The sequence below is a fragment of the Ambystoma mexicanum genome, chromosome 3p (genome assembly GCF_040938575.1).
Source record: "Ambystoma mexicanum isolate Mex_15411 chromosome 3p, UKY_AmexF1_1, whole genome shotgun sequence".
NCBI classification, from domain to species: Eukaryota; Metazoa; Chordata; class Amphibia; order Caudata; family Ambystomatidae; genus Ambystoma; species Ambystoma mexicanum.
Genome location: NC_090925.1, coordinates 850,116,292 through 850,188,380, shown reverse-complemented (window position 1 = coordinate 850,188,380; position 72,089 = coordinate 850,116,292).

The following is a 72,089-nucleotide window of genomic DNA, read 5'->3' as shown; positions in this document are numbered from 1 at the left end:
CCCCAATCTTAAATTGCAAGTGGTATATACAGTTTTCTAGACACATAGAGGAAAGCAGAAGAGTAAAGGGAGTTGTACCTGTGCTTTACTATTTACTCTTCCTCTACGTGGAGGAATTGCAACCAGGGGAACGTTTGTATAAAAGTACAACCAGAAATGGTCCTCTCTGTCCAATTTAGGATTCAAAATAAAATGACCCACTTACACTTTTTGATCAACGTGTTTCTACAATGATCTATGCGTTGTCAGAGTTCTTTAGACTGTGATGTGTGCACTCTTTAAGTTGTCTGTATGAAACAGAGTATTATTGTGGGTCCTCACACCCACACAATAATGACATGTACCAACAAGATGCCCAAAGCAGACAAGAGTATCAGAGTTCGGGAGGATATCTCGCGCTCACACCAACAACTTCTTATGAGACCTATTATCACTGTTGTTAAAATTCCTCAAGATAGGTTCAAAAAATCCTCAAGTTACATAACGCTTGTCAGTTCAATATATTTTAATTTTTCTTCCAAAGTAAAGAACAGCCGACACGTGTTTCGACCTTTGGTCGTTATCAAGGCTGAAAATCTATGTTCTAAAATACCATATGTTCCAATAATCTTTAGGTTCGAAATGTTTTAGGTCCAAAATTGGCTTTCACCTTTACATGGGCTGAATCCCAGGACCTCGTTATGCTATCCCCTTAGTTTGAGGGAGTGATATCACTTGCTGCCGACCCCCCCCTTTTTTTCTTTTTTGAAGTTCGAGAGTGGAAAATAGCGCACGCAATTTGATAGCGATCCCACAACATTTGGTAAGATGCCCAAAGCCCCTCCTCTGCAACCTGCTGGGAGTAGCCACAGTGTTCAGGGACACATTGTGGGAGCGTGCTGAAGCTGCGATGGAAATAGGGCTGCGGGCCTCGTTGTTCAATCTGAGCACGCGAGAGGAGTCATCATCCTTGGGTATTTCACCCATGTCCGATCTCAGTTCAGGGGCTCCCACACTCCTTTGTAATTGTGTAAAGCCTGTGATTCTACCCTAAGTAACCGAGGGAAATCCAGACATGGGCCCCTCAATCAATGTGCCTTTTAGAGGCTCGGCTTCAGCTCTCTGAGGAGGCACAAAAAGGCCAAAAAATGTGTCTCAGGTTGCTGATGGTGCTCTTGTTCAGAGGAGAATTGCCATAGCATTTCGGTGCTGGACTGCCCTTGTGGGTGGCACTAGACTGATATGCAAAAGGATATTTTTCACCTCTGTGAAGGGTGCAGTGAGCTAAAGCGTGGTTGTAGACACTCCTGAGTGAAAGACATTCCATAGGACAGGGTATTTGACCCATGTTCGTTCTCAGTAGAGGGGCTCCCATGCTCCTTTGTCATTTTGTAAAACTTGGGATTTTACCCTAAGTAACCCAGGGGAATCCAGACATGGGCCCCTTCTCAGCTCCCTGAGGAGGCCAAGCAAGGCAGAAACATGTGTCTGGGTTTGCTGGTGGCATTCTTGTTCATAGGAGAATTGCCTGGCATTTCGGTGCTTGACTGGCCTTGTGGGTGGGACCAGACTGATATCCAAAAGGATATTCTCCTCTGTGAAGGGTGCAGTGAGCTGAAACAGTTCAATGTGATTATGTTGCCGGGAAAAAGTCACCAAGAAGGTGACTTTCTTTTCCCGCCACCTGCAACCCACAGGCATAGAGGCGCTGAGAAGAATATCTATGCAGGCTTGCTTAAGGGTTACAAGATAGCAGCCCAGTACAATGGATAATACAGTTACATAGTTTACAATGGGTTACATGTCAGGTACAGTAAGCAATACAGATTCAAGTGGTGGAGATAGAGGGAGGGAGTCATAGTTTTACAATGGGTTACATGTCAGGTACAGTAAGCAATACAGATTCAAGTGGTGGAGATAGAGGGAGGGAGTCAAACAAAGAGCCTAGTGTTCAAGGCTTTACGGAAGGTTGTGTAGGATTCGATCATCCTGAGTTGGGCGGGGAGGGTGTTCCAGTGAGTTGCAGCCAAGGTAGGGAAACTGGAGCCACCGGCTCGCACTCTTCGTGTGTGCTCCACTCCTACAATATTTGGGGAAAGTGTTTGATTTTCTGGAGAGGGCATTTTTGGGGAAATGTCGCCACCTGGTGGCCATTTTACCAGCAACATTATCATTGGATACAGCTAGAAATTCCATAGAACAGGGTATTTTACCCATGTTTGTTCTCAGTAGATCGGCTTCCACACTCCTTTGCAATCATCCTTGATTCTCCCCAGCCAGGCCACAAAGACATGGTGGGGACGCACTGGAATGGTGGTAAATGGGAAGAGTGGTAGGGGGTGGTGGATGCAAGGTGGCTATGTCTGAAAGTTGAGAAATGGGAGAGCTGATGGAAAGATTGGTAGATTGATGGTTCCCCACGACTTTTCTTGCTTCTCTTTTGCTTTGAGTTTGTACTGTTTATTTTTAGCTGAGATTATGCATAAATGTTGAATAAAAGGTACCCAACTTTTATTCTTAGAGAATGATTAGTTGGGAGTCACTTCTCAGGTTCGTGTTAGGGATCCGCAGTGTGCGTGCAGTTTCTTTTTTCAGGATCTGGCAAATACAGTTTTCCTTGTAGGGAAGGGGAGATTAGATGGACGTGAATAAGGGAATAAACGTATTGGATCACAGGTGAGCGGGATGGGGCACAGATGGAAGATGAAGAGAGTAGAGAATGGAAGGGGAAAGAATGGGAAACATATTGAAGGGGACGAGGGGGTGGGTGGAAGAGGAGAGCAGATGATGTTGGAAGGGGTACAGTAGAGCATGCAATTTTGGAAGGGATGAGCAGATGGAAGGGCTGTGCAGACTTTCCACTGAAACAAGTTGAGTGATCCTGGACACATCACTTTATGTCAGCCAGACCTAGTGAAATGAACCGACTGTGTGCAGCCAGTCATACCCTTAAACACACAACCTGAATAATAGAAAAGAGAATTTACAATAGATGGAACGTTTGTCCCTAAAGTTCATCAATGTTGCACTTGCGACAGCCATTAAATCCTCCTACACTAAGCTCTGCCTACTGAGCACCCTCTGTCAATCCTGACCACGAGACCCTTCCTGGTGAGCTTACTTTCTTGCAACCGGCTGTCTTTTACTGCCACCATGGCCATCTCTGTCTCACCCATGTACCTACCCCCACACCATAGCGACATCTCCAAACATGCCATGAAAACAAGCAAAAAGGCCACCCTCAAATATCAGCCTGAGGTGCCCATTGCAGACACCTGTATAAACAAGGCTTCGAGGGTGAAAGTGACTAACATTGTGATCTTCTCTCGTGACCTTGGCGCCTGGCAATCCTAAATGTTGACTAACGTTTCATCCTGTAGGTCCTCTAGGATAAATGCCAGACAAGATGGAACATTCAGTTTGGCTCAGACCCTCGCCCCCAGACATGGCCAATAAACATTTATTAGAAACGCCATGGCTCGGGCGACCACAAGAAGATGCCCACTTTGACCAGCTGCTTACGGTCCCCTTCGCTATACACGGTTCTATACCCTCTAATGACGGTGCTCCTGTCTGTTACTCATGCAGAGTCCCAACTTGCCCTGCCCCCACCTCTAAAGTTGAATAGTCCCCACAGTTCCCCTCTGCCCTCACCTCTCTCTACCTGTGACCATGTGGCCGTCTGTCCTTTGCACATGGGAACGATATGGAATCCATGTTCTCATTTTTAGTAAGAATTCTCAATGCTAGGTCAGCAATCAAGAAATGTTCTAACATCAATGACTTCCTCGGGGAGTCTGACATTCGTTTCTTCGCCTTCCCTGAGGCCTAGTTCTCCTCCAACCACGAGGCCACAGACACCACCTTGCTCGCTGACGCCTTCCACTCTTTTGTTAATTACAGAGTACCCAACGTGGTGGGGGTGGGGGAGAGTGTCATGATGCCTACCCCCGGAACACCAGACCAGGCCCAGCACCCCCGGGAGCAGGCATCATGCCCCCGGGTAAAAGCCCAGCGGCCCCTTATAGGGGCTCTTTGGACTCTGTCCTGGCGCCTTTGGCGCCAGGCTCATGTTGGACATCAGTCCTGGCGCCATAGGCGCCAGGCTCATAAAGGAAAGTGTTTGGTGCACTTACCTGATGCAGACCATGCTGCATACTCACCTGATGCAGACCATGCTGCATGAAGACCCAAGCCAAATGAGGCTTAGGACGGACTATTTTACTGAAGGGACTATTTTGTTACTTGGGTGGGGCTGTGGAAGAATACTTACCTGGGACTTCTTCCAAGGCTATTTAAGCCACGCCCGGACAGCCACACGTGCTTCGCGTTGTTCTGCATCCCAGCAGCTGAACGCTCACCTTGTCTGCTCCTGCACCTGGACTCCAGCCACGCCCGCCTCGAACCTGGAACACCTGTAAGGAAAGAAGAGAAGAGAAAGGTGAAAACCAAGAACTTATTCAAACTTCTTACCTGCATCTGGAATCTTCACGCCAGCATTCTTGAAGAAAGACTACCATTTAAAAGCATCGCGTTGCTCGCTGCAGCGCAGCGCTTCACTCACCTGTCCTCGAGACATCTCCCGGCTCCATTGCGGCTGTCAGCACCGGTCGCCACATCTCTGCACCTAGGGGAGAGAAGAAGAGACAAAAGGTGAGCAGAGGGAACACAGGAGGAAATCCGAATTTTCAGCCATAATACTTACCGGCTTTTCTTGGTGAACCATTCCACATTTCGGGTCAGCGCCGCTTCTTTGGCAGGTACCGCACCCCGGCCCCTATGGGGAAAGGACAAAAGACATTACTGGGGAATTATAAAGACATTTAGAGGGGTCGCCCTCATCACTAACTCACCTGATTTTACCATCGGCAATTTAACCCCTCAACGCATCGCCTTCGTTCTGCACCTGAAATAAAGGACAGATCACAGGTTAGGAAGACAACATAAAAAGAGGCTCACACTTGAACTTTTGAATCTTCATACTTACGGCGTATCGCTCTGAAAAGTCAAGTGGATTTTGCCAGCGCCATTCTGAAAGCCAGTGAAGTAACTGGACGAACGCGCGCCCCTGCACCAGAAGCAGGATGGAGAGTTCATCCTTCCAAACCATAAGGTGAGCTTAAACCGGGGGTTTTGGAGGAAGTCAGAGAAGAACGAAGGGGGAAAGGGGGGAGCAAGCACACTATTCTGCAGACAGTTAATCCCCCTTTCTCATCTGCAGAAGGATATTCCTATGGGCCAGACAAGCAAGATTTGGGGGTCCTGTTCAATCGGTGGTCCGAGTTCTGTGCATCACGCTTGAAGAGGCCACAGCAACCCAGACTAGACCAGCGCCTCCGTGGGAGCCAGGTGAGCGTTACAGAACGCGAAGCCTTCCTACAAATAACCACCCAGGCGCTATGGAAACTTCTGAGACTGACCAGTTGGCCCAACTACTGGGGGAATTACGGGCCGAAGTACACGCCGCTCGTCAAGAGACTAATGCTCTCAGGAGGGAAGTGATTGTAACAAAGGAAAGAGCTGATGACCTAGCTAGACAGCTTTTGCAAGGTCAAGCTGGACAAACTCCTTTACCCGGTTCCGGGTGGAACCCCGCTCCTGTGCTTTCCAGTAACCCGGTGCAGATTAATCTACCTGGAAACATGCCGCTGGCCCCACCCGAACGCTTTGCTGGGGACCCCAAACGATTTGCCGTATTCATGAATCAGTGTCGTTTGCATTTCCTATGCAGGCCTGGGGCCTTCCCTAATGACCAGACAAAGGTAGCCTTTGTATTGTCATATCTCAGCGGCAGTACTGCTGATTGGTCAGTTCCACTGGTAACTCAAGATGACCCGATTCTTCGTGATTTTCAAGGATTTCAAGCAAGCATGGAAAGGTTATTTAATCGTCACTCCCAGGGGCAGGCTCTGGATGACGAACTTCTATCTCTGCGACAGAGCAATCAAGACCTCCTATCCTCCATTGCAACCTTTAATAGACTAATTGTGGAAACTGGGTGGCCAGAGGATAAACGAATCACGTTATTTTATCGAGGTCTACGCGGAGAACTTAAAGATGTCCTTGCCCAAGTTGTAAATCCGCCACAAGAATGCTCAGAATATATAGACTTAGTGGTCCAATTGGATCACAGACTGCAAAACAGAAAAGCAGATCGGTCCAAGTTTGAGACCCGGGTGTTGGTCAAGACCCACGCTAACCTCAAGGGGGCTGAAGCCTCTAAGCTAATGCAAATCGGAGGGGTAAAAGGACCTCTAACTCAAAAGGAACGTGAAAGAAGACGGCAGATGCACTTATGTCTTTATTGTGGGTCCTCTGGACACTTTCTACGAGATTGCCCGGCAAAGCCGCCCAAGAAGGTGGTAGGAGCCGCTGATAAAATCCATGAAAACTCTGTATCGGGAAACGACCACGCCCGACAAGCGTAGGGGTCCGCTTGCCGAGCTTGAAAACAAACTCTCAGACCTCGCATTTCATTGTGCCAATGGTCCTCGTAGATCCGGAACAGCCTAAGCGGTTGCATGCAATAAAGGCATACATCGATAGTGGGGCTATAGAAAACTATGTGGATCGTGAATTGGTCTCCAGGATTAACCTCCCTCTGCGTCCTAAAACCAGCAAAGATGTCATCACCACAGTTGATGGAACCGAAATTGCCTCTGGACCGGTAACACATTCCACAGCTGAGGTGACACTTGTAGGTCCGGACGGCCATCGGGAGGCAGTTGTGTTTGATGTAATCAAGGCTCCACAGTTTCAGGTTATTCTCGGAATCCCTTGGTTAGAGACACATAATCCTCGAATTTATTGGCGAGCAAAGAGAATAACCTTCCCGGAGTGTGCACAAACCTGCTACCCAGAAAATCTGAAGATCAGTCTAGCATCAGTAACCTCTGTCTCCATGCACCTACCTCCGGAATACCAAGACTTTCAGGACATCTTCCAAAAGGAACAGGCCAACACGTTACCTCCTCACAGATCGTACGATTGCCAAATCGATCTGGTGCCCGGTGCACAACCCCCTTGTAGCAGGATTTATGCCCTTACTGAATCGGAGAATCTGCATTTGAGACAATATTTAGATCAATACCTAGCCAATGGTTTCATTCGCCCGTCAAAGTCTCCGGCATCCTCGGCTTTGTTCTTCGTGCGAAAAAAAGAAGGCGACCTTAGAACTTGTATCGATTACCGCGCATTGAACCAGATAACTGTTAAAAATCGTTACCCTCTGCCTTTGATCCCTGAACTCCTTGACCAGGTGAAGGACGCTTGCGTATACACCAAGTTAGATCTCCGGGGGGCTTATCATCTGGTACGAGTAAAAGAAGGCGACGAATGGAAAACGGCCTTCCGTACAAAATATGGACTATTCGAATACCAGGTGATACCTTTCGGGTTGTGCAACACGCCTGCTGCTTTCCAATTCTTCATGAACGATGTCCTTCGGGAACTCATCGATGTCTGTGTTGTCGTGTATATCGATGACATTCTGGTGTACTCCTCTTCGGAATCAGATCACAGAAAACATGTCAGGGCCGTCCTAGAGAAATTGCGCCAGCACAAACTGTTTGCAAAGCTGGAAAAATGCGTTTTCCATACCACCGAGGTTGAGTTTCTTGGATTCATTCTGACACCTAAAGGGGTCCGAATGGACTCACGGAAAGTGGATGCCATCCTCAAATGGCCATCACCTAGTTCGGTGAAAGGTGTCCAAAGCATACTTGGTTTTGCCAATTTTTATCGCAGGTTTATCCCGGAATTTTCACGGGTGGTGCAACCCATCACTGCACTCTTGCGTAAAAATAAACATTTTGAATCGACTGAGGAAACTGAACAGGCCTTTCAGGAATTGAAAGCTAAATTTACGTCCGCACCTATTTTGAAACACCCGCGTCCCGATCTCCCATATATAGTCGAAACCGACGCATCCAGCTTAGCCATGGGAGCTGTCCTGTCTCAGAGAGACCCCGAAACCAATCAACTGCACCCCGTAGCATTTTGATCCAGAAAGTTCTCGCCGCCGGAGATAAATTATGCAATCACCGATAAGGAATTATTAGCCATTAAGTCCGCCTTTAAGGCTTGGCGGCATTATCTTCTTGGCGCCAGGCATACCATCACCGTGATCACTGATCACCGAAATTTACAATATTTAAAAACTGCCAAGGCTCAGTCTTCACGACAGCTCCGATGGGCTTTGTTCTTTGCTGAGTTCAATTTTGTAATCACTTACCGTCCCAGCTGTAAGAATGGCAAAGCGGACGCGCTATCTCGAATTGGAATGGGAGAAATGGACACAAACTCAGAACCCGTGCCGATAATTCCCGAACAAAGAATGTTGGTGCTAACCACTTTACAAACCCTTGAAGACATTCAAGCATGGGTAAAACAATTCCTGGACTCTTCAGCCTTGCAGGATTGGATCAAAAGGGGGTCTTACTTTTCAGTCAACGATGGCTTACCTTACTTCCAAGGACGCTTATTTTTGCCAGAAAAGGAATTGCAAGAACTGGTTATTTCCCATCATCATGATACTCTGATGGAAGGACATCCTGGCATTGCCAAAACAGAGGAAAAAATTAAACGACAATTCTGGTGGCCTTCCTGGCGAAAGGATATTAAATCTTTTGTGATGTCCTGTGGAGTTTGCGCCTAAAACAAAGGTCAAAAAACAAAACCCGCCGGTCTTCTTCAACCCTTAGACATTCCACCAGCACCTTGGCACACCTTGTCACTAGATTTTATCACAGACCTGCCCTCTTGTAATGGATACAATACTATTCTGGTTGTGGTGGATTTATTTTCCAAGATGGCCCATTGTCATGATGCCTACCTCCAAGGAGCCAGGTCCGACCCAGCAACCCCGGAGGCAGGCATCATTCCCCCCAGGGAAGTGCCAGCGGGCCCAAGCTGGGGCCCTTTGGACACAATCCTGGCGCCTTAGGCGCCAGGCTCATGTTGGACCCCTGTCCTGGCGCCTTAGGTGCCAGGCTCATAAAGCTAGACATGTGTTCAAGTGTTTTAATGTGCACTTACCTGATGCAGACCATGCTGCTACATCCAGGCCCTCTTGAGGCCTGAATGGAACTACTTTACCTGTGGGACTACTTTCCACCTGGGTGTGGTCAGGGAAGGATACATACCTGATCGCTGGAAGGATACATGCCTGGAACTTCTTCCAAAGCTATTTAAACCACGCCCGATCAGCAACTCACGCTTCGCGTTGTTCTGCTCCTCGCAGCTGGACGCTCACCGTGTCAGCTCCTGCATCTGGACTTCAGCCACGCCTGTCAGCATCCTGGGTTGCCTGCAAAGGGAAATAAGAGAGAATTGGAGAGAAAGAAGACCTTACCTGCTAAAGCTGCATCACGGGGACATCACACCGACGATCCTGAAAGGGAAGACATCATTTTAAAAGCATTTCGCTTCGATCGCTGCAGCGCTGCATTTCACTCACCTTTCCTGGGCGCCTCCATCTTCAGCAGCGATCATCTGGATCCGCACCCACTTCCCAGAGCCTAGAGAGAAAAGACAAGAAAACAAGGTGAGAGAAGGAAGGGAAATAGGAAAAGCTCAGTTTCCTTCTAAGACTTACCTGTTGGGTCATTCCCATTTCATTTCGGGTCCTGCCGCTTCCTAGCATTCCGGACCCCGGCCGCAATGGGGAAAAAAGACAAAGACATTGAATGAGAGAATGCAAAGACATTACCTGAACGCTCATCCAGAACTTACACTTCGGGTCGGCGCCATATCTCCGGCATTCCGAACCCCGGCCCCTAAGGGGAAAAAGACATAAGCATTAGCGCTTGCTGCAATAAGACAATGAACATTATTATTAAGCTTGAACTTTTGAACTTGCAACAGAACTCTTACAGCGCCTCATCTGAATAGTCAAGCTTATTTTGAACTCCCATCAAACCTCAATCCAGTGAAGTAACTGGGTTTCAACGCGCCCCTGCATCAGAAGCAGGATGGAGAACTCATCCTTCCAGACCCTAAGATGAGACTTCACGGGGAATCGTGGAAGGGTATCGTGGAGGGTTGGAAGGGAGTGGGAGGCTTGAGCATTATTCCGTCAGTAGGTAATACTCCCTTTTCACACACAGGGGAATATTCCTGCGAGCCAGAAAAGCCAGAGTAGAGAGGCCCTTCCTGTCCATCATCAGAGTCCTGCGCTTCACCATTGAAGAAGCATCAGCACTCGAAGCCAGACCTGCGCCTCCGTGGGAATCAGGTGAGCGTGACAGAACGCGAAGCCTACCCATAATTTCCCACCCGGGCGCTATGCTGACTTCCGAGACAGATAAGCTGGCCAAGCTTTTGGGGGAATTACGGGCAGAAGTGCACTCAGCCCGCCAGGAGACCAACGCTCTCAAAAGAGAACTGATCCTATCCAAGGAAAGAACTGATGACCTGGCCAAAAGGTTATTGCAGGCCCAGGCAGGGCACACTCCTTTACCTTATTCCGGAGGTACTTCCACATCAATGGGTTTGAATAACCTGGTACAAATCAATCTACCTGGACACATGCCTTTGGCCCCGCCTGAACGTTTTGCGGGGGATCCCAAGAAATATGCCGTCTTTATGAACCAATGTCGTTTACACTTTCTATGCAGACCCGGGGCCTTCCCTAACGACCAGACCAAGGTAGCCTTTATACTATCTTACCTCAGTGGCAGTGCTGCCGATTGGTCTATTCCATTGGTAAATCAGGATGATCCCATTCTCCAGGATTTTCAGGGCTTCCAGGCTAGCATGGAAAGATTGTTTGCTCGACACTCTCAAGGACAGGCCCTTGATAACGAACTGCTATCCTTACGACAAGGTAATCAGGATCTCCTGTCCTACGTTGTCACCTTTAATAGACTGGTTGTGGAAACTGGATGGCCAGAAAACAAAAGGATCACATTGTTTCATCAAGGCTTGCGCGGAGAGCTTAAGGATGTTCTAGCTCAGATAGTAGATCCACCCCAGGTCTGCGCAGACTACATAGACTTGGTGGTTCAACTTGATCACAGACTTCAAAATAGAAAAGCAGATAGGTTCAAGTACGAAACCCGAGTACCGATCAAAACCCACGCTAACTCCAAGAGTACCGACGTATCCGAACCTATGCAAATCAGCGGTGTTAAAGGACCATTAACGCAGAAGGAAAGAGAGAGAAGGCGGCAAATGCAACTTTGTCTGTATTGCGGGACTTCCGGTCACTTTCTTCGAAATTGTCCGGTTAAACCACCTAAGAAGGTGGTTGGAGCCACTGATAACGATTTATTGACACCTGATTCGGGAAACGACCTAGCCCGACAAGCGTAGAGGTCCGCTTGCCGGGCTTGAAAACAAACTCTTGACCTCGCATTTTGTCATGCCAATGGTGCTCGTGGACCCAAAACAGCCTCAGCAGTTGCATGCTGTAAAAGCATACATCGACAGTGGAGCTATTGGAAACTACATAGACCGTAATTGGCTTCCAGGATTAAGCTCCCTCTCCGCCCGAAAGTAACCCAAGATGTCATTACTACAGTAGATGGAACCGAAATAGCCTCAGGGCCTGTAACGCATTCCACTGTTGAAATGACATTGGTGGGTCAGGATGGACATCGGGAAGCAATCGTGTTTGATGTGATCAAGGCCCCACAATTTCAAGTAATTCTTGGAATTCCTTGGTTAGAAACACATAATCCCAGAATCGACTGGCGAGCAAAGAAGATAAGTTTTCCTGATTGTGAACCAACTTGTTATCCAAGAAATCCAGTTATGGGTCTAGCCTCAGCAACTTCCACCCCTGTACAGCTACCGTCAGAATACCAAGAATTCCAAGACGTTTTTCAGAAGGAACAGGCTAACACGTTACCTCCCCATCGGTCTTATGATTGCCAAATCAATCTGGTACCAATGCTCAACTACCTTGTAGTAGGATTTATGCTCTTACGGAACCTGAGAACCCGCATTTGCGTCAGTATTTAGATCAGTACCTAGCCAATGGTTTTATTCGCCCGTCCAAGTCTCCTGTCTCCTCAGCTCTGTTCTTCGTGCCAAAAAAAGAGGGCGACCTTAGAACATGTATAGACTATCGCGCCCTAAATCAAATAACGATTAAGAATCGTTATCCTCTGCCCCTGATCCCTGAGCTTATCGACCAGGTGAAAGACTCTTGTGTGTACACCAAGTTAGATCTCCGAGGAGCTTATCACCTGGTGCGTATAAAAGAAGGCGACGAATGGAAGACTGCATTCCGCACCAAATTTGGGCTCTTCGAATATCAGGTGATGCCCTTCGGTTTGTACAATGCACCTGCCGCCTTTCAGTACTTTATGAATGATGTTCTTCGGGAACTTATCGATGTCTGTGTCATTGTTTATATTGACGACATCCTGGTGTACTCTTCTTCAGAATCCGATCACAGAAAACATGTTAGGGCAGTTCTTGAGAAATTGCGCCAGCACAGACTATTTGCAAAGCTCGAAAAATGCGTTTTTCATACCACAGAAGTTGAGTTTGTCGGATTCATCCTGACACCTCAAGGAGTCTGAATGGACTCGCGAAAGGTGGACGCCATCCTCAAATGGCCATCTCCTGGCTCGGTGAAGGGAGTTCAGAGCATGCTCGGCTTCGCCAATTTCTATCGAAGATTCATTCCGGAATTTTCCCGAACAGTCCAACCCATCACAGCTCTCCTAAAGAAAAACAAACGCTTTGAATTGACTCTTGAGGCCGAACAAGCCTTTCAGGACCTGAAAACCAAATTCACCTCTGCACCTGTATTGAAGTACCCGCACCCAGATATCCCTTACATTGTGGAAACCGACGCATCCAGTTCGGCCATGGGAGCTGTCCTGTCGCAAAGAGACCCAGAAACTAACCAACTACACCCTGTGGCCTTTTGGTCCAGGAAATTTTCTCCTCCTGAAATCAACTACGCAATTACCGACAAGGAGTTACTGGCTATTAAATCTGCTTTCAAGGCTTGGCGTCACTACCTTCTCGGGGCAAGACACACCATCACCGTAATTACGGACCACAGAAATTTACAATATTTAAAGACGGCCAAAGCTCAATCTTCACGACAACTCCGATGGGCTCTATTCTTTGCGGAATTTGATTTCGTAATTACCTATCGCCCTGGCTGCAAGAATGGTAAAGCGGACGCCTTATCCCGGATTGGCATGGAAGAACCCAATTCGCGTTTAGAACCTGTGCCAATCATACCTGAACAAAGAATCTTAGGCCTAACTTCATTGCAAACTATTGAGGACATCCAAACGCAAGTAAAACAACTTCTAGACTCTTCAGCCTTACTGGAATGGAGTCAAAAGGGTCCTCATTACACCGTTAAGGATGATTTACCCTACTTCCAGGAGCGGTTGTTTCTGCCAAGTAAAGAATTGCAAGAACTTGTTATTGCCCATCATCATGAATCATTAATGGAAGGACACCCTGGTATCGCTAAAACGGAGGAAAAAATCAAACGCCACTTTTGGTGGCCTTCTTGGAGAAAAGACATAAAGTCTTTTGTATTGTCTTGCGGAATTTGTGCCCAAAACAAGGGTCAAAAGAAAAGGCCAGCCGGCCTACTTCAACCCTTGGATATTCCACCGGCACCATGGCACACCTTGTCAATGGCCTTTATAACTGACCTGCCTCCTTGTGCTGGTTACAACACTATCCTTGTAATTGTGGATCTATTCTCCAAAATGGCCCACTTTATCCCTTTAAAAGGTTTGCCTTCAGCTTCCACCTTGGCCAAGGAATTTCTGGAGAATATAGTTCGCATACATGGTTTTCCATCCATATTAGTCTCGAATCGTGGAAGTCAATTTATCTCCCATTTTTGGAAGAAATGTTGCCAACTAGCACAAATAGATGTGCGGTTATCCACCAGCCACCCCCCCCAGACCGACGGACAAACCAAGAGAACCAATCAGACTCTCGAGCAATATCTTCGGTGCATGTTACACCAATCCGAGTTAAATTGGAAAGACATCCTTTGGATCGCAGAATATGCATACAACAATTCAGTGATTTCTGGAACCGGACAAACTCCTTTTTATACTTTGTATGGTCACCATCCTCGGACCTCTGACCTAGATCCACCTCTGACCCTGGAAATGCCCGCAGTAAATCATCTGCATTCCACAATAACCCGAGCCTTCAAAGAAGCTGCAACTCATTTACAGCAAGCCAAGAAAAAGTATAAAGAAAATGCTGATTTGCACCGAAGTAAAACTCCTCCTTACCAAGTAGGAGACCAGGTATGGCTAGCAACAAAACATTTACCACTCAAGGGCCCGCGAACCTTCAATCCCAGATTCATAGGACCTTATCCCATCAAGGCTATAATCAATCCCGTGGCCTTTAAACTGTATTAACCGTCTAACATGCGTATTCATCCAGTTTTTCATGCATCACTTTTGAAGCCAGTACAACCAGGGACCCGACTGTCCAAGCCTCCAGACCCAGTTCAAATTGAAGGGGAATTAGAAGTCGAAGTTAAAGACATTTTAGACTCCAAGATGTTAAAGTCAAAACTCTTCTATCTTGTTGACTGGAAGGGATATGGACCTCAGGAGAGATCGTGGGAGCCTAGTAGCTATGTTCACGCACCTCGATTAATACAAAGGTTTCACCGGAGATTTCCGAACAAGCCAAAACCACCGGAGGGAACAACCTTGGGAGGGGCCTTGAGAGGGGGTACTGTCATGATGCCTACCTCCAAGGAGCCAGGTCCGACCCAGCAACCCCGGAGGCAGGCATCATTCCCCCCAGGGAAGTGCCAGCGGGCCCAAGCTGGGGCCCTTTGGACACAGTCCTGGCGCCTTGGGCGCCAGGCTCATGTTGGACCCCTGTCCTGGCGCCTTAGGCGCCAGGCTCATAAAGCTAGACATGTGTTCAAGTGTTTTAATGTGCACTTACCTGATGCAGACCATTCTGCTACATCTAGGCCCTCTTGAGGCCTGAATGGAACTACTTTACCTGTGGGACTACTTTCCACCTGGGTGTGGTCGGGGAAGGATACATACCTGATCGCTGGAAGGATACATGCCTGGAACTTCTTCCAAAGCTATTTAAACCACGCCCGATCAGCAACTCACGCTTCGCGTTGTTCTGCTCCTCGCAGCTGGACGCTCACCGTGTCAGCTCCTGCATCTGGACTTCAGCCACGCCTGTCAGCATCCTGGGTTGCCTGCAAAGGGAGATAAGAGAGAATTGGAGAGAAAGAAGACCTTAACTGCTAAAGCTGCATCACGGGGACATCACACCGACGATCCTGAAAGGGAAGACATCATTTTAAAAGCATTTCGCTTCGATCGCTGCAGCGCTGCATTTCACTCACCTTTCCTGGGCGCCTCCATCTTCAGCAGCGATCATCCGGATCCGCACCCACTTCCCAGAGCATAGAGAGAAAAGACAAGAAAACAAGGTGAGAGAAGGAAGGGAAATAGGAAAAGCTCAGTTTCCTTCTAAGACTTACCTGTTGGGTCATTCCCATTTCATTTCGGGTCCTGCCGCTTCCTAGCATTCCGGACCCCGGCCCCAATGGGGAAAAAAGACAAAGACATTGAATGAGCGAATGCAAAGACATTACCTGAACGTTCATCCAGAACTTACACTTCGGGTCGGCGCCATATCTCCGGCATTCCGAACCCCGGCCCCTAAGGGGAAAAAGACATAAGCATTAGCGCTTGCTGCAATAAGACAATGAACATTATCATTAAGCTTGAACTTTTGAACTTGCAACAGAACTCTTACAGCGCCTCATCTGAATAGACAAGCTTATTTTGAACTCCCATCAAACCTCAATCCAGTGAAGTAACTGGGTTTCAACGCGCCCCTGCATCAGAAGCAGGATGGAGAACTCATCCTTCCAGACCCTAAGGTGAGACTTCACGGGGAATCGTGGAAGGGTATCGAGGAGGGTTGGAAGGGAGTGGGAGGCTTGAGCATTATTCCGTCAGTAGGTAATACTCCCTTTTCACAAACAGGGGAATATTCCTGCAAGCCAGAAAAGCCAGAGTAGAGGGGCCCTTCCTGTCCATCATCAGAGTCCTGCGCTTCACCATTGAAGAAGCATCAGCACTCGAAGCCAGACATGCGCCTCCGTGGGAATCAGGTGAGCGTGACACCCATTTTATTCCGTTGAAAGGATTACCTTCAGCTTTTGTTCTTGCCAAGGAATTCCTCGAAAATATCATCCGTTTGCATGGATTCCCGTCCATACTAGTCTCCAATCGGGGAAGCCAGTTTATTTCTCATTTTTGGAAAAAGTGTTGTCAACTGGCACAAATCGACGTAAGACTCTCAACCAGCCACCACCCACAGACCGATGGTCAGACGGAGAGAACGAACCAGACCCTTGAACAATATCTACGATGTATGTTGCACCAATCGGAGGGTAATTGGAAGGATATTTTATGGGTGGCTGAATATGCATACAATAACTCAATACACTCTGGAACTGGTCAGAGCCCCTTTTATACCCTATATGGACATCACCCTCGTACTTCAGACTTGGACTCACCTTTGAGCCTTGAAATGCCCGCAGTGGACCATTTGCATTCTACGATTACTCAAGCCTTCAAGGATGCAACTGCACACTTACAACATGTGAAAAGGAAATACAAAAAGAATGCGGATCTGAATCGAAGAGAGGCACCTCCATACCAAATAGGGGATCAAGTATGGTTGGCTGCCAAACACTTATCGCTCAAGGGACCTCGGACTTTTAATCCAAGGTATGTAGGCCCTTACTAGATCAAAGCTATAACTAACCCATTGGCAGTCAAGCTAGATCTACCAGCTAACATGCGGATTCACCCCGTTTTTCATGTGTCACTTTTGAAACCAGTGCAACCAGGAACCAGATTAATAAAGCCACCAGAACCAATCCAGATAGATGGGGAGCATGAATTCGAGGTGAAGAACATTTTGGATTCTAAGATCTCAAAATCAAAACTTTTCTATCTAATTGATTGGAAGGGGTACGGGCCTCAGGAAAGGTCTTGGGAACCCAGCGACCACGTACATGCACCTCGGCTAGTAAAAAGGTTCCATCGGAATTTCCCAAACAAACCGAAACCTCCAGAGGGAACGACCTTGGGAGGGGCCTTGTGGGGGAGTGCTGCCATGATGCCTACCCCCGGAGCACCAGGCCAGGCCCAGCACCCCCGGGAGCAGGCATCATGCTCCCGGGTAAAAGCCCAGCGGCCCCTTATAGGGGCTCTTTGGACTCTGTCCTGGCGCCTTTAGCGCCAGGCTCATGTTGGACATCAGTCCTGGCGCCATAGGCGCCAGGCTCATAAAGGAAAGTGTTTGGTGCACTTACCTGATGCAGACCATGCTGCATACTCACCTGATGCAGACCATGCTGCATGAAGACCCAAGCCAAATGAGGCTTAGGAGGGACTATTTTACTGAAGGGACTATTTTGTTACTTGGGTGGGGCTGTGGAAGAATACTTACCTGGGACTTCTTCCAAGGCTATTTAAGCCACGCCCGGACAGCCACACGTGCTTCGCGTTGTTCTGCATTCCAGCAGCTGAACGCTCACCGTGTCTGCTCCTGCACCTGGACTCCAGCCTCGCCCGCCTCGAATCTGGAACACCTGTAAGGAAAGAAGAGAAGAGAAAGGTGAAAAACAAGAACTTATTCAAACTTCTTACCTGCATCCGGAATCTTCACGCCAGCATTCTTGAAGAAAGACTTCCATTTAAAAGCATTGCGTTGCTCGCTGCAGCGCCGAGCTTCACTCACCTGTCCTCGAGACATCTCCCAGCTCCATCACGGCTGTCAGCATCGGTCGCCACATCTCTGCACCTAGGGGAGAGAAGAAGAGACAAAAGGTGAGCAGAGGGAACACAGGAGGAAAGCCAAATCTTCAGCCATAATACTTACCGCTTTTCTTGGTGAACCATTCCACATTTCGGGTCGGCGCCGCTTCTTTGGCAGGTACCGCACCCCGGCCCCTATGGGGAAAGGACAAAAGACATTACTGGGGAATTATAAAGACATTTAGAGGGGTCGCCCTCATCACTAACTCACCTGATTTTACCATCGGCAATTTAACCCCTCAACGCATCGCCTTCGTTCTGCACCTGAAATAAAGGACAGATCACAGGTTAGGAAGACAACATACAAAGAGGCTCACACTTGAACTTTTAAATCTTCATACTTACGGCGTATCGCTCCGAAAAGTCAAGTGGATTTTGCCAGCGCCATTCTGAAAACCAGTGAAGTAACTGGACGAACGCGTGCCCCTGCACCAGAAGCAGGATGGAGAGTTCATCCTTCCAAACCATAAGGTGAGCTTAAACCGGGGGTTTTGGAGGAAGTCAGAGAAGAACGAAGGGGGAAAAAGGGGAGCAAGCACACTATTCTGCAGACAGTTAATCCCCCTTTCTCATCTGGAAAAGGATATTCCTACGGGCCAGACAAGCAAGATTTGGGGGTCCTGTTCAATCGGTGGTCCGAGTTCTGCGCATCACGCTTGAAGAGGCCACAGCAACCCAGACTAGACCAGCGCCTCCGTGGGAGCCAGGTGAGCGTTACAGAGAGGGATGCCCTCATGTTCAATGCCTATTTCATTACCAAGATTGTTATGATGGACTGTCTTTCCTTCGAAAGCTAAGATTTCAAATGCCTCTTATTTGCTAACATCTGTTTTAGCATCTTAACCATCCATGGACCCCCGGTAGAAACCTCCTTCATCGCTAAGGAATGGCCACAGTTCATCACAAGCATCCAGGCTGTTTCCAACCATATCCTCATTCTTGGGGACTTCGACATCTGGTTGGAAGCCCCTAAGAACAAAACCACTGCCCTTTTTCAGGACTCTTCTGATGCCCTGGCCATCAAACTCTGCCTCACGCTACCACTGACGTGGGCCAGCACACCTTGGATGCCTGGCTCAACCCAACTGGTGCTCTCTAACATCACCAATGCTGCTCTGCCCTCGTCAGATCATTCTTGACTAATAGCTCACCTGGACAAACCAGTCGGTGTCTCCTACTCTCTTACCCTCTGCTGTGGTGGAGTGTCTCTCACTCAGATAGACGAGAGAGCATCTCCTGCTACCTTAGTGTTATGTTAAAGGTTCCTATATCGCGCAATGTCGCCACTTGTGTGGTTCCTTGGTGCTCTGACCGATCGGAAAAGCAAGAGGCTACGGGGTAAATTAGCAAGACTCTGCTGGAAAACGAGGCAAGAGAGCTGTGATGTGCTGTTGGCAGCTTCAGTTCTGTTTACACTGTTCGCCGAGCGTAGGTGGGTTATTCAGTTGGTAGCCGCCATGTGCTGTTGTGCGTGACTAGGTGTGGTTTGTTTCATTGTTGTGGTGTAGTGAAGTGCATGCGATTTGTTGTGCTGTAGACGTATGATTGTGTTTAGTTCTATGTTTGAGAGGTGTATGCAAAAGGATTTTTTTTTAGTAGGGCTGGTGAGTAGCAGCGCCTTCTCCTACTCTGTCTGTTTTGTTTGACTGTTGCACGTATCACTTACCCTGTCGTGTAGGCTGCTGTGCTAAACTTGCCCCTCCTATGTTCTGTGCAGAAGAGTGGGTCCTTAATGGGCTATATCTTCCCCTTTAGTATATTTTCATGTGCCACAATTACCACTCCCACGGGTTCCTCGAGGTTGGGGTTTGTTCCCCATGCCCTGTGGTCCATCACTTCTGATCTGGCCCCCTCTCTCGCCCCCTTTTTTTTTAAATCTAACACTCCCTATCAGCAGTGGTCCAATAAGGTTGGACCATTTATCGCCCCTGTTTCCCCTTTGTCCACCTTCCTGCCTCCTGCTAGTGTGGATCTTGACCCCATTGACTCTTTCTTTGCAGACCTCCACAGCGCACTGTCTGACACGTGGGATAGCTTCGCTCCAGTAGTCATAAAGAAGAGAAAACCTCCCCAAGATTGCAATAGCTGTTTTTGACTCCGACCTCGCCATCATAAAGAGTACTGTTATGATGGTGGGTTTCCCCCGTGCCGTTCTATAGTCCCGAAGGATTCTAGAGCACCATACATGGGGGAGACCACAATGAGAATCTGAAAACTGAGGTTGTGCTGCCACTCCATGCTCCGGGGGTCTTCTCTTCACCAAATAAAGCACTTCCCTTGTTAACCCACCCTCGCCTCCCTGCGACGTTGGATGGAGCTTTGGAAATCTGCTGCCGCCAAATCTAGGTCCACTGTCCATAAAACACAAGAAAGTGGCCCTCCTGTGTAAATGCATGCACCTGGCATCCAACAGACCTGCAGAGCTTTAAAAGGCATACAGTGAGACGGGTGCCCCGATGCATCGCCCCCCCTTTGCCCGTCTCCTCCTAGGGATCTGCAGACAACCTGTTCTCCTTCCCATGGATAACCATGATTTAAGCGAGGCCCCCATCGGCAGTCATGCTAAAGCCATGTTACTCTCTCACCTTCTCCGCTGGTCCTATGTCTTCCTTCTCGTCCTTCCAACTGGTCTCTACCGCAGATAGCATGTCAACAGTTTTAAAAGGGAGGTTTACGCAGGGCAGGATTTCTCCTGCCTTGCCACCACCATTAAATACAACATTGCTACCCCACACCCCTCTCTGCCCTGTGTAGCACAGCGTGTTCCCTCTGGCGTCTTTCGACCTGAGTTTTAAAAAAAACTTTGTATTCTCAGTAATAAAAGAAAGGGGGTTAATCAGCATCATTCTTGAGCCAATGTGTATTTTTATCAGTACAAAAAAACCTGGGGCAAAACTACAAGCGTAATACACTTCTATTACATTCCTCCCATTATGGTCAACATATTTTATCACAAAAGAATGAGCAATGGAGTATATGTCTACAGCAAGAATAACTCACACAGTTACTGTCAGGCTGTCCCTGTTCAGAAGCACACCCTGAACCTGCCAGGGCAAGCTCTGTCTAGAAAGCCTGTGGTGTATCGCCTATCTAACAGGATAGCAAGAGCTCTTTCCCTCGTCTAGAGACCACAGTAACATTGATCACAAATAATTAAAAACCCCAGTACAGGTATTGGTAGAGAATGCTAGCATTGGATCATATCTCTGTTACTTTGTATGGGAGGTTACTCCTCGTAGGAATTTCTCTATAATGTTTAATCACCAATTAAGTCGAGACCTCCCCAACAACAGACCTAGTAATGGAAGGGTAAAACAGCAGCCACCCAAATATTGTGGGAGCCCCTAGTCGCAATGAACCCTACTAGGGCAACTTATTGTTCTAGCGTGTTCAATTTCACTGATTGAAACATCGTCATGGTCATGAGAGGGCTCACACAGGCTGAAGGGCTGCACTCTCTGCAGTATAGACACCTCCACCCTGGTGTCATTGAAAATTGAGAACAAACTGGTTGCTGCAGGGAACGATGCGCTCCTTTCGAAAATAAATCCTTCACAAGGGCGCATCCAAAGATTATTTTGTGTAAATGTATTGTATGTGAGTCTAATAGGTCAAACGTGTGTGTACAACTTCAATGTAATCATAAAAATAGATTGTCCATCTGTCTCTATCCTACACATGTTTCCCTCTCAACGAGCTTCTTCAGGGCAAATCTCTAAATATGCTGACGATTGTTATATATCATGATGCGTAAGAGGGAGTGTGAGTGAGATTGAGTTAATGCAAGCGTGTGAGGGAGTTTGTGCGAGATTCAATAAGTGTGAGAGTGAGAATGAAATGGAATAGGAGAGTTTTGGGAGATGACTTTGTGCCTGTGGCTAATCCTCAAAGACCTTTGCTGATGCCTCCCAGAGGAAGCATAACAACAAAGCACACCCCAAAAAGAGAAAAGAAAGGTTGGAAGGTACTTGAGTTAGTAGACCACCGGGAGGGTGTACACAACGCAAAACGATACCAAACAATATGCACGGTGGTGACAAGAATTGTAAGTACATAAAATGCTGCTCGACTGGATCCCCTGTAAGTGAGGGTTTCAGAAGGGCCTATGAAGATGACCAATCAGAGTCAGAAATTGCTGACACCCTCGACAGCATGAGGATAAAAATAATGCCCATCCAAACCCGCAGGCACCAAGAATTGTTAAAGTTATTCATAGTCTAAGGGCACATGCCAAATATTTAAGCGGGAAAAGGGAATCCTGGTCAGCAGAACAATCAGCACAAAAGCAGTACTGCATGCGGTAACTAACATCTGCAGTAATTACCGACCCCCACGGGGTCTTACGGACTCCAAAATGGGAATCACAGAAAGGGGCTGCATGACTTGGAATCATGTAGCCCTTTCCGGCCCCCGGTAATGACCAGTAAATACAGTGCCGCCAAACTCTTGATCAGGCCCTCACTCTGCATGACCTTCACACGCATGAACAAGCTTGAGACCTCCATATATAAATATATGTTTGGTGCCCTTAAAGTAACAAGCAAGGGCACTTCAGTGATCCCAGCCAACTATAACCCTGCACCAGCAGTGTTTCTACTTTCCCCTTGAAACGGGCGTCTCTCATCTCACAAAATATTTGCAGCAGCCTCAGAACAGGAAAAGTCTTGATTCTTACAACTTGAGAGATTACTGCACTTCTGGAACACAGCATTCAGAATAGCGCACAAGCACTCACGCGCGGCAGCGCTGCAGAACAAAGTATGTGAACATAGACTGGCACCACTTGAAGTAGAAGGTATTAGCATAATTGACCTAAAAACATTTGACATTTCATCGAATTTTCTTTGACCTTTTTTGTATCAAATATATATATGGGGGTGGGTAAGGGTATAGATTAGGTTGCGGGGAATTGGGGGCAGGGGGTTGCAGGGAGTCTCCCCCACATTTTAGACCGACAAAAAGGTCAAATAAATTCAATCAAATGCGATTAGGCCAAATGTTTTAGGTCAAATTGACCCAAACCAAGTAGAACACGATCAAAAGTAACAATATTGCCAGGAATGCAGTGAACAACCCAAACACTCTTTCACTCGTAAAAAGCAGGTCTTATTAGGTACAGGCAGACTGAACGAGTGCTGCATAAAAGGGTTCCTGTGAAGGAAGCCGTGTACTGAGCATGAACTCTAAGCATTAAAGCAAAGATTTGTTTACTTTACAACATACATGTCCTTGCCTGTGCCCATTCTATAATAGGTGTGCACAAATACAACTAGAATACATTAAGACCCAAAAATATTCTATTTGTTGTCCTTGGTAGATATTGCTGTTTGCTAAATCGCCTGAAACAAGAACTTCTAAGCCTCCATTCACTCCCCAAGGGCCAACATGTGTAAAGTCGTGACTTGTGTCAGGAACTCATCTCATGTTTGTTTAAAGGGTCTGCCTCGCCATCTAAATCCGTAGTCCAGTTGCTTCACAGTTGGCCACTAAAAAGCAATTAAAGGTGGAGCATATGGCCAGATCATCGAACAGGCCCCCATCAGTTCCACTTGCCATGGTGCGTGGGTGTATTCTGCAAGGTCACATACAAGCAGAGTAAGGAGCAACAATCGGGCAATCCAGAAACAGCTGCAGAGACACAGCCAGTCCAGGCTACATAGATGGCAACTCTGGTTGAGGAGCACCGGCAGCAGCACCCCCCTTCCAGACATAGGGCCTCATCACGAGTTTGGCGGTAACCCTTAAATCCGGCGGTAACGTTATTATTAGTCAGATCACGAATACAAATCCTGTCGGCGCAATAACAGACGGCCGTAGCAGAGCCAGCTGTAATAGCACCGTCTGTAATAGTGCCGGCACCCTATCCTGCAATTACAGAGCCATCACAAGTCCGGCGTCGGTGCTATTAGTGCCAGAAAACCAGCGGAAAATCCGCCGAAAACACTCCTAGCCAACTGGTGGAGGTAAAAGAACACAGGAGACAGCAAAAAGTGCCCAGGTGAAACCAATGCACATCAGAGGCCTACAAAGGACCCACCAATGCAAAACACACCCTCCTCACCAGCATGTTGCCAGTTGGAGCCTGGAGCCTTGAAGATGACATCTACTTGCTGCGCCTGGAGCTGCAGAGGCCTGCCAACCAGCCCAGGGCCCTGGGAGCACAGGGTTTGGGGGGGGATGAGGAGAAAAAGGAGGAGACCAGCACCAGCAAAGTGGCCAGCCATCCCCAGGGTCAGGCCAACACCCGGGGCCCTGACTGAAGGGCAGCTGGTGACAGAGTACAGGCTGGACAGGGCAACCATAACGCAGTGGCTGGACACAATCCAGGCTGATATAAGCAGCCGTATAGCCATCAGCAATGCTGTGCCACCACTTGTCAAGCTCGTGTTGGTACTACAGTACCTGGGGATTGGCAGCTACCAACACACTATTGGCATGATGCACGGCATGGCCCAGTCAACCTTCAGTGCCGTGCTGGGACAGGTGCTGGATGCACTGCTGCTCCATGTCAATGAGCACATTGCATTGCCAGCCACACAGGCACAGGTCAACCAGCTCAAGGACCAGTTCTATGCCGTTGCCCAAGTCCTGTAAACTCCCATCACACGTTCCCCCACCCCCCTGTAAACTCCCCATTACACATTCTGCCCACCCCCCTCACCACATCCCTACATAGTGCTAGTGTGTCCATATGCCCATGGCTCTGTACAACTGTGACATGTGGACCTAGGATGGACGTGGCCACTTCCCACGGCCGGGTCCCTCCGGTGAACGGCGGGTGAGATTTCGCAGGGAACGTCGCCTGGGTGATGCCTCCAGGGATCCCTCAGTGGGTGTGGTTGAGGCAGATGGCATTGCTCTGCAGCTGGCGCACCAGATTGTTCACCTCCCGCATCTGCCCGGTATGTGCGGATTGGACCTCGCACAGCTCCCGTACCCTTTGCCCAAAACCTGTCAGGGCCGCTGTGCAGCCCTCCACGACTCTATGGGTCTGTGCATTGTCACGTGCCATCGACTTTGCAGCATTCCGTATTGCACGCCTTATAGCCTTGATGTGGCATGTTTGATCTGTGACATTTCCTCAATGTGCCGCTGTAGGGCCTCCATCAGATCCAGCCGCCCCATCACTGCTGCTCCCGTGATGATGGGTCTCTGAGATGTGCTGGCGATTGGACTGATAGCTCGGCCTGGGTTCGGAGGGAGGTTGTTGGGGGGCATGGTGCAACTTCTGATGGGGCTGCTGTGGTTGGAGTGACTATTCTCATGGGAGTCATGAGATGGTGTGTCCACATCTGGCTCAGGTGTGCGGGCCCGACGCACCCGTACATGTTGCGTGTGTGCATCCACTGGCATATGCTCTGGATTACCCTCGGGTGTGGCCAACTCTTGTGTGAAACTAAGGCTGGGTAACGACAGCAGTGCAGTGCATTGTGCTGCTGTGGGTGTGTGGCCCTCATCAGAGTCAGACCCACTGGTGGCTTCCTCCACGTCCTGGGTGCCCGTGGTGGCTTCCAGTGCATGAGGCACTGTAGCCCTGCAGCCCTGTGGACTCTGCACCCGTCTGGTTGGGCTAGGTGGGGTGATTTGGATGTGTCCGGCATTGTGTTTTTTCTGCCCAGCCCCTTTGTGGGGTGGTGGTGCTGGTAGAAGCGTGCCGGGGCATGCGGCTGGATGTTGTTGCCTCCTCACCTTCATCATCAGCCTGTGATGAGCGTCTGTAGGGTACAATGGGTGTGTTATGAGTTTGGGGCAGCTTACATTTGAAACATGTATATCATGCCTTACAGTGGGTTTGGAAACAGTTTCAATCATGCTTGGCCATTGCATTTTGGTGACTCCCACTGTTGTGAGTGGTGGAACGTGGTACTGGGCAGGGACTGTGCTTGGACATGTTGGCGTGATGTCTACAGATGTCTGCTGGAGATGCACGGCTCCCATATTGCTGGGGGGGGGTTCATGCACACTCACACATCACGTTGCTGTGCCATGGCCATGGATATCTTTCCCCTGGGCCCTGTGTTGAGGCATTGTATGTACTCAGGGGACAAGGGGACGCTACAGTACGGTGGTACGAGGGGTCAGTTATGGATGGCTGCAGTGCCTCACGCACATTGCATGCACATACATTCACTCAGGGTCTGGAGGCGTGGCCCTTACAGGTTCATCCATTTTTAGGGGGGGGTCCCACCTGCAACCTCCTGGCTACCGGTGCCAGCATCCATTCCTCCAACTCCCTCAATGGTGCCCATATCGATAAGTGTTGTCATCTGCTCCTCCCAGGGGGTGAGCTCGGGTGGTGGTGGCCCTCCTCCAGTCGCCATGCTGTCACAATCCATGCGCCTGACCCCCTCAGGTGTAACAGCCCCCTGGCAGCAGTGGGGCTAAAGCCCTTCACACTGGCCCCAATGGCCTTAAAACTCAATCAGAAACATACAAGGAGTCAGTCCTGGCGCCTTTGGCACCAGGCTCATTATCAGGAATAGAACAATACCAGTTTTGAGCCTTAATCCAACATGGAAGCCTAGTACACAGCTCAGTTCTTTAGAACCAAGCCATGCGGTCTAGTTTTTGGGTGTGGCTGGGCCTGGAACTACTTGGCCTGGAACTACTTTACCTGGGCTATTTAAACCACACCCAAACAGCAAAACACGCTTTGCGTTATTCTGCACTCCTGCAGCGTAACGCTCACCGTGTCCAGCTCCTGCTCATCTGCTTCTCCGGCGGGCTGATCCTGAAGCCCTAGATCCGGATTCCATTAATAACCTGGAAGAACAAGAACAGCATTAGCGAGCAAGAACACTTACCTGTGAAGTAACCGGTCTTGAATCCATCCTGCGCTTCGCTTACCTCGCCCATCTCCGGAGTTTGCTGCAACCTGCAAAGGTAGAAAAACAAGGACAGCATTAATAACAATTCTTACCTGGGCAAGCAGCGAGTCCTGGCAGAACCCTGTACTTCTCTTACCTCGCCCATCTCCGGGTTTCACCACAACCGCAAGGGAGAAGGAACAAGGTCAGCATTAGCAAAGCACTTACCTGGGCAAGCAGCGCTTTGATCACTCATCACTCCGGAATATCACTGCAACCTGTACAAAGAGAAGAGAACACAGGTTAGCAATTAACACCAATAAACCGCGCAGCATTCCGCGCATCAATAACTCACTATAGTCTTCGCCATCGGCGCGGCCACCCCGAGATCGCAACCATCCCTGTGAAAACAAAAAGAGACATTGTTAGGGAACAGCGTAGTGGAGCAAGACGCCGAGAAGACAGAGAAAACGGAGGGAAAGAAAGAGACAGAATAAAGACGGAAAAGACATTATAACTCACCTGGAAGACAGCAAGCAGAGTCGGAGTCACAGCCGGTCTGGACGCGACATAAGGGCACACAGACCAGTGAAGCAACTAGGTCCACGAAACAGCTGCACCAACCACGCGCCCCTGCACAGAGACACAGGATGGAGAGTTCAACGCACAAAAACCTAAGGTGAGCAATAACCCCAAGGGAAGGTATTTGGACCAGAAGGAGGTGGTAGTCCACCCATCACAGAACCAGTATTTTACCCTCCATTCTCCTGTTATAGGCGCTACCCAACATCTGGCACATAACCAAGCAGAGAGGGGTCAGGGATAGCGCTTAGACCTCCATCCAGTATCGTGTGGCGCCCCCGTGGATACCAGGTGAGCGTAACAATGCTTGTACTCCTGTGCTGGGAGAGTAGGCCACGTAACTGGACCCGCAAGTCATTCAGGCGCTTGTGGCAGTCCTCCCCATCCCTGGGCACACGGCCCACCGCAGAAGCCCTCTGGCTGATTTGCCTCTATCTGTGCTCAATGCTGGGCAGTTGTCTTGCGCTGCAGTGGGCCATACAGCTCTTCCTGATGGGCCACTGCCTCCTCCACCAGTATGGTTAGCTCCTGGTCAGCAAACTTTGGTTTCCTCGCCCTGTCCAGGGCTGAATTGCCCCTGGTGCGTTCCTGAGACATTTTGCAATGTTTACAGGAGTGAATGGCTTGCAGGGGCTTTGATTTTCAGCGGATTGTGTTTTCCAAAAATGGGCACCGCTTTATTTCCTGTTCCGTCGGTGATGTGTTTCCCGCGCACTCTTAGCACACACTAACGCAGCGGCTCAGTGGTTGTGGAACGTGCAATGGATTTACGGGTTCCTGGGTAATTTTTACGCCAAGTGCTATTCGTGTTAAAGCCATGTGCCTGTGCGCGTGCACGCGGACTTGTGATCTGACGTACTTTCCGCCAGGCAATGTGGAGTTAGCGCAAATAGCGCTCATCGGGAAATCCGCAAGAATACCACCTAACTCGTGATGAGGCAGATAGAGTGTTCTGTGCAGGGCAGGCAGTGGGGAGTCTTGAGGATTGTAGCTCTAGCCGGCATGCCCTCTTCTTCTCCATCAATCTGACTTTCATCCCATGCACTCTACCACAACTGCACTACTCCGTCTCCAAAACATTACTCTCTGCTCACCACCACAAACATTCATCTTTTCTGATTCTCTGTGATCGTTCGACCACTTTTGATACTGGAGACCACCCGTCCCTCCTTACGACACTTTCTCCTCTGGGATTCTCCAGATTTCTTCTGCACTGGGTCTCTTCTTATTTTTCTAATCGCTCAGTCTCTGTGTCCTGGGCTGGCACTCATGCACTCTCTTCCCTCTGCAGCGCAGTGCTCCTCAAGGCTCAGGTCTTGGTCCTCTTCTCTTTTCTCTCTATACCGCCACTCTTTCGGCTATCGTAACCAAATCCGGCTTCTCTTTTCACTTCTATCCAGACGATTCCCAAATCTTTGTGACCCTCTCCAATTTCTCTGGTAGCCATCACTCTTCTTTATTTGCCTGAGTCTTGAAATCCAGCAAAAGATGCACACTCGCTATCATCATCATAACTTTATTTCGCCATAAACCATAAAAATTTACAAAACAATAACAATTTACTCAACACACAAACAGACCCATTAGAGTCAAAGCCAGGGTATGTAGTACTGGTCAGAAAGGGACCAAAAGGCCATAGTATACTATAACATTGTCTGTTTGATCTGGGCAGAGCATCAGAAAACGTTTGTGGCCAAGAACAAAAGGAAGTCCCACTGGCCCTTGGCCCCAAAGTGATGGCATCCGCACCTGTCAGTATAGACCCCTGTAACATAGGGCCCCAAGGATGCAGGCTCATTTTGATTGCACCTTTTGCCAGGTGCTTACTTAACCTGTTGCTTCTCAGACTGTCCATGGCCACTCGGAATTTCAGCTCAACACAGTCACAAGACTCTCCACCCCCATTTTAGAAAACCTAGTGCAGTCAACAATCTGGTCCCTTGTTACAAAATTGCACCCCTTTACAATTAGTAACTGGTGTAGACTTGTATTCAGGAGTGCTTCTCTCGGTTTATATGATATGATATATTTATGATAGGTTAATTATATCGCGCTTAATACCCAGAGGTTTCTAAGTGTGGACCAGGGATCAACCTGTGTTGCTCGGTGTAGTCTTGCTTCCAAGGCGAGCACGTTGTCCCTGAGCTATCCTCCCAGGCTATGCCTCTACGATTACGGTTTGGGGATTCAATTCAGAAATATTGACCTTGGCTTGTTAAAGATTATTGAGGGAGTTTGCGAGACTTGAATCAAGCCCTGAGCCAGCATTTTTGACAATATAGGACAGCTGGAGGGTGCCATTAGAGCTGGGTGCTGTCAGAGAACTACTACATGTCCCCTTACCCCCTTGAGCATTCGCATGAGGAAAACTTGCTCTGACCCCGTCATCATACCTAATGTTTTCATGGCTTAACTTCGAGGGATTATGCTGAGCTTCTTCATTATGAGGTATAAAGGGACTCAAAAAATGTGGATTGCTCATGTCCCACTTACCCCCGATTGTTTTGAGACCCCCTACATCAGCTTCCCCCTACGCCAGTTCCCTGTCCAGCAGCTTCAAATAGTGTCAGGAGCAATTTCTTAATTAACTTGAGTTAATTCAGGGCTATATTGCAGTTGCAGCAATACTCCTTGTGCCAAGGCCTCCAACCCTGTTCGGCTCTGGTATAATGGTGAGCACATCTTTGGGGTTGATGACCAGGGGAGATGTACTGGTCAATGGGGATGCATTGATTATCCACAGATCAAATACAGAGCACAAGCCTCCATCTCCAGGTGTGGGGGACATCAACAGTTTGCGTTTTGGACCCAGCCCCAGTCCGGCTCCCAGTCCACGCCTGGGACTAAATACCAGGGCAGGTGAAGGTGTCTCCACACAGTCTCAAGGGGGTGGGGGGATTTACCTTTCTTACTGGTCTCTTGCTGCAAATCAAAAAACAAGCGATACACCCACCCGGCACTGCTCAGCACAGCTCAGGAGGAGAAGTACTCACAAGTACACAACCTTCACTCTGCGGAGGTCCAGCGAAAGTCCAGGTCCAAGTCTGAATCCAGGCAGAAGAATACACAGAAATGGTTCTCCCCCCAATGGGACTGCTAAACCCCTGTGGGTCGCCATCTCCCGTGCCCTTGGTCACGCCACAGAATGTCCAGGAGGTAGGGGCGTGGTCAAAGTCAACAGCAGCAATAGAGCCCTCCAAGGCAGGGAAAAAGCACCCAGCAACCCTCTGCTGGTCGCAAAGATCCGCGCCTTTGGTTCCTGCGCTATCTTCACCTGATTCCCATCTCTTTCCTTTCACCAAGCTGTCATGAACTACAGAACACGTCCCTTTATGGACTTCCTGATCCTTGTCACAACGGGGCTTGCATTCCATAATACTCCCAACATGGTCGTCCAGCGTGAAACCCCTTTCTCGATCCACGTGCTGGACGTAACGTATTCTATTAATAGACCACACCTTCCGCGGCTCCGCGCGCCTCAATGCTATTGCAAAGTAGCGATCCGACGTGTGTCCCGTAGCTCGCCGTATTGTTTCCTTGTACCTGTCTATATACCCGTTCCTTGCCCCTTCCTTTACTCCTAATTCCTGGACTCGTGTGCTAGTTGCACCTTTCCTAGTTCCCCAGATTCCTGGACCCGCGTCCCGGAAACTGAACGCACTCTGGAGTCGGAAGAGACTCGGATAGCCTTGATCAAGACCAGGTCCGTCCGCAAGAAGGCAGTGACCAAGGACTCCAGCAAAGAACGCACCCAGGTGAGAAGGGGGAACTCCTTGACAGTTTGAGACGCCACCCGACTGAACTCAATAGCGACATGGAAGCCGCTGTTCAGGACCTGATGCGTGGCATGCAAAAAACTATCAACTGAGGTCCAAAATCTAAAGGCGGAAAAAGCTGCACTCAAACAATTGGTCCTATCCCGTGATTCGGCCACAAAAGAAAGCATCTTGTTGGGCGGCAATGTTGACAAATACCATGGGTCAGCAAAAACCTTTTGTGTATTCCTGGATTCATGTTTGGTCCTCTGAGGCGAGTTTCACCCTGTTCAGGAGAGGACTGAATGATGAGATTAAGGATCAGTTGGCCAGAGTGGCTCGACCAAACTCATTCCAGGCACTAATGGACCTTGCCATGCAAATAGACTTCTGTATCCAGGAAAGAAAGGCTGAAAAGAAGAAATCCAGGGGAAATCCCTCCAAGGTGTCCTTTGAGAGTACCGTCAGAACGGACACAAACCCAGGCTCAGTCACAGAACCAAACCCATGCAGGTAGGAGCCTTCCGTGGACCCATATCCCCGCAAGAAAGGATGAGAAGGATTCATACAGGGTTGTGTATGTATTGTGCTTCAGACAAACATTTGGTTAGGGAATGTCCTCTAGCCCCCCTCGGCGTTCGGGAAACGCCAGCTGCCGATCCTAGATGGAGCAGAGCTTCGGGAGAGAGATATTTGCTCCACATCAATTCCATCCTTGAACTCTCCTGGACAAAACAAATTGGTCATACTACAGGCATTTCTATCACCCTCCAAGAGCAAGACCTATCCCATTTTGGCCTTGGTAGACTGCGGAGCAATGGGGATCTTCATTGATCATGATTGGGTTGCTAGTCACCAGATTCCGTACGAGACACAAAGTACCTTGCAGCCTGTGGAAGCCATCGACGGAAGACCCCTCACTTCAGGGCCCATAAACTTGCAGACCAAGGAGATCCAGCTCTCAATAAATCACCATCAAGAGCTGATTAGGTTCGACATCATTAAGTCAGCCCACTACCCAATGGTATTGGGTATGCCCTGGTTACAAAAACATAATCCGTATATCAAATGGACAGCAGGATCACTATTCCTAGGCTCAGAGTTTTGTATATCTCACTGCCTATTCCTGGAACCTTCATTAACACCCCTTAAGGAACCGCATAAAGACCAAGAAACACCACTCGTGGTTTCCAAAATCATACAAGTCCCTGAAGCCTACCAAGGTTACGCTGATGTGTTTTCGACTGCCATAGTCCAGGCCTTACCCCCACACAGGCCTGAAGACTGCGCAATAGAAACAGAACCCTCAGCAGTGATTCCCTTTGGCAAGATGTTCATCCTTTCTGAACCCAAGAAAAAGGCCCTCAATGAATATCTGGATACCAACCTTGAAAATGGCACCATAAGACCTTCAAAATCTCCAGCAGGTGCTTCGTTATTCTTTGTTCCCAAAAAGGATACCCATGAACTCAGACCCTGCCTCGATTATCGTGACCTAAATCAATGCACCCTCAAAGACTCATACCCACTACCCTTGATTTCAGATATCCTGGAAGCCGTAAGAGGCGCAGTAATATTCACCAAGTTGGATCTCCGGGGTGCCTATCATTTGATCCGTATCCGGGAAGGAGACGAGTGGAAAACCGTCTTTAGAACACCCTTTGGCCATTATGAATACTTGGTCATGCCCTTTGGACTAGCTAATGCCCCGGCAGTCTTCCAACGTTTTATGGATAGGGTGTTCTCTGACATGTTGTTCCTCTTCGTCATTGTATATTTGGATGACATATTGATCTTTTCCAAGGACCCTCAAAAGCATGAAGAACACGTTAACACAGTTCTACAAAGACTCTGTGAACACCAACTCTTAGCCAGACCCGAAAAATGCTCGTTTCACTTTACCTCTGTTCACTACCTAGGATTTATCCTTAGCCCAGAGGGAATTGGTATGGACCCTTCAAAGGTAAACGCCATTCTGGCATGGCCTGCTCCCACGTCCGTGAAACAAGTTCAATCCTTCCTGGGACTTGCCAATTTCTACCGAAAGTTCATATCCACCTTTTTTGAGATTGTTCAACTGATCGTTGCTCTCTTAAAGAAGGACACCCCTTTTATCTGGTCCACACAGCAAGACACAGCGTTCCAGCGTTTGAAGACCGAGTTTACACAAGCTCCTATTTTAGCCCAACCCGACATAAGCCGACCATTTCTAGTGGAAACGGATGCCTCTAATTACGCCATAGGAGTTGTGTTGAAACAGAAATTAGAAGATAAGCTGGAACACCCCATTGCTTATCTTTCACAAACCCTGACTCCGAGTGAAACACACTACTCTGTCCTGGAAAAGGAATTGTTAGCCATCCGCCAAGCCTTCACTGAATGGCGGCATCTACTTCTGGGAACTAGACATCCAGTCCAAGTCTGTAAGGATCATCGGAATCTTCAGATTCTACAGTCATTGGAATGTAGAAATAGTCGTCAGGCGCGTTGGGCCTACTCTTTTGCCCAGTACCAGTTCCACATCACTCATGTCCCTGGATCACAAAATCTGATTGCTGACGCCTTGTCTCGACGTCCTGACTATGTAACCACTGAAGATAAGGCATATCCTAAGATGTTTTCCCCCACGATCTTCGTAGCTCAAGCAGTCAACCTCCTGGAAGAAATCCGAGCGCAAACCCAATCCTCTGAGTTATGGAAGGATATGTCAAGGAAAAATAAATGGAATCTAAGAGCCAAGGAAGAATATTTATTCAAGGACAATGCACTGCTCATTCCTACACAGAAATGATAACAGAAAATAATAAAGCTCTGTCATGACACACTTCACTCCGGGCATCGTGGCATCACCAATACCCTCCGTCTTATACAGAGACAGTTCTGGTGGCCTAAGATGAAGACTGATGTACAGCACTATGTCCAAGCTTGCATTGTCTGTGCTCAAAATAAGCATGATAACAAGAGACCGGCGGGTCTTCTACTGCAACCAACACTGCCAACTAGGCCATGGGAATTCATCGCTACAAACTTCATTGTGGAACTACCACCATCTCGAGGATACACTACTATCATGGTTACCATAGACTTTTTCACTCATATGGCTCATTTTACTCCCCTCAGTAAACTACCATCCTCCTCCGAACTAGCTGGAATCTTTCTGGAACACATATTCCGCCTGCACGGACTTCCTTCTAAGATCATATCTGATAGAGGACCTCAATACGCCTCACAATTCTGGAAACATCTCTGTCGAATTCTGGGAATTCAACGTGCCCTATCTTCAGGGTATCACCCCCAAACCAATGGAGCCACAGAACGTGCAAATCAGACCCTGGAACAGTATTTTCGATGTTTCGCCACCAAGGTCCAGGATGACTGGTCACTCCTGATACCCGTTGCTGAATTCGCCTACAACAACTCTGAACATTCAGCGCTCAAAACCAGTCCTTTTTATTGTAGTCAAGGGTTCCATCCATCGGTTTTACCCTCTGTTCTTCCTCATTCAACACCGTCACCTACTGTTGACTCCTAGATCGAAACCCTCGCCAACATAGACCAGAAGGCCAAGGAATACTTAGAGAAGGCCAGAACGCAGACCAAGAGATATGCGGATTCCAAAAGAAGACCAGGCCCCTCTTATGCAGTCGGTGACCAAGTATGGTTGTCATCAACATTACTACCCCGACATCTAAGACCAAACAAATTGGCCCCCCGGTACTATGGTACATTTCCCATCAAGGAAATTATTAACCCCGTCTCATACCGGATCAAACTACCAGACTCCTGGAAGAAAATTCATCCAGTTTTTCATACCTCTTTATTGAAACCCTACATTCCATCCTCCCGGAAATCCTGTAGACCTCCTCCTCTGCTGGTCGACAACCAACTGGAATATGAGGTATCCCGGATTTGCGATTCCAGGTATAAACGGGGCCAGCTTCAATACCTGATTGAATGGAAAGGATACCCTCCTAGTGAAAGAACCAGGGAACCTATTTCTAATATCAAGGCCCCTCGGTTGCTCAGAAGATTTCACCACATACACCCGGGCAAACCTGGAGGAAAGGGTCTTCGGATGAGGCATGCTGTCATGAACTACAGAACACGTCCCTTTTGGACTTCCTGGTCCTTGTCACAACGGGGCTTGCACTCCATAATACTCCCAACATGGTCGTCCAGCATGAAACCCCTTTCTCACTCCACGTGCTGGACGTAACGTATTCTATTAATAGACCACGCCTTCCGCGGCTCCACGCGTCTCAATGCTATTGCAAAGTAGCGATCCGACGTGTGTCCCGTAGCTCACGGTATTGTTTCCTTATACCTGTCTATCTGCCCGTTCCTTGCCCCTTCCTTTCCTCCTAAATCCTGGACTCGTGTGCTAGTTGCACCTTCCCTAGTTCCCCGGATTCCTGGACCCGCGTCCCGGAAACTGAACGCACTCTGGAGTCAGAAGAGACTCGGGCAGCCTTGTTCAAGACCAGGTCCGTCCGCAAGAAGGCAGCGACCAAGGTTCCAGCAAAGAACGCACCCAGGTGAGAAGGGGGGAACTCCTTGACACAAGCTCTGCTCCCTTTTTCCAATACTGCTCCTAATCCTGGAGTGATCTTTGATTCTTCTTTTCTTTCCTCTCAAACTGTTGCTACTTCTCGTAGCAGTTGATTCCAGCTATTTAATATCAGGAAAATCTGACCTTTGCTTTCACTCTCTGATACTAAAATTCTTAGCTCTGCTTTTGTTTTCTCGTGACTTTGCTGTTTATTGGCCTTCTGGCTTACCAATTAGCTCCTCTTCGATCCATCTGAAATTTCTCAATTTTTATTACTCTCTCTTTCCCCTCTCCCTCATCCATTTCATCTGCTCTCCACTGCCTGTCCTGGCACTCTTTTGAATTGTGTCTCCTTTTCTACTTTCTCTGTCTGGTATCTGAATGCCTCTATGGCCTTGCCCCGCCTTATCTTTCTTCACTTATCTCATTCTACTGCCCTGCTCCCCCTTCTCAATCCCTCTTCTCACTTGTTGTGCCCAAAATGCCATGTTCACAGTCCCACTTCTGTTCCTTCTTACTCCTCGCTCCGAAACATTAAAATGCTTTCCCTCTCATTATTCGTACTTCTTAGCTCCCTTTTTTTCGTTCTCACCTTAAATCTCACCTTCCTGCTTCTGTGGCCGAATCGTTTTATGGGATATGTTGGTTAATAATCGTTTATTGTACCACAATTATTCTGTCCAGTACTTACGCGTAAGCACTACATAATTAACAATAAAAAACAAAAAAATACAAATATATGATCCTTGTGTGCATCAATGGGCACTGATTATCCAGTCAGAGTTCGCGGACCGAGAGGCCTGCAGACAATGCGTCATAATCCTGGAAGCTGCACCAATGCGTCATGATCCTGGAAGCTGCGTCAATGCGTCATGATATTGATATTGATATTTTATTTCTATCGCCCTCATATACAAGTGTTTCAGAGCGGGACAAGGCAAGGGAGGGTAAGAGGGGAGAACAAAACAGCGATCTTAATAGTCCCAGTGACATTGAGAACGTGCAAGTGCATGGGAGAGGGGAACGGGAAAAGTGCATGGAAGGGGATAGAAGTGGAAAGTGCGGAGCAAAGGAGAAACAGATAAATAATAAATAAATAAACAAACAAACAAACAAACAAATAAATAAATAAATAAATAAATAAATAAATAAATAAATAAAGGCAACAAACAGTGGTAGTACAGCCAGCAATTGGCAAGTGCTGGGTTTAAGGCAGCAGACATGGTAGGTCTGATAAGTGCAGGAAGAAAATGGGAGGGGGGCTGTATTGGTACAGATACAGACACCAGTGCAAGGGGTGGCCCAGAGGCAGTGCAGGAGGGTGGCAGGGTGAGCAGGAACCTGTGCCCGGAGGGTAGAGAGTGGCCAGGCAGAAGCAAAGAGGAAGGTCTTGAGGTGCTTCCGGAATCACAGATGGTTCTCCTCAAGTTTTAGAGTGGCAGGGAGGCTGTTCCAGAGGGAGGCCCCAGCCGAAGACAGAGATCTACCCCCAGCTCGTTTCTTAGAAAAACGACTGACCCTGAGGGAGTAGAGGAGCGAAGAGCTCGAGAGGGGAGGTTTTTGCAGAGGGATAGCTGAAGGTATCCTGGAAGCTGCGCCAAATGCTGACTCCTCACAGAGAGCGAGTGTAATATTGAGTGTGAGAGTGATTGAGTCTGGGAGTGAGCTTAATAGTGAGGTAATAGTGAGGTGAGTATGAGAGTGTACGTTTGGAGCACTCTCCCATCTCGAAGTGGCATTGGTTATTTTGATACGTGGGTATGATATGATATGCCATGTATAACGCGCCTGTACACAAGTGTTTCTAGGCGTGTGTATAATGCAAACAGGTAAATTATGTGCTAAATCGTTTTGCTGGAAACAGGCAACGATGTGCTAATGAGGCATAATGTAGACTTGTTATATAGAATGCAAACAAGTAATGATGTGCTAAGTTGTTTTGCTGCAGCCAGGCAACGATGTGCTAATGAGGCATAATATCGACTCATGGGGCCTCATTACGAGCATGGAGGTAATGAAAAAAGGAAGGCGGAATGGTATTACCGGCATCGATTATTGGTCCGGGCCATTACGAGCCGACAACCCGTTAATGCTATCCCCGCCCGTACCGTGCCCCTTCTTACTGGCATGCGCACGTACACATGCCCCTTCGCGGCGGCAATACCGGGATGCCGCTAACAGGAGGACATCAGAAGTCACGCGGACATGCACTTACCGGCATCCCAAAGGCGATAAATAGGGCCTGCACGATGGCGGTATTACAGGCATACATCATCTGCTTCTCACTGGGAGTGAGGTCCTGTTTCCACCCTCCTGGCCATCTGTTGTTCTCCTGCACATGTGGAGTTTGTGCCTGGCTGCTGACCATTCCATTAGGTAGGTGCACTTTCTGTGCATTACTGCACCTCCTGGGGAATTATTGAACCTGAAAAATCGAAATTTGAAAAAAAAGAAGAAAAAGAAAAATAGAGGAAATTTGCATAATATTGTTGGAAAGGACTGTTGTATTTGGCATTTTCATCGTGCAGCCATTTTTTGAGCTTTTTAATAACTGGAGCTGCATTGCTATTTTGAAAGCACTCTGTTTTTCCTACTATTGCTGCTAATTTGACTGTTTTTGGCCCTTCCAAGATGGCCGCCGTGGTTTTCTTTGTTGTGTAGGCAGGCTGTGCTGAATCACCTCTCCCTGTGCTGCACTCCCATTGTTTGCTGAGTGTTTTCTTCCATCCAATCAGGGACCGGCAGGCTTCAGCCAGCCCTCTCAGCAAGGCCCACTTCAAAGGCCACTGTCTGATCCCTGTCCGCTTCCGGAACGCTAATTGGGGTCCTCCGTGCACCTTAACCACAATGATACGGCCACCTCACTCCTCTTAGAAATCCAGACTGCCTTGACTTTGCCACCTCCATAACTATGGGTTAGTTCCCTCCTTATGGACTCACTTCTTACTGCCTTTGACTATCACTGTTCTTTCTGCTTGTTGCTCCCATGTTGTCATCCTGATGCGCAATGCTTCCTAAAACCCTTTGCCAACATCCGATTCCAAGATTGAAAAAGTCAAATCTTGCTGTTTTTGCTTTGTGCTAAAAAGTGATATCTTGCTGCCCATTGCGAAATTCTCTGTATTTTGCTTGTATACTGGTTCTTCTCTGTAACTTGGCAGCCCAGTTTTCTCACCACTCTCTTTGTCTCACACCTACCTGCCTTAGCCCCCCCAGTATCTCCATCCTCTCTTTACTTCCACCCCAATGGCGCTTTCTGTTTCTCCTATCTTCTCCAACTGCTTCTCCATTGACTATCCTTCCCTTCTCACTAAGTCTGGTAGGAAGAAGTTCAAAAAGGATATCTTGGCCTCTAATCCTGGTCTTCCTATCGCCGACACCTACTCCAATGCTGCTGCCAGATAGACTCTTACCAACATCCTCTTTGTCTTTCCTTCGCCAGATCAATGGACTCCTCATATGGTCTCTGTGGTCTGCCCTATCTCCTCCTCTCCCATTAATGGTGGCACTCGCTGGGAAGTTCTCATGGCTTCCTTCAACTCCTCTAAAGTCGTCATTAATGTCTAACTAAATGGCACTGTCATGGTGCAAGGCCCTCAGGCCAATCTCCTCCTCTTTGATAGGTGCTTCCCTCGCCTAATCAATTTCCTCTCATCTCCTGCTGCCCCCTCCTCTCACCCCTTGGCTACCTTTCCCTCTCTTTCCTCCTCCTCCTCTGCCCATCCTAGGGCTCTTTCTCCTCCGCAGGGCGTACATCTGATCTGTACCCCTCCCCGGAAGGTCTTTAAGGCTGGCAACCTTCTTCATATTGCCACTCTCAACTCTCGCTCTGCCGTCAAACCCTCCTCTGACATCTGACACCTCCTTGAAGAACTAGACCTTGATGTCCTTGGTCTTACTGAGACATGGATCACGGCCAGCTCTGTTATGAGCTTTGGCACTCTCCTCCCTGATGGCTACAAGATCCTCTCAGCACCCAGATCCTCCCGGTCCGGTGGGGAGGTAGCCCTGATCTTTCCTGAGTGGATTCCTGCCTCCATCATTCCCACTCAGACCTACTTCTCTTTTGAATGCCTTGTCTGTAGACTTTCTCTCTCGCCTACCCATTCTCTTTCTGTGGTTACCATCTACCGGCCTCCTGGTCAAATCACCTAATTTCTCTCTGAGTGGGCAGACCTCTCCTCCTCCCTCCTGGCCTCTACCACTCAACTCCTCCTCCTCGGTGACCTAAATATGCATTTAGACTCTCCTTGCTCCTCCTCTGTACTCTTCCGTGACCTCTGCGACTCCCTCTCCCTGTCCATCCTCCCCTCTGGCCCGACTCACTCTGCAGGGCACACACTCGATGTCTTGATCTCCTCTGACCTCTCCCTCTCCATCCCTCTGACCACTCCTCTCTCCTGGAGCGATCACTCCCTCCTCTCATCTCATCTCTCCCTCTCTTCCCCCCAAGCCAAGCCTACCCCAACACTGCCACCTACCTTCTCGGACATCCGGCCCATGAAGCGCGTGTCAGTTGAGGCTTTTGCCGCCACTTTCTCTCCCCCCCCCTCCACCTTTGGCTGTCTCTCATCCTGATACAGCCCTGTCTCTGCTCTACTCTTCAATTTCTGATACGCTTGATGCTCTTGCCCCTGTCATGAGGATCCGTTTGAAGTCCAAAGCCAAGTGCAATTCCTGGTATGACTCTGACCTAGCTACACTTAAACGTAAGTGTAGGGCAGATGAGAGGAAATGGAGGACTTCCTGTTCATCCTCTGACAAACTGGCCTGTCGCCTGCTACAAAGGCAATACCGACTCTCTGTCCTCACCAAGAAGAGAGTCCACATTCAAGCTCGTGTCTCTGCGGCATCTAACAACTCGGCTGAACTCTTTAAAATCTGCAAGGAGCTGGCCAACCCTGCTGCAGTCTCTACCCCTCCTGTTGCCTCCCAGGCTCTTTGCAATGCCCTTGCCTCTCACTTCATAAAAAAAAAACAGGACATCCTGTCCACCCTCTCCACCCACACTCCTCCTCTTCCCTCTCCATCTGTGCTTTCTGACCCTCCTTTAGCCACCCTTCCACCATCCTTCTTGTCCTTTCCTCTTTTCACCCCTGACGAGGTTGCTAGACAAGTCTGATCTATGAAAGCCTATTCAAAAAAGGTTCATCCCTGTTCCTCTAAAACCATCAAGGACCACATTGACACCCTTGCTCCGGCCCTTGCTGATTTTTGCAACCACTCCTTTGCCTCTGGATGCTTCCCCTCCCCTCTGAAGCACTCCTTTGTGCATCCTCTTCTCAAGAAACTCACAGCTGATCCTTCTTGTCCAGCTAACTATCGCCCAATTTCCATTACTCCCTTTCTTGGCAAACTCCTGAAAAAGTTGGTCATCTCTCAGCTTAACCTTCATTCCAATTCTGTTGGCTGTCTCCAGGGCCACCATTCTGGCTTCAGAGCTGCCAGAAGCATGGAAACTGCTCTCCTAAACATCTGTGAAGATCTGCTCAGCAACCTTGACTCTAACATTCCCTCTATCCTCATCCTCCTCGATCTCTCTTCTGCCTTCGACATGGTCAATCATACCATCCTGCTCAACCGTCTCCGTGAAAACCTGGGTATCACTGATCAGGCTCTGGCCTGGCTGACCTCTTTCCTCTCAGATCGACCCTCCCAGGTCCAACTTGGGTCCTTCCTTTCATCTATCTTCCTCTCTACCTGTGGTGTTCCCCAGGGGTCTAACCTCTCGCCCTGACTTTTCAACCAATACCTGGCAACTCTCGCCCATTGCATTGCCATTTTCTGCTCAAATTTCCAGTGCTACGCTGACGACATTCAACTCATTTTCAGGCTGTCCTCTGCCACCTCCTCTCCCTCTCTCATCTCTGATTGCTGAACTGCCATTCAAGATTGGTGTGCCGCCAATGATCTTTGTCTGAATGCCAGCAAGACGGAGATCCTCCTCATCGGCACACCTTCACCATCCTTTCCCCTCACTCTCTGGCCGGCCTCCCTTGGCCCTCCTCCTACCCCCACCTGCGAGGCTAAGAACCTCTGGGTCATCTTTGACTCCACACTTTCCTTCTCCGCCCACATCTCTGAGGTCTCTAAAAAGTCAAATTTCCGACTGCTCCTCCTCAGAGGTACTCTGCCTTTCCTCTCCTTCCCCCAGAAGCTCATGGTATCTCAAGCTCTGGTTCTCTCTAGCTTGGACTATTGTAATAGCCTCTTTTAAATCTACCTGCCTCTACTCCTCCACACTCTGCAACTAATCCAGAACAGGACTGCAAGACTTGTCCTTAGCCTCAAGCCCTGGGATCGCATCTCTCCAGCTCTGAAATCTCTCCACTGGCTCCCAGTGGATGCAAGTTTTAAATTGAAAACCCTCTGCATTGTCCACAAGGCTTTCTGGGGCCTGGGTCCAAAATACCTTCAGCTATCCCTCCGCAAATACCTCCCCTCTCGAGCTCTTCGCTCCTCTACCTCCAACTCACTCAGGGTCAGTCGTTTTTCTAAGAAACGAGCTGGGGGTAGATCTCTGTCTTCGGCTGGAGCCTCCCTCTGGAACAGCCTCTCTGCCACTCTAAAACTTGAGGAGAACCATCTACGGTTCCGGAAGCACTTCAAGATCTTCCTCTTTTCTTCTGCTCCCCCTCTCCCCTGCTGATCTGTTCTCTCTTGGCACCGTGCACCTGGCCACCTTCTGTCTTTTGGGCCCTGGTACCTGCTCATCCTGCCACCCTCCCGCACTGCCTCCGGGCCACCCCTTGCACTGGGGTCTGTATCTGTACGCATACAGCCCCTAATTTTTCTTCCTGCACTTATCAGACCTACCCTGTCTGCTGCCTTAAACCTAGCACTTGCAAATTGCTGGCTGCATTACCACTGTTGGTTGCCTTTATTATTTATTTATTGCTATTTAACTGTTTCTCCTCTGTTTCGCACTTTCCACCTCTCCCCCCTTCCATGCACTTTTCCCCTCCCCCCTCTCCCATGCACTTGCGCGTTCTCAATGTCACTGGGCCTAGTAAGATCGTTGTTTTGTTCTCCCCTGTTCCCCTCCCTTGCCTTGTCGCGCTCTGAAACACTTGTGTATGAGCGCGATAGAAATAAAATATCAATCAATCAATCAATTGCGGACCACCCGTAAATAGCAACCTGCAGTGCACCCAACTGCCACAGGTGTACACAATCACCACAGGTGGAGCCAATGGAGCCTGTCCCAGCACAAAAGGAGCACACACCACACCCCTTCCAACACCAAAATTATCCCACCTGCTGTGGCAATCCTGTGGCTGGAGGACATGCCTGCACTGCTACACCAGCAGCAACAACAACAACAAAAACAACAACAGGCAGCACAGAGGAGACGCAGGAGGAGAAGGAGGGTGAGACAGGCCCAGCAAGTCCCACCAGTCCAGCCAGTGGTACCACGTAGGCAGCCACCAATACCTCACATCAGAGCCAGTCCATTCAACCTAATCCCCATGCAGATCCACACCCTGTACTGTTTGGACCGGGACACCCTCACCATCATAGTGGACATGATGCACAACGACATTGTCAGCCTGATAGAAAACCGCACTGCCATCCCCCTTCGACTGAAGGTGGTGTCTTTGCTCCACTTCCTGGCCACAGGCACCTACCAGCACACAGTGGGCCAGCTGCATGGCATATCATAACCACTCTTTTCGCGCATACTGACCCAAGAGCTGGATGCCCTCCTGAAGCATGCAAGCATCCATATATCCCTACCACGGACTGGCCAGGAGCTCGCTGCCACTAAAGTAGGCTTCCATGCACTGCCAGGCATGCCCAATTGCGTCAGTGCCCTCGACTGCACCCATGTAGAATTGGTGGTCCCTCATGCCAATGAGGTGGTGTACTGCAATCGCAAGCAATACAACTCCATCAATGTGCAGATGGTATGTGACTCCAGCAAGATGATCACACATTGTTGCGCCCGATATCCCGGATCTACACATGATGCCATGGTGCTGCGTAACTCCACGCTACCCCGCTACATTGAGTGACATGCTGGACGACGTGCCTGTCTGCTCGGTAAGTTGCCTGACTGGGCCATGGCAGTGCAGTGGGGGTCTGAGATGGGGGGGATGCATAGTCCACCTGGGTGAGATTGGGGGATGCATACTCCACCTGGGTGAGATTGGGAGGGGATGCACAGCCCACCTCAGTGAGATTGGGGGGGATGCATACTCCACCTGGGTGAGATTGTGGGGGGATGCATACTCCAACTGGGTGAGATTGTGCGGTGAGTGGACAAAGCACTTACAGCTAAACACTGTTGCCCTGAACATCCCTACCTGAACATGACATATCAATGCCATGCATAAGACCAATGCTGCACAGCAATGACAACATGCCAGACGCACAAGCAGGCCACCATGGGTATGTCAAGCGATGGATGACAAAACATGATTACACCTGTGGCAATGCCACTACTGGGAATACGTACCATACACCGGAAATATGAGTGGCAAGACATTGTTCCGCATCCACAGTACATCTGCATTAGCATGCAAGTGAACACCCTGCATCATCTGTACAAGGAAATCCACACCAGCAGACCATAGTACAGTACACAATGCATGAAATTAACCTGTGTGCATACAACCAGGGACATGTGCATGTCAACACCAAATAGCTGCATCCATGGCAGTGATTCCTAAAAGTGTCAGATCAGATGTTGACTCACACATACCTCATTGTGCTCCCTTGCAGGTTATTGTGGCTATCCCTTGAAGCCGTGGCTACTTATCCCTGTACGGAACCCGCAGAACAGGCACGAAGAGGAGTACAATCGGGTTCATACCCGTACCCGTCTTGTGATTGAGCAGACCATTGGCCTGTTGAAGGCACGGTTCCGCTGTCTCAGCAGGTCTGGTGGAGCACTCCTTTACGGGCCTAAGAAGGTGGCAAAGATCACCATGGTCTGTGTCATGCTGCACACGTGCATCCGGAGAAACATACCACTGCCACCTGACATTGACCATCATGCACCGGGTCAGCATGATGAGGATGATGATGGAGGAGAAACACCACCCCTGGCAGTATGCGATGCACAAGATGGCTGTGCTGTGTACCAATCACTGATTGCCGATTACTTCTGAACCACAGGGATGTTGATGGTTATGTGTTAGTACTACACTGGGCACTGGGATTGTGTGGACATGGACACAGGGTGTGTGGGGAGTTGGGCACTGTGCGCTGTCATTAATGGAATAAACACACACAAAATGAACAATGTCCAGTCATGATATGTTTTTGAACACAACAGGTGTATTAGGAAAATAAAAATATTGTGCATCATCCCTCCACCTCTCACATTCCCTCCCCCCTCCCCCAAAACCCCCAAACACCCCATACCCCCCCAAACACCTCATACCCCCCAAACACACCATACACCCAAACACCCCATACCCCCAATCACCCCATACCCCAATAAACACCACCAACACCCCCCAAACACCACCAACACCACCTCCCCCTCACCCATTGTCATCCCACTCACGATGTGGGTGGGCCGGCTATTTCCGGACTCTTTTCAGATCTGGGGGCAGCATGTCCATGTGCCGTGCGCTGCGCCTCATCATGCGCACAGGGCTTGAGGGAGTCGAGCTGGCAGGTGTGGTTGATGGGGTGGAGGTGGATGGATGTGGCACCGCCAGCGCAGGTTGTTGCTGCTGCATATGGTCCAGCATCCTGCCAAGGACCTGTGTCACTGCGGCTAAACTGTCACAAATGACTATGGTGTTTGAGTTCATGGCCATTATGGTAGCCGCATTTGCCTGCCGTATCTCACGGCGTGTATGTTCCCCCTCGGCCACATACTGGCGGATCAGTTCTATCATGGAGTCCTGGCAGGCCTCTACCCTTGTCAGGCGTGCCTTCGTGTCAGTGGGGGCTGTGGAGGTGGACGCTGCTGTGGCTGGGTGGCCCATTGCAGAACTGCCCTCTGACGTGGTGGACAGATGCGGACTCGCCAGTATAACCGCATGTACCTGCATGGGGCATACTGGTGTGCCCTGTGTGGAGTGCTGGGGTTGAACTGCGAGCTTGGGGTACGGGGACATTCAACATGGATGTTGTCGTCCATGTCCTGGGATTCCTCGGAGTGGACATCCACGTCGCTGAGGGGGGCTGTGGCTGCTGCCTCACCTACGGAACTGGTGGCAGCGGACTGTGTACCATCAGCCTCTGCCTCTGCAATTGTTGCCGACTCTGTAGTGGCAGTGTCGTCGGCTTTTGTAGTATCCTCCTCAGCTGGCCTGGGCTGTACTGGTGCCCTGGGTTACACTCTGGGCGTTGCTGCTGCCCTGGAGGTGGTAGGCCCAGTGCCTTCTGGTCTAGCCCTGGATGCCTTTGAGTGTGTCGATGCCCTTGGGGCAGGGTCCTGGCCTTCACTTTCTGCATCCGTGCCTGTGGGGGAACAAGAGATGCAGGGCATCAGTGATGGTGTTACATGCAAGATGCATGATTTGGTGCTGTACAGTATTTCATGTTTCATGCATTGCATTCTTGTAGGTGTGACACACAAGGTACTTTCAAATGGGGGGGCATATTGGCATACGCTGTGGACTCTCATTTCTGGACTGATGTGTTCTAGGTGGCATACCGTTGTATTCCGGTTTGCTTGATGTGTGACATGTGATTGATCCCTGTGTGTTGGTTGTCTGTTGGTAATGGTACTGGCACGCAGCATGCATTTCACTGTGCAAGTGTTTGGGCCACCATCTGCATTGGCTTGGTACACTTTCACATCTGTTTTGCTACGTCATGCTTTGGTTTACTGGGGTTTGCGGGGTCATTCACCTCCATCTCCCGATGTGGCCGCACCCGTCTCCATTTCATCAAAGCCCTCAATCGACTCCATATTTATAGTGCTGCTGCAGGTCTCCTACCATTGCATCAATTTGGTGGGTCAGTGGGCCCCGCCACCTGTAGCCATGGCCGTGCGGGGGGTGCCAACCGCTGTCACCTTCCATGCCACCTGCTCCCATATTTGTCTTTTTCGCAGTCGGACTTCCCTTTTAAGTTGTTGGCAAACACCTCATCTGCATGGGCTGCCAGCGTATCTGCAAGCATGTTGAGCTCCTCGTCGGAGAAGCGCTTCTTGCGCAAACGGTGGGTGGACTTGCGAATTGTCTTTGACATGTTGGATTGAATGGCCCTGCTCTCCACTCTGTAGCACAGCTGTGTTAAGAGGATTGCAATGGATTGTGTTTTTGAAGATGGCCGTCGGCGCATTTCCCGTTCCGGCACGATGACGTTACTTCCGGGTCCGGTATTACGAACCCAGTATTTGCACGATGGTATTGACGGGTCCGTTATTAAGGGGTTGCTCCTAGGCGGAGGTGGTATTGGCGGGTCCCGTGATGGCGCTATCAGGGGGTTGGGGGGCCTTTAGCGGCATGGCCGTGCAGCCATTACCGGCATGGGGTTTCACGCGTGCTTGCGCTCTCGTAATCAGCCACTATTAGCGGCGTCGAGAGGGCACGGACGCGCTAATACCACCATGCCGGTAATGACTGCATTTTTACCTCCATGCTCGTAATGAGGCCCGTAATGAGGCCCATAATATATAATACAAACAGGTAATGATGTGCTAAGTTGTTTTGCTGGAACCAGGCAACGATGTGCTAATGAGGCATAATGTAGATGGGTAGTGCTAGCTACGTTTTAATATGCATATGCTGTGCATACTGTAGCTGAGAGCGACAGTTGTGCAGATTGGTTTTTTTATCCCCACGCTGCATTCAGAAAAGCAATCAAAACCAGACTGTTTGTATTACTCCGAGTCAGGATATCATTTTAGTCACTTGCTACCTGTAACCCATGCATTGCCATGTACAATTTGTAACTAAGAAACTTTCTTGAAATAGCGCCTCGATGCCTCCGTGTTGCTTTACAAATACAAAAATAAAAAAAATTAAAATGAAGAGCCATCACATTGACACATCTCGCCACTATTTTACTCTCAAATTATCTCTGCTACACAGGCGATAAAGCATTGTGAAAGTATGTCACTACTATGGAGGCAAAACACGTGCAACTGCAGGCCCTGTTGACAACACACATGTGCACAGCTCACAAGGACCTAGGACATGTGCCACAGCATTGGTGGAAAACAGGCCAGAACATTCGCCTGGGAGATGGAGGGTGGGGTGCAGCATGTAGTCAAAAGTGCCAAGTCTTTTTCAGAGTCATGCTCTCATGTCAACAATTTAACAATGGCATTAGTAAAAAAGCTGATGACCTTCTTTACCCGGCAAGAACTAGTTAATTTGTCAAACCAAAAAAAAATGATTCCCTAAGGAACAGCAAAGCAGCACATCACTGTTGCACTGCTTTTAATGTGGCCTTTTGGTTTGCTTGTGTGCTGCTCTGCCTCCCCGCCCATAAATCATAATAATACTTCTTTTTGTGTTGGGATGTAAAGGTTACCAGGCTGTGTAGAGGAATGGCTCCCCCGGGAGACACCCTTCTCGGTAAACCCCACAGCTGTCGCTGGAAGGGCGGCAGAAGCAGCTTCTATACAATTGGGGCTCCCCCCCCTCTCTTTATATGCGAGGAACTCCCCAGAGCCACAGTATTCAGGTGATTAAGGGCCCTGTGTGCCCTGTTGCATCTCCAGTGAACTGCAGTAACGCCCCCGCAGATTGTAAAATGGCAGCTCTAACTGTTAGAGTGTGCCATTTTACAGTGTATTTATTTATTTGTTGTATTTGTTGACAGCGCCCAAACCCGTGAGTATCACAGCGCTGGTACATAGCTAAACAAGACAAAACAGAAAAAGTACATAAGCCTGATAGTAATTGCTGCGGAAAGGCAGGCAGTTGGGATACCCCAATTTCAGGTTAGTCGCATTTGTCAAACAGCCAGGTTTTTCGCAGTTTTCTGGAGATGAGGTAGGATGGCTGCTCTTTGATGTGGCGAGGAAGGGCATTCCACAGGATGGGGGCAATGACCGTGAAGCAAGTGCCCCCAGCTCTTTTCGGCAGGGAAGTTAAGTTAGAGCCTAACGCCTCCGAGAACATGGCACCACCGAACAAAAGAATGGCGTGTTCTTGATGGAACTTCTGCCGATGTGACCCTGCAGTTTCTAGCCCCTAAAACCAAGGGAACGTTTTCAAGGGCCACTTTTATCACAAGATAAAGTCTGAACAGAGTATTTCTAAATAATCTTGGAACAGATTTGATCTCCAAATGGGAACTAGGCAAGGCAGACCATCAGGGGTGGACTGGGAAGCAAAAGAGGCCCTGGAAATAATGTTCTAAGTGGCCTCAAATTACACATTTTCAGCAAGCCCACCCCTTTCACCTATGAGAAAATGTGGACGTATCCCACAAAAGAGGCTCAGGGTGCAGAGTCCTACCGGGGAATCTCCGGAGTTCCCTGTAGGCCAGTCCACCCCTGCAGACCAAACCACACAAAGAGCTTGAGTATGTTGATTGGAGCCCCGTTTTGGGATGCGAGGTTCCTCTCAGGAAAAAGAAAAGACCTCAGAAGCAGAAGAAGGAGGTGAAACGCCAGGAGAATGTGAGTGCCTTGGGGCCATTGGCTATGGGGCCAGGGCACTATGCGTTGTGCTTCTCTTAACCAGGACATCCTCAGCTTCGTCCCATTACCCTTCTCCCGGCAATAATGTAGCCGCCTCCAAATAAACGCCCATCACTGCGTCCATACCATTAACATGCTGTGTATTTGAATTCTCCCTTAAGTGCCAAGGACGAGTATGTGCCTCCTTTTTGCGTAGACTTGCATAGTAGCCTGGCACTTCCCTTCATATGCCCATGCCACTGCTGGACTTCTTGGAGGTGGCCTTGCCAATTGAACACACCGCTGCGTGGCAACAGAGACCAGAACAGCCAGCATATAATCGCAGCCATGAAGCTTAGGTGCAGAAATTGAGCAGGAGAGACTTTCAAGTTAATAACAAGTCCCTTTGGGTGCCTTTGGGAGAGTGTGCCACCTGCAGGCATGCCCTTCCCTCTTACACTGCTCGGTGAAGCAGAGCTTCAATGAACTGTGCGGCAAGGCACTCGATTTGTGGGTTGTAAGCACACTGATAGAAGTGTACCAAAAAAGTAGTGCAAGTAAATTTCAGTTTATCTGTAACTGATTTCCGGTGTTAAAATGGAGGAATGTGCTTTAACTTCACTAAGAACGGTTGCAGAACAGTGAACATGGTTGCAAAACGTAGTGGAGCTGTTAACAGTAAAAAATAAAAGTAGTGGAACACTGTTCCCAACCGTTCCTGCTCACTTCGACTACTGCCTAAGCAGCAAGAAAGAAAAACTGTTAAAAGCGAGCATAGTGGTCTGGCTGCAGAGATAAAGGAGCAAGGAAAAGGCATGGGGTGCTAGGAGGAATGACCTCTTTTGCTACAGTGTTTTGCACTGAGGAAGGACCGAAGCGAAACATCCATTGACTTCTACCCACACCCTCAAATATCACTGTCAGCCCTCCTCTCCCTGTCTTCTCCTCCACACATCTATCCATCATCCAAGTGCCCAACACCGCCCCTCAACAACATGCCAACCTGAAATAACTCTGCCCTTGACCTCATTGCCAGTGACAGGTTCCCCCACACCACCACTCCCTATCTACTAGGAACGAGCACTCCAGTAATCCAGAGATCCATCTTTTAATAATAATAACAATTTAATAATAATAATTTAGCATTTATATAGCGCTACGAAACCCCAGGCATCGATCGCTGCTACCCACGGTGTGTGGTGCTCATTTATCGACCTCCGCAGGATGAAAGGCTTAGTTTGGCCATGCTGGGATTCGAACCTGCGTCGGCAGCCCAGATGTCAAAGCGAGCGCTCTGCTCGCTGTTCTTTGGGCTCCTGTCTGTGGGCTGCCTGCGGGACCATAGACCCCACACACTTACCCTGAAGTCTCACAGAAGAAGACCTCAGGTACTCTGCTCTGCAACTCCCCGCCGAGGTCCATTATTGCGGAGGATGAGCAGGCCATTGGGAGCTTCTGCAAACACTGTCTGGTTGACATGGTCTTCACCCTGTTCAGATATTTGGTGGGTTTCGCACAGTATCAGCAGTAGCTTCACAAAGTCAACCTGAGAACTAGGATTCAGTCCTTTGTCCAGGCAAGGTTCATAGGGAGTAACAGGCAGAACTACATAAAAACGACCAATGACTACTTTTGGGTGGAGAGCCGGGGTGCTTGGCTACCATTGGGCACCGCCTTACTTAGTCGAGCAAAGCTCTTTTCCATCCACCTCTGGCCAATACACACAATTTGACCCTTTAATGACACTTAACAAAGTTACAGAACATTACACAAAACAACACCCATCCTGACAGAACACCCCCGCATTGATATCCCCTCATTAATTTATTCATGTTCTTATGTATTTAGAAAGACATTACTGTTGAAGCAATACACGCAATAAAACACACTGGTTTTGGGAGGATAGCTCAGGGGCAACAAGCAAAACGACACGGAGCAACACAGGTTCGATCCCCGGGTCCGCGCTTAGAGTTATTAAGCGCGTTATAAATAGCCTGTCATATCATAAAACTGTGCCTACGTCGTGTCTAGGAACTAGAGCCCGGACATGATGAAAAATCAAAAAGGGCACATCATCTACTATTGCTAAGTAACATGGGAAGTCAAACCACCGCCCTACACGCTCAGGCCCAGGCCAACAACTCCCATCACCCCACCCTTTACTTTACTTTAGTAGAATAACACATTGCATGGGCAAAGAATCATCAAGACATCTTCCTTGACACCTAAACTACCGCAGGGAGACTCTGCAGAAAACAACTCCAATCTGCACCAGCCAGCATAGCTACGGCTGAGGGATGTTGGGAGATGTAGGCTAAATCAGGGGGAGAAAAAACACCATTCACAGTAACCAAATGACTGCACATGGAAAGATGGCTGCAGTACAGTGCAGGGCAGCCAGAACCTCACCCCCTGCACCATGCCTCCCTAAAACCTCCATGAAGAGAAAGACTAGACAAATATTGTGTGAACACCCTCCTTTGATCCACTCCAGATGTCGGTTTTCCGGGGAGCCATATCCATCGACTAACGCTGGCACCACATCCTGTGGGTAGACGCGTCATTGGAAATAGCCGGCAGGGTGAGCTAGAGAGTGGTCCCTGGGGTGGGCTGAGCGTACCCTGGATGGCTTCTCCTTCACCCCACTCAACTGACCATAACCCACTTGTCTCATTCCTCCTGCCACCATCTGTCGGGCCTAGGGCTACTCTGGTCCACTGGATCCTTCCTATTCTGGCTTGCTAGGCCCTGGTACTCTACACACTCATCGCCACTGCTTGATCTTCTCTGTGCTCTTCCAACCTCCTTTGTTCCTCTCTATCACTCCTGTTCTCTATTATGACTGTTCTGTGTCACTCCCGGGCAATGATGTCCATCCACAACACTTACTCGCCCAGGGATTCTACCTTTTCCTGCTGGAGATGTCCTCCTTCCCATGTCACCAACATCTCTGTTCTTATCTCCTTCTCCTTGGTTTCCACTTCCATCCTGTCACCATCTCCTGCCAACATTTGACCTCACACCTTAGGACTTCATCCACTACTGCCACTTTTATTCACTCGTGCCTCCTTATTTCACCACCTCCTTTGATACCACCACCTCCTCCTGTCCGCTCGTACCTCTTGATCCTTCCACATCTTCTGCTACCACTGCCTCCTTCTGTCCACTCCACCTCTTTTCATAGCACCGCCCTTTCACTCTTGCCTTCAGGTGTTGCCATCACCTCTAGTACCACTACCTCCTTCTGTTCACTCGCCCTTCCTAATGCTACCACCTCCTTGTTCTCCCCCTCAGCTATCACTACCTCACATTGCTCCCCGCCACCGCAACCTCTCCTGCCAACTCTTCTTCCATCTTCCACCAATCTTCAGTCCCCAGTCTTCTTTAAGAGCGTGACTCGTACTTCCTCAACCCACACTGCCAGACGGAACTGCTTGCTTTACAAAGGAACATCACGCATTCCCCTTGGTGCGACTCAGGGTAGGGGTTCTTGTTGTAATGTTAGTCTTGTTATGTCACTGGCCATGTCCTGTCTGCTGTGCCACTGTACATACATACAAGAGAAACTGGTTGATGCACATTTGTACTTATGTAAATAAAGCTACCTGGAATAACCCAATGACTCCACAGAAGGTCTGTGTCTTGAGTCCCTGCCTTATTACAACAACAAGACTTCAGAACAGTTCTGCATCAGTGTCTTCTAATTGATGAAGGCCTGGGATTGATCTGTGTTACCAGCCACAGCTGGGCTTGGTTAACCTGGGCTTGGTTAAGACTGAGTGAGCCGACCTAAACCTGCACATGTCTGGTGGCTACCTTGGATTTCATGTGTGTTTCTGGAAGGGCAGGGGGGTTTGCTGTGGGAGGAAGGTCTCTGTCGGTTGGTGTTGTGCTGATAGGTACCCTGTGGGGAGGTTCCAGGGATATTGCTGAACTCGCTTACGTGTTACCAGAGGCGTTGTTAGAGGGGGGCCTAGGGGGCTATAACCCTGAGTCTTTTGGTTGTAGCCCCGGATAGAAGCTCAGGTGCTACAACCAAAAGGCTAACTAGCCCCAAGTCCCGACAGTCCCGACATTAGCGTAGTCCCAGATCTTTTCCAGACCTAGCAACACCCCTGCGTGTTACCCAAGGTGTTCTTAATTATTTGATGAGTTGGCAGGTGCAGGATACTTGAAAGATCTATTCCTGGCTTCAGGGCTGCATGGGGGCGGATCAACCTCCTCCTGAGAGGTTTTGAGAGTAAGGTGGAGTCCTGTTGTCCCTTGCCTGAGAAGTGTGTTTGGTGGTTCTATGGTGACTGCCCACTGCCAATCCAGACGGAGAGAAAGCGATCCAGGATCCTCCCCTTTGTGCTCCAGAGCCCACCATCCACTGGTTGAAGGCTGCTGCACCCAGCAGCCTGTGCCACAGTTCTGGCAGTGTGCAGAGCAAGGCACAGAGGCCTATCAAGGATTGTTTAACAAGTGGGGTCTGGATCTAATGTAGTAGTGCCCACCCTAAGGGGAGGCCGCAGAGGGATGGAGGCTTGTTCAGCCCCCGGCCGAAGGCACCAGAACGACCGAGCGAAGTGAGGTTTGTGGGTTTCTCCTCCTGAGAATTTGTTTTAAATGATTGTTTAAAATGGTGCATTTTACAGTGAATTAGGTAAAAAGCCACACAGTCTTCAATCGTTTTTGTAGGTTAAGACAAGAAAAAAAGTCCATTAGCCAAGCCGCCACCAATGCACGGGAGCATTTCCCAGCGCATTTTCATAATGCCTTTGCCCACTCTATGTCAATAGCCTGCACGTTTAAAAAACATGTTCATACTGATTATACCACACATGTCCATTCTGGCCAGTAATGACACTGTAAACATTTTTTTAATGCTGCCAGTATCCCCACATAAGAACATACTCCTGTTGGCTTTGCTGGATGGCAATAAAAAAAGCCACGTCACAGGAAATAAAATTGTCCCTGCTGGCTGCACAAATCCTCACCCTCATCATATTGTATTTGCCCTCTAACACAAGGAAACATTTTCTTGCCATAGTAAGAAAACATTGCGCAAATGCCTCCTTCAATGTAAAAAAGCGTATTATGTTGCCTTTGACCAAAACACCAGCAAACAAATGCCATGCCACAGTAAGTAAACATGCCTTCCCTAACCCATGTAAGAACACTCATCATGTCAACATTTGCCCTTAATGCGAGTACCAAATTCCATGCGACAGTAGGAAACAGCCAGTCCCATTGTAGTACTCTCCCCTTACCCCAACCCCTCCTTCACATTCACGTTGGCTTTGCTTTGCCCAAAAATGCCAGTAAAACATGCCATGCCACTGTGAAAACATGTTCATGCTCCAATGCTCCTCCCCAGGTCTCAACTTCACATACACAGATACACAGAGACACAAACACAGACACAGACACACACACACGCACAGACACACCCACACAGTAATGCATATAAACAAACAAATACACACACACACTCACATACAGAAATTAACACATAGACACACACTGATATACACTGTTGTACACATACACACACAGATAAACACACACACACACACACACACACAGATACACACACAGAGGTATGCACACACACATCTATACAGACACACAGATACAGACACATACATAAATACAAACACATAGACACCCATTGAACGAAATGCACTCACGAGTCATGCACCCATAAAGCTTCTTAGTCATTCACGCAAGCACCCAGAACATTCACACTGCATTCTCAGTCACGCACACAATCACACCCATGAACACCATCCACACTGCTTTCATTTGTATGCAAGCACCTGTAGACACCCCCACTTGCACACAAACACTCACTTACACACCCCTTTGCATGCAAGCATGCATACATACATACATACATACATGCAATCCTCGCACACACGCGTACACAAAAACCAAACCACTTTTCTCTCGTTACATTTTTCCTCTAGACACAACATGATGCCATCTCCCCAGCTGCTCTATAGGCCTCTGGCTACCGCGCTCCACGCAGACAGGGACCAGGAAGCAAGGAGAGATTCCCGGCACCTGACATGCACAGAGTGTCAATAATGGGGAGTGAACCCTGCTTCTCATCTGTGACAGCAGTGACATTTGAACATTCCCACACAGCTATGCGTGCTGAGTGGGCCTTTACAGATTTTGGGTGAGCCTTGCCTACTCAGGCCCTACCCTGTCTACGCCTTTAGCGAGACAGGGGACTTCATCACATGCCTTAGACTGTATATGATGTCAGTGTTGCTGGGGTGGGCATGCCGTTTCCACCTGGTACAATATCAGTGAAGAACTGCAAACAGATAAGGCGAGATGGCAGAGAACATTGTACTGCAGGGCATCTGCACCTTAACTCCATGTGCACCTTACATCTTCCCAAATGATGGCTACATTATCCTTAGAGCCTCAGCACGTACTTTAACACAAAAAGCAACAGAGATAGTGCAGCACTTTTCACGAAATGAGATAGTGGGCCTCATTACGACTATGGCCGTAGCCTTGCCGGAAATTACCGGCACGGCTGCCGCCGGAAACGTTTTTTTCTGGCAACCGGCAAAGGGCAATTACCAGGGCATTCCAGCCCCGCCGGACCCGGTAATTGCCCATTGCTGGGTGCCGGTATTTATTACTCCCCATTGCCATTTGAGCCCCATAGTCAATAACGGTGCCGGTCCTCCCGGGTTGGCCTGCTCGCGGGTGCCGTCCCACATGCCAGGTCAGACCTGCCGGGTAGACAGGCACCCGTGGGCCGACCTCGTAGTTTGCCGGTCTGGTAACTACGGTACCGGCAAGCTTACCGGTACCGTAGTTACTGGACCGGAAAATCCTATAATGTGGCCCAGTATGTGAGGGTCTGGAGCATGACACAATTTATTAAATTGATCAACATGGCCACCATGTGCCTAAACTCTGGTAATGCCTCTTTAAAGTGGCAAGGATGTGTTTATCACGTGATGGAGGACGGTAGAGCTACCGGATGTCACCACAGTTGTATTATTTAGTGAAATCACAACAGAAATCTGCGAACAGACTTGCCATGGCTCATGTGCCCGCCACCAAGTCCTTTCAACTTTATGATGCCATGCGAGAGTTCAGCCTAATTCATGAGTTTATGAACATACTTCAGATCACATTTGAGCTGCACCTATTTGTTGATAGCATGTTTATCAAATTTAGCAGCAGAGAATCAGTCCTGACTCGGAAAAGGCCCTGATTCTCCAAGAATGCTAAAGCTGAAGAGCATTTCCATCCTTGGTCATTATTATTCTGAGTTTTTGGGTGTCCTGGAAGTAAAACCTTTTCACATGCTGGTCCATTGGCACAAAGATTATGGGTACCCAGTCAATTTATCAAAAACATTACGGAGTGGTACATTTCACCCGGGACTATAACACTGAAAAACACTGAAAACATGAAAGAAATATATAAAGGGTAATGGGGTAAGAGGTTAAAATGTGTCGGGATGGGGTTGGGGTGGCGGTATAAGGGTGGAAAATCAAGGGGCCTGCAGGGGGACCCTCCCACCCCCCAAAAAAAAGAATCAATGTTTTTCAGTGTTTTGACCACAATGAAATGTAACACTCTGTACTGTCTGTCGGTAAAATCACATATAACCAGATAATGCTGTCCTTGAAAAAAGCGTTGTGCATGTTGCTTTCAAAGATGAATGTCAGTCCTGGGCCAGGCTTGGAATGGCCGCCTGCGGTGAATTCAAATGCTGGAGGCTAGATGATAAGAGTGAGGAGCCGCTGGGCGGGGACCCCTATTTGCGGTGTGCTGTAGTCCCTCAAAGCGGTACACAGTGGATCCCCAAGTCCCCCACCTAATCCCCAGCCTCATGCGTAGAACTTATGCTGCTTACATGTGGTACCACGAAGTTACCCAGAAAAAATGGGTATCACGAGGAGTACACCAAAATTAAGAAGAGGAGACCTATGACCAGTGCCTCATTAAACCCTGTGGAGGCCCAGAAGCAAATGCTCTCCTAATACGTTTTAGATTTTCTGCACCGCTTAATTTTGATCTATCATCGCGGGGCCCCTAAAAGGTTGGGGCTCATAGGCCGGTGCCTACTTGGCCTAATGGATAATCCGGCACTGCCTCTGACTCATAGTACCCGTGACCTCCACAGCAGGGTTAGGAAAACTGCAATGTTCCTCAGGCAAAAGTTCATAATCCCTGCAACCCAAGTATCTGCAGGTCCTGTGCATCCATAATCACAGTGTTCCACAAACAAGCACATGACTTCAAAAGGTGAACTTTAGGAGACCCAGTAAAAAGGACATGACCCATACACAGGGAATTATTATTTTATATTTAATTAAGTATGCAGTAGAGTAGGAGAGAACATTCGTATTGTTGGGTTTTGTTGGCCTATTGTCTATCGGTTTGGGCGTGGCTAGTGTTGTAACCTAGTGCCCATGTGTTGTGGTTTGATAGTGCCTATGTGCTGTGGTTTGATTGATCTGTGTGATGTCCGAGTGAATGCAGGGCCTCATGGCACGCTGAGGTGGAACCTGGAGTGTGCGAGGTTTGGGAGTTCCACAGAGGGACAGTTGGGACTTGGAGCTGGGCAGGGAACCAGGACAGATGCTTGTTGATCTTCTCTCCTACCTTCATGAACTATGACTATGTAACTAAGCAGCAAATAAAGCACCTTCTGTTTGTACTTACCTGGGTCAGCCTGGTTCCTGCTCCATATCATCTCTGATCCAGGCACATCTTGCTAGGTGGCAAGATTCAACAGCTAGTCACTGCTTTCATTACAGCACAATTGAAGCACTACAACAGTCTGGGCTTTCACTTCTCTGAACATTCATCATCAGTCTGGTAGCCCTACATGAATTGCATGATAAAAGATTGCACATTTAGCTGGAGATAGCACTTACATCCATCGGTGGCTGTTATGTAACGCTCTGTTAGAAATCTTTTTTACTGCACCCAATCACCACCATTGTGGTCTCAAAGCACCAAGCCTTGTCTAGGAGTTGGCATATTGCACCCTTGCCCTGGGCATCCAGATCGTATTCTGTAAGGGAAAGAGAAAGGGAAGGTGTAATGCAATGATTTATTTTATGTGATTTAATTTTTATATTGCGCTAAATCGCCCACATGCCTCAAAGCACACAAAAAACAAAACGTTACAAACATACAGAATTCTAGCTGCGTTTACACAGGGAATGGTTAAGTTTGGTCTGGATCAAGATTGAAGAGGTAGTTCTTAATTCCTTTTTTGAACTGTGAGATGGACTTAGCCTGTCGTAGTTGAATAGGAATTTTATTCCAGGCAAGGGAACTTATACATCAAATCTAGTGCCTCCAAAGCTTGGTGGCATCCTAGGAACGCAATGAGCAACCTACACAGCGAGGGGATTTGTCGATTGGACAGGTAGTGAGGTGCCTCAGAGTTACAACACTTAAAGATTAGATAAGACTGTATGCGTGGCTCATTGTTTCACTGGGAGCCAGTGAAGTTTCCGTCTAGCCTCGGAGACATGATCTCTATGGGAGAGGCCAAAGGCAATTCTAACGGCGTTGTTTTGTGTGATCTGTAGAGTATGAAGATTTGCCTGTGTAGTACCCGCCAAGAGATTGTTGCCATAGTCGAGGTGTGAGTTTACCAGTGCAGTTGCAAGCAGGGACCTATTCTGCAGGGAGATGTATGGACGAATGGGATAGAGTCATTTTTACCTGGGAAACCTGCGGCTTCATAGAAAATTCTGCTCCTAGGGTAACTCCCAAGGTCTTTAATGATCTTGCCACCTAGAACTTATTGTTAGCTATGATGAAAGTATCATAGTGGGGGCTCAGCTTCTTGAGTTTATGTCCAGATGCGATGATCAGCAGTTCGTTTTTTTTTCTCGCTTTCAAGCTAACCGAGTTGGGCACCATTCAGGCCTGAATGGTGTGATAGATGGAGTTAATGGTGTTAGTGTCACTAGTATGACATCCTGATAGTTTGATTATGACCTGGGTGTCATCTGCATAGTTGGTGAATTGAACACCCAGGTCTTCAAGGAGAGTAAGGAGGAACATGGTATATACGTTAAACAGAGTGGGGGAAATACATGAGCCCTGGGGTACTCGGCCGGTAACAAGTGTGGGGGTGGAGCTGGCATTATCCACTGCTACTCGCGCATCTCTGGGGCCCAATAAAGAATTAATCCATTGGGATGCTGATGGAGAGCACTGTGCCTAGTCCACCAATCTTTTGACCAGCCGAATATGATCGATCAAGTCAAAACCTGCAGACAGGTCCAGCAGCATAAGAAGCGCTGGTTTGCCTTTATCCGCAAGGCCTGCAATGTTTTACTAAAGGTTGAGAAGAGACGTTTCGGTGCCATGTTTCACTCTAAAGCCCGATTGCTTTGGGTTAAGAAGATGATTCCTTTCTAGGTGGTTCAACAGTTGTAAATAGACCACCCAATCCAAGGTTTTTAATATGAACGATACATTTGTAATTGGCTGGTAATTTTGGGGGTTTTGAGGATCCAAGGTGCTCTTTTTTAATAAGAAAGTCACCCGTGATTCTTTGAGGTCCATGGGTACATTTGCTTCTTCAAAGGACATGTTGACAAGGCAGGTCACCCAAGGTACAAGTACTTTGATACAATCTTTAAAAAGGCTAGATGGGCAGCAATCACCTAAGCAGGATCTAGCTTTCATGTTGGTGACAATTTCACAAATGTGATCCTCGGAAGAGGGTTTAAATTGAAAGGGCGTCTGAGCAGGGCCTTTCTTGGGGGAATGTTCTAATGAATCCAGTGCATTAATCTGACCCGTTATGGCAGGTGAAATAAGATTGACTCGACAATCAATGGATTTGTTATGCACTGACGTCTTTGAATTAGGCTCATTGTGTATTGACTGACACCAATCTGCATCCTTCTGTACGCTGGAGACCGCTTGGGATTTACCTTCAAACTCCTTCAGGATTGCAAACAGTTCATGTGAGTTGGATTTGGTGGATGATATCCTGACGTTATAGCTATCTGACTTTGCAGATATGATAGCTTGTTTAAGGCTGGCTGCTAAGCTTTTATAGGCACTAAGGTGCAGGGAGGTGGGATTTTTCCATTCTCTCTCAGCTTTACGTTTGTCACGGTGTATGCTGACAATGAAGTCATCAAACCAGGAGTTTGTAGTAGTTTTTGTTATTACTAATTGGGATTTCTTGGGAGCAAGGGCATCAATAACATCATTAAGGGTACTGGTAAGGTGGCTAGCCATATCATCTGAGTTTGTAAAGGATTCCGCAGGGATTAACGTAGTAATTGGAAGGAAAGCAATTGAGGTGTCAGTTTCTTTAAATTAATTTCTTGCACAGGCTTATTGTCGAGGGACCTTTTTTCGCGAGATGGAGAAACTAGGGGAAACAAAACTGAAGGTAACTTGATAGTGATCTGACCAGGGACACTGGGTGACGTCTATGTCAGATATGGTAGGGTATCAGGTAATATTATCCCCATATATATGGTCGCCGTATATAATATCACAGGGAAAAGGTTGTGGCGATATTATATGGGTGACCAAATATATAGGGACAGGGGCAGCAAAAAAAAAAAGGAAAAAAAAGGGTTTTGGGGTTGCGGGGGTGTCCCCCGCATGTTCCATGCAATAATGTCCCCACAAAAAACGGCAATTTTTCAATGATATTTTTGAATGGCGATATTTTTGAGGGGACATTATTACATGGAACCATATGGTAGCACAGTGGGTCAAAACCGAATTTAAGGTATGGCCGGTTTTATGTGTAGGTGTTGATGCATGCTGAGCGAAGCCAAGGGACCTAAGAGTTGCTAACATGGAGACAGCATTGTTGTTGTTGAGGTTATTAGCCCAGAGATTAAAATCTCCAAGAACGAGTACTGGGGTCTTAGCCTTGGTCGTTTTATTGATTAAATTGATGAGTTGTTCTTCAAAGTCGAGTGGATCAGAGGGTGGGCGATATATGAATTACTGTCAGGGAATATTTATCGTGTAGCTTAATTTTAGCCAATAGACTTTCTCAGCCATCCAGGGCATCATGGGGGTTTAGGTGCAGGTTAAAGCGATTAGAAGAAAGTATGGGCACTCCTCCACCTCTCTCTATCAAACGAATTGAAATATACTTCTGGCCAAAAAAGCTGGCATGCATCAATGGTCAACTTGAGCACACCTGAAGTCCACCGCACAGCCACACACTACTTTTAGAACTACTAATGGATTTCTCAGGAACTGCTCTCACATACCGATTTCCCTTTCCCTCAGATATCCTAGAATTTACCATCCAAATTTCTGCAATCCCAATCTACGATCTAGTGTGGCGGGATCTACTTGCATCCAATTGATCACAAACACATTACTCCTTCCGTGAGCCTGCCCGACTTCTATGGGAACCCATGTTTGTTTTATCTGTAACCTCTTTCCCACATCATGGGTTCGGATAGAAGTCGGGCAGGCTCCAAAAAGGAGGAAAGTGTCTGGGATAAATTGGATGCAAGTAGATCCTGTCAAACTGGATCATAGATTGGGATTGCAGAAATTTGGATGGTAAAATCTGAGGTGTCTGAGGGAAAGGGAAGTGGTTACGTGAGCGCAGTTCCAGAGAAATCCATTAGTATTTCTGAAAACAGTGTGTGGCTGTGCGATGGACTTCAGATATGCTCAAGCTGACCCTTGACGTGTGCCAGCATTTTTGTCCAAAAGTACATTTAAATTCTCTCTGAAAACACACTGCAGAACAGTAATTCTGGGAGTGCTAAGCCTAGAGTCCAAGTCAGGAAAAACAAATGTCAAGGGAGACAAACAGGAGAAGTCGAGGGTTGGGTCAGATGTCTGCCCTGTACGCGATGAATGTGCAGCTGACTCTTTTTTGTACTGCTGTAGCAATGTGAGTATGTCTTTGATTGAAGGGGTCTAGTCTTTGAGGCCTTCCGCAATGAGTGGATGACATGTGGAGATAGATTACTGTCTGTAATCTCTGTTTACCTTGTCCTATCTAATCATTGCTGGAAGAAAATTGAGGTGCATTCATTATTCTGATACCCGAAGGGAGTGCAGTAATGATAGTGTGGAATTCTCTTGCCTCTTCTGGACGGATGTCTGGCGGACCAGATACAGCCAAACCAGGCAATACACATTTTTCTCACCCCCTCATTGCACATTTGCGAGGATAGATTTCATCTTGGTGCCTCAAGAGCAACAGCACTATGTAGACCCAGTGGAGATGGAAACGATTGCGTGGTCGGACCATGATATGGTCACAGCCATCTGGAAATTAGAAATCCATCAGAAAGCTACCTGTTGCTGGCGATGTAATGATTTTCACATTAAGGACATGGTATTTTGACAGTTCTTGGAGAAGGGAATTGAGAGCTATTTTGAGGTTAATGATACTGGGGAAGCAGCCATGAGGTATGTGTGGGATGCAGCCAAAGCCACGGTCAGGGGGCTCATCGTTAGAGGGGAGGGCCTTATAGAGGGGAGGATGTGGAGAGATATTTGGAAAAGCTCCCCCTTCTATCGCTGTCAGTGGTTGAAAGGGATAGCCTTGAGGCTGAGATAACCTCCAAGGAAGTACTGCAGGCTATTGGACATATCAAACGAAGATGGCTTCAACTCAGGTTTTTATAAACAGTTTCAGGATATTCTGGCCCCCCAAATAGCGAAAGTGTTTAATGCTATTAACGATTCAGGTGAGGTGCCACCTTCTTTCCAGGCCACACTGATAACGGTAATCCCCAAACCTGATAAAGATATGACACTGTGCTTGACCTAGACTGATATCACTGCTCAATGTGGATGCCAAACTGGTTGCGTGCATCCTGGCATCCAGACTGAAACTGGTTCATCTGGATCAGGAAAGGTTTGTACAAAGCAGACAGGGCTCAGTTAACTTTAGAAAGACAGTAAAATGTACTGGCTTCTTCAGAAGTTGCAGAGGGGGGGGGGCTGATCCAATGCCTAGACGCTGAAACAGAGTTCAACTGAGTTAGCTGGTCCTTCATGCAGGCAGTCCTCATAAAACTGGGTACGGGTGCAATGTGGATGAGTTGGATTGGGGCACTTTAATCTGCACCCACAGCTAAAGTCTTGGTAAACGTAGGGGAATTGGAGGCCTTCCCCATATGGTGACCATGGGCAGTAGAGGTCCAGGAGAACCACATGGTCTGGGGCATATTGGTGGGGAAGGTGGAATACAAGCTGAGCCTCTTCACGGACGACTCCTTTCTGTATGTAACAGAACCACAGGATTCAATCCCACACCTACTTCAGGGATTGGCTGAGCACGGAAGGATGTCTGGGTTCAAACTAAACTTAGAAAAGTCAGTGGCCTTCCCAGTGAGGACACTGGACACTGAAGGCTTAGAGTTGGTTAACACGTTGCTATTTCTTGCGTAGGAAGAAGGGTTTAGATATCTACGGATATGCGTACCCAAGACCTTGGTGTGTTTTAAGAGTAAAGGAGGGGTAACCAGTCTCCCATAGATAGATACATGCAGATTCATGCCACTTTCTTAAAATGCATATCATATCATGGTGAGGCACTAAATATGTTTTAAATGCAGAGTATTATGGGTCTGCAAATATCCTAGTGAGTGTTTTTCGCTGCAATCCCCAACTTTCTATTGTGCCCTGTCAACTAGTATTGGAGGCTAGCACGGGAGCTCGGGAGGGGTACGAGTGGAAGGGCACAGGAGAACTCTCTTGCGGGTGATGAGCAAATCAGTAACTTTCAAAAACCATGTCAGTTGTTTCGGCACGACAGTACAGTGAAGGAAATGTGCTGTTTGTTTGCTAAAGGATAGGACACTCTAGTAACAGAACTGCACCTTCTGTTTCTTTCTATGCTCAGCTGCTGAGGACATTTCAATATAAACATGTGTTCTGTGTTCATTGACTTTCGCATCCCCCCACATCTTGTTTAACTGATAAAAATGAATTACAGTGGGGTTCCTGGTTACAGAAGAAGGCACTCAAGCTGTTGCACCTCTGAACATTGATGGTATTAACCTAAACGGCGCATATATATATATATATATATATATATATATATATATATATATATAAAAAATATATATATATATATATATATATGTGTGATGTTCTTCGATGGAGCTCCATTAGAAACCTCAGTAAGGCTCTCTTTGAATTGTTATCTAGGCTATGGTGAGGAAGGGTGGGCGAAACTATAGGCAGTAATATGTGCCATGTCATTTTACTTCCTATGTCAGGATAACAAGCAAGGCTCCGATACAAATTTGCTTCCTACTTGGAGTGAAATGATTTGTCGTGGAATCAAAAAGTAATTAGCTTTGCCAACGTAAAAGGTTCTTTCCCATTAAAAATTCATCTTGCAATTGGGCAGAAATATAATTAGAGTTCCAGCCTATGCCACTGCTATGCTGGTCACTGATTCTAAAAAATATCAGTGGAGCTTTGTGCGCAGAATCCGGGGGTTGCCTAATATGTGTTCATAGTTTACCTTTTTTGTTGGGCACATTTTTCTGTTTTTAGGGAGTAAAAATTGATAGTGTACATGTCTCTTAGCTGTAAGGCTGGTTTTGAGTAAGTGTTGTAACAACTCACATGCCAATGTAATGTGGGTAGTAATCAGAAGCCAGGGAAATTATGATCATCATATTATGTGATGCAGTTATTCTGATGCAATTATCATCCTTACACAATTTATGAGAGGCATGTTCTCCTGGCCCCTGAATTACTTCATTAAAGTGGCATATGAACTCCTATTGGCATGTTTTACTATCGCATTCCTTTTGTTTACCATTATTGCTTGTGTTTGCCATTATGCCAGTATAAATACTTTTAACATTATCATCCTGTCTGATATTTTGACAGCCACATCAGTTATGAAAGCGATATTTGTTTTTTTTAATACACATGAGTGTTCTTCCGTGGCATAAAGCACACATTTTTCTCTACACAGGAGTACTTTTGCTAGCTACTGTGAGAGATCTTGATATCGTGAACTGGTTGTTAAATTCTCTTTATGATCACATATAAAACATGTTTTATTAGCCTATTTGTTTGAAAAAGAGCTGTAAAATGCACCTTTTATACAGATTGGTAAAAAATTGCAGTGGTTGGGAAGGGGACATTTCTTTTCAAACTCTCTTTGGAGATGGTGGCTCACTAACTACGTATGCCCACAAAGTTGCTTACCTGCTTAGTCAGTTGCACACATGGGAAATAAAGTGCGCACGAAAGGCAACCAGTTCTGCACTAGGAGAAAAATAATTAGAGGGAACATTGGTGACAGGGAAATCTAGAAGCTGGCTGGGACCCCATCAGAGGAGCCAGAAGAAGTCTGGGTGCAGGAGAAAATCCTTGACTGAAGCCCTTGACCAGATCTGTGCTATATCCCAAAGCTATCAAAAGTGTGGGGGGAGAACGGGCAGCCTTAATCTCTATCTCGCATAGCGGGTCGGGGTGGTGCTTGGAAGACCCTTGGTAAAAGATAGATGGCGAGAGTGCACAGCTTGTTTTATGTTATCTTCCTTTGTAGTACTGATTGTATATAGTTCCAATTTAATGCTTATTAGTAGGATGCAGCCCACCATCAAGTGCCACCGTGTAGGGCACTAAAGTAAACGGAAAGAAAAAAAAAACCTAGGCTAATCAGCCTTCGGTGTGGGCCGCACACCCTTAATACCCACTTCGGGTTAAACAATGGTTTAATACTCGTGTATACATTTCAGTCCAACTATGACCGTTTCAAAATTATTTTATTCTTCCAAAAGGTATTTTGTTATTTCAAAAATCAAAGTTATTGGTTCAACACCAACAATTAGGCTAGTGCTGAGGCTGGGGCAAACAGAAACTCCCTGGCTAATGCACTTCGGAACAATTCCTTCTTCAGAGCCGGGTTATTTATGTACTACTAATATAGTAGTAGTTGCGTTTCAAAAAACATCATATCAGTTAATGAGTATTAAACACATCCAACACATGATTTAAAGCCATAGCACAATTGAAGACAATAGTATGGAAGACAATTATTCAATTAGACAGGGCGCCCACATGTACAAACAGATATTGAACACAGAAAAAGAGAGAGAAAGCAAGTATGATCAGTACATCTGTTCATGGTGATCTCCAAAGTTAAGCCATAACATGACCTGAGACGGTCTGCACCGTGTTCTTTGTCATGCACCATTCGCGTGTGTGTGATTACTTAGTTTGCTCAGTATTGGCTAGGTGGCCCCATTTTGAAGGATGCAGATCACATTAATTAATGTATGTGGAAATGTTTGCTGCTTTATCACGCTAATCTTGCAGTACACTCCATTGCTGTGTTTAAGTATTCGCCTTTAAAATGTACTAGTCACCTCTAGGTAGTGAGGGGAAATATTGTGACTGTGCTTTGCAACGTGCACATTAATAGTCACTGACCTGTCTGCCATACCTTTCCCTGAACACAAGTGAATTTCGTGGTTTGCCTGATTGCTATACGCTGTGAGACAATCGAGAGGCACGTGATAAATAATTCTTCACGTGCTATGAGCATCAGAATCATGCTAAGATGCGCGATTACAAATCGCTCGTACTTATATATCTTATTAGCTTACCATGAGGCGCTGAATGCCGAGTCCTGTTACTCCTAACATGAACGGCGGACTGGGACCGCGGATCGTTGCGTTGCTATGACAACGTGTGGGTCCGAACATGGCCGCACGCATTCTCATGCATCGGCCATGTTGGTAAGGGCAAAATCATTAAAAGATAATTACCTCCATTAACACTTAGCGCTCAAACAGTAACAGTGATCAGTATGCTAGAAATGTTTCAAAGGTTGTCACCTCTATTACCACTATGCGCTCAAATTATATTGGTGTGCAGTGCACTAAAACTAATTTCGAATAAACTCGTAAATATGCTCGTGAGCAGGTTCTATGTTTTGCTATGGGCACAGAAATGTGAATTTACAACTAAGTAAATACCATTACCACTTAGCGCTCACACTGTATTGGTGAGCAGTACACTAAAAACTACCTTCGAGTAAACTCATAAATATGCTCGTGAGCAAGTACTCTCACTAGTAAAATGTTTGGCTATGAGCACAGAAACGTGAGTTTACAACTAGGTGAATACACCAGATGGGTGACTGAGCAAAATAATCTTCAGGTGCCAGGTCATGTTAACCATTGTAACTGCATTATTAATCATGTGCTATACACAAGGAAATTCTCAATACTCATGCTAGAGCAATGTCTAGTTTAAGGTTGTGTTGGTCATGAGATATTCTATCCTGAAAGTGGATCGTGAAACCTATTGTCCGTTTTGAAGTAAAGCAGTACACTGGCCGTGATTCATTAACCCTTCTTATATCAACGGTGTCACAACATGATATTAGTGTTTATACATAGTATGCCATGGTGAACATAAACAGAGCAGTATTATTATTACAAAAAACAATTGAGGTCGAACTCTTCATTGAGTCCTTGTGGGGATAGTGCTTGTAATCGATCGATCCAATAAGCTTCCCTTTGCTGTGTTCTTTTTTTTGAGTCTATGGGCCTCATTACGACCCTGGCGGATGGACCATGGTGCTAATAGCACCATGGTCCATGCCGGTAACTTTCCGACTCCGCCATGGCGGAATGGGGAATTACCACCCCATTCCGAGGTTGGCGGAGTGGTAATTCCCCCTTCCGCCATGGCCCTAACCCATTCCCATTTTTGCCCCATAGGGCATAAAGGGAATGGGGAAGGCGCTAAGAACGGTGCCGCAAATTGCGGCACCGTACTTAGCACCAAGGTCCCTTTGCGGCATGGTTTTTAACGCCTGCAAAAAGCAGGCGTTAAAATCACCATCCCGCAAAGGGACCTTGTAATCAGGCGTTAAGGGTCGGTGCCGTTTACGGCGCCGTAAAACCCTTAACGCCTGACTCGTAATGAGGCCCTATGTGTGAACCGTGTGCTTCAAGGGTTTCTAAGACTTGAAACTTTATCTGAGAGATGTTATGCTTTTTCTCATTAAAGTGTCTTGCAACTGCAGAGTTCGTATTGTGGTTGCGTGTGCATGACTTGTGTTTGTTCAATCGAATTCTCAGTTTGCATCCTGTTTCTCCTACATAGTAAAGTCCACACGGACAACGTATGCAGTAAATACAGTTTTCTGTGTTGCAAGTTGCATAGCATCTAATCGCTATCTTCTCTCCAGTATATGGATGTGGAACTAATCCACCCTTGATGATATTATTGCAGTTGCTGCATTTTAAGCAGGGGTAAGTCCCTACTCTCTTCGGTTTGCTCCTTTTTGTTTTGATGTCCCTGGTATTCACGATCAGGTCCCTTAGGTTACTTGATCTCTGATATGCAAACGTGGGTACCTCGGAGAATAGATTTTTAGTTCTTTCATCACTCCTAAGTATTGTCCAATGCTTGTTAATACATCTCTTGATCTGCATGCTTTGTGAAGAGAATTTTGACACATACACTAGCGCCGGAGATTGTTTTTTGTCTTTTGGAATGAGTGTGCTGGCTCTCGTTTTGGCCGATACCTTATCTCTTGCTGCTTGCAAATCTTCATTGGGGTATCCTCTTTCTTTTAGTTTTTTACTCAACTTCTCTAGTTCTTGTTCACATTCTCTCTGGTCACTAATGATCCTTCTCAAGTGCAACATTTGTCCATAAGATAAGTTCTTCAAGGTATTCTGCGGGTGAAAACTCATGCGATGCAATAAATTATTCCTGTCAGTGGGTTTGGTGAACAGGGAAGTTGTAATCTATTGATTATGCACATAAACATTGATATCCAGGTAGTGTATGCCAGGATTGCCAATTTCTGAGGTGAATTGAATACGTGGATCTATACTGTTGATATATATCATGAACTCATCCAGTGACTCTCTTGTTCCTTGCCAAATACCGAAAATATCGTCGATGTAGCATACCCACTTTTTCAATTTGCTTTGCCATTCTGTTTTTTGCAAGATATGGGTTGTTTCAAATCGATGCATAAATGCATTTGCGTATGCAGGTGCCATTGTTGCACCCATGGCAGTGCCAGAGGTTTGGATATAGAATTCATTCTTTTACTCAAAGTAAGAGTTCATTGATATGAAGATGAGCACCGTCAGGATGAATTCCTTCACTGCTCCTATCTCACCTTCCTGTAAAAGTAGCCACTCAACTGCTTCTTGCCGTAGGTCGTGGGGAATACTTGTGTATAGGCTGGTCACGTCGATGGTGAAGAGAATGTCCTGTTCAGTGAGTCGTACTTCTTCTATGATATTCAGAAAATGTGTGCTATGTTTTGCATAAGTTGATGTCTTCTGTATTAGGGGCTGAAGGAAATAATCAATGTAAGTCCCTACTGGTTGCAGAATGCCCCGTGTGGCAGCCACTATTGGTCTTCCTGGTGGATTAATAAGACTCTTATGAATTTTAGGCAAGAGATAAAAGTGTGGTGTGTTAGGTTTCAAGTTAAGTAAAAATGTCTTAGCTTTCTTTGTTATCATGTCTCTCTCCTCTGCTTTGGTTAGTAGTTCTTCTAAATTTCTTCGTATCTCAATAGTTGGGTCATGATCAATTTTAGAGTAAACATTGTGATTATCAAGTTGTCTCTTACATTCATTCTCATAGTCGTGTGTATTTTGCAGTACTAACGCGCCTCCTTTGTCAGCCGGTCTTATTGTTATTGTGTCATCAGAGTATAAATTCTGAATTATCGACATCTCTCCTCTGCTGAGGTTGCTGTTTCTGGACGCTCCATATTTTATTTTTTTAAGATCCGCTGTGACCATTTTTTCAAAGATGTCTATAGCTGGAACACTGATTGGTGGTACAAATGTACTTTTAGGCTTGAATTTGGTGGTTCATGTGTAGAATCAGTATTCGCCATTTCTGCAAAGAAGACTTCGAGTTTCAGTTTTCTAGTGAGCTTGTGCAACTCAACTTTGGTGTTAAATAAGTTAGTATTATAGGTGGGTACGAGGGGGGCGTGGCTTGGCGGCCATGCGAGAGTGAGCAGACTCCGAGGAGCTCCCACCAGATCCGACCAGAGATCCTGAGAAAGGCGTATTTCAGTAAATAAAAAGACAACAAACGCGAGGAAAAGGCGTCGGAAGATCCAAGGCACACACGGGAGAAGACCCGAGGAAAAACGGAGACCAGAAGGGTGAGAACGAGAAGGGAGAGAAGCGCGCGGCACCACCAACAAAATGGCGGACGCGCAGCGTTGAAAAGAGAACCTCGTCCCGAAGCACGAAGAGGGCCGAAGAGCAAGAGCAGAACCGGACGAGACAACTGATCGAAGTCCAGCGCAGGCAAGACCGAAACACCACCGGAGTGGCAGAAACCCGAGACGCCGACTGCAGGGATTGCCGCGTAATACCGACCCGGAGGAGGTGAAGACGGCACGGCTCGAGAACGGGGAGAGGCCCGCGGACCGGAGCTGGAGAACAGCTTTTCCCAGCCGAAGCGGAGACGAGCAGCAGCGGCAGCGGCAGCAGGATCCCGGCGGTACTACGAAGAACCTGAGCGGAGAAGAGGCGAAGGCGAGGCGAGGGGCGACCCACAGATCGAACCCCAGAAGAGCGAAGGTGAGAGATAACGGCGGAGAGTCAACAGGGCGACGTGGGACCCCGAGAGACGAGGTGGTGAAGACCGGGAATCGACCCGAAGACCGGACCGAGAGAGCCCCCCCTTGATGCAGAAGCGGCGGAGGCCCAGCTGAACAATCGGAGAATCGGAAAGCGAGGCAGAACGGATGGAAAGCGGCCCACAGACCGAACCGAGGCAGATTCCCTCGCGTTGAAACGGAGGTGAGCGACAGCGACAGCGGGACAGCGGAGCAACGAGGGAACCCACAACGGCCAGACCATAGAAGAGCTTCCCCCGACCGACGCGTAAGAGAGCAGCAACGACAGATTGGAGTGCCGAAGAGGAGCCCTTACCTGCCAGTCCGGAGCGGAACCGAGGGGGACAGCAGATCAACGCCCGGCATAAGCAGGATCGAGGCGTCACCCGACCGACAGCGAGAGGAGGCACTGACGGCAGCAACGGGAGGGAAAGCCCGAGACAGCACCACGGAAACGGCGCGACATCGAACGAGGAAGGGGGAAGGCGTCGAGACCTACGGTCAGGAAGCAGCCCACAGATCGGACCGAAGAAGAGCCCTTCCCTGTCGCAGAGGTGACTAGCTGATCCTGAGAGGAGAGGCAGCGAAGAGACACAGGAACCAGGCCCAGGGAACAAGAAACATACCGCAGAGCGGGTCAGGGAAGCCGAGACCCAACTCTAAATACCCAAAGAGAGGGGGAAGAGAACACCGGAAAGAGACACGGCAAACGGACAGAAGGGGTAAAGTCACAGGGAGATATCGCTTAATAACAAGGTAACACACACAGGAAGAGCAGAAACGAGTGGGGGAACTGAAAAGGGACCCACTGCAGCGCAAACGGAGCCAAACTGAACAGGACCCAACTACAGGCCAAGAGCAGTGGGCATTAACATGCCAGACAAGCCTAAAAGCGGCAGAGGGAAACAAACAGTCATGGAGACATACACCCGGAAGAACGACGGCCAGCAGCCGGGGGCTGAGGAGAAAGACATGCCGGAGTCATATGCCACGCAAGGAGAGATCAGGCAAGTGGAAAGCAGTATACTGGAAGCCATAGGGGCGTTAAAGACGTCGATAGAAGGAAAGCTAGATGCAGTGATGGTAGATGTGGGACTTCTTAGACAAGACACGAGAAATCTGGCGGAAAGGATGACAACAGTAGAACAACAAGCACAGAGTAACTCAGTGGAAGTGTCCGCCTCGCGAACACAAATGTCGGAAGCACTGGAAAGAATTAATATACTAGAACGCAGAGTGGAAGACGCAGAAGGCAGGGCCCGACGCAACAACGTACGAATAGTGGGGCTGCCGGAGGGAGAGGAAGGAAGGGACCCCACGGACTACATAGAGAACCTCCTGATCCAAGAAGTAGGGGCAGGGACCCTGTCCCAGGGCTTCGTAGTAGAAAGGGCACACCGAGCGCTGACTAGAAGACCGCGCCCAGGAGCACCACCAAGACCAATGAT